Source organism: Procambarus clarkii, chromosome 87, assembly GCF_040958095.1.
Source record: "Procambarus clarkii isolate CNS0578487 chromosome 87, FALCON_Pclarkii_2.0, whole genome shotgun sequence".
In the NCBI taxonomy this organism is placed as follows: domain Eukaryota; kingdom Metazoa; phylum Arthropoda; class Malacostraca; order Decapoda; family Cambaridae; genus Procambarus; species Procambarus clarkii.
In genome coordinates, this window is record NC_091236.1 from 3,729,247 (window position 1) to 3,781,302 (window position 52,056).

The window sequence follows — 52,056 nt, forward strand, 5'->3', positions numbered from 1 at the left end:
TTATTTCAGTTTACTTATGCTATGTCATGTCCATGTCTCAAGTTCTTTAGGATTTTTTTTTTCGGCTACCATGCTTTGCTTTACATGGTTATAAGTTATCTTGCTTACAAGCTTAGCCATGTTTCGTTTCCTGTCCTGCCCTGGCCGGCCGCTTATATTTTCCCCTCTCCGCAGTACTGGGATGAAGCGCAACCTCCGAGGCGACTGGATGTGGTACGACGAGGCCTTCAGGTGGGACAAGGAGAGGTTGGGCTGCCCTTGGACCCCACTAAGACTCGACCTGGAGATTTGGTCGGTACAACGTGCAGCGCAGGAGCTGATGCAGGTGGTGCCTCGCGCCGTCGCCTCCCCCGCTGAACGTTCGCTCTCTACTGGACGGGCCTATGGAGTACCATCGGGATACTGCTAGCCTTTCCACGCATCCGGGGCAGGCTGCTCCGCTCCCTCCTGCACCTTCAAGCACTACTGGACGCGCTGCCACAAGCGACACCCTGCCTACTGCCCGTGCCCCCAGGCCAAACCTCGAGTCGCCACCACCAAGGAGAATCGTTCCCGTCGCCCCACCCAGGACAAGAGCAGGAAGAAAGAGACACGTCACAACGCCAGTGGACGCAGACGCACTTGATGCTCTCCTGGTGGGTTACTCCCTCCGGGACTATGTCGTCGGAGGCTTCCCCGGGGGGGGGGTTCGTACTCGGTTACGAAGGGGCTCTGACTCCCCTCTCCTCTCGTAACCCCCCCCAGCAACTACAGGCCTGCCACATATAGTGGGGGCCTATGCTCGACAAGGAACTGAGCCTGGGGCGCATAGCGGGCCCCTTCGAGTTCCCCCCCATTTGAGAACTTCAAGTGTTCTCCCATAGCCCTGAGAGAGAAGTCTACGGCGGGCAAATACAGGCTCCTGCACAACCTCAGCTACCCCTATACCTCCGAGAGCGTGAACGCCAACATCCCGCGGGAGACGACGGCATGAACGATACGGTGGCCTTGGTGGTCAGACGGTCGCGTACTTGGCGAAATGCGACATAGCCGAGGCGTTCGGGATCGTCCCGGTTCAGGACAATATAGTGAAGTCTGAGGTTGGTACTCAAATATTGGAATATCTAAAAATCATTAGACAAAGAGGATTGAGGCATTAGAAAAATTAGCTATGGAGGGTAGAGGGGGTGAAATAGGACGTGAAATGAAAAGTGAAACGTGCGTTGAAGAAAGTAAGGTATTGAGGATAGTCAGGAAAATTAACTTTCTAGTAGTGTTAGCGTTCAACCTTCTGTAGTGACAAATGTTGAAATAAAGGTTAAAGTAAAACGGTATAGAGAAATACAATAGAAAAAAGTTATTATGAATAATAACTTTGTACTATTTTTGCTTTCTCCTCACTTGCACAATAGTTACTGTGTTGGGAGAGTGTGTCTGAGAAAATCTGGTATCTCACTGAATGTGACGGACAGGGCATAGATAGTTTAATAATAAATCATGGAAGAAAGTAGTGACCATATTATCTTTGAGCGTTAATGGGTTAAAATTTAGTGCGGTTGATGTACACTATTACACTCTTAGATAGTACTATATTAATCTGAAATGTTAAATGGGATTTTTGTATTTGTAGTCAGTGAATTTGTGCGCCGGGTAGGGGTAGAAATACCCTAAGCTACTCGTGATAATTTTGTGTTTTTTTAATTTCTCAACATTGTATTAAAGTCTGTTTATTGTTTCGAGTGTCAACTTATTGATAACTATAGAAATAAGTAGTGTACCACTTCGAAATTGTTTTGATGTGTGATAGCATTATGATAGACAGTATACCTAGGAGGTACAAGAATTGTGCCCCAAGATTCTAGCATTTATATGCTGTGCTTAGTATATTAAACTGCAATGTTAAAGGTGATTCTTGTATTGTGATTTGTGTATCCCTTGATGTTCTTGAAGTAGAGGGGAGTAGAAATACCCTAAACTACTCTATCCCTTTCAGATGTATATTTATCTTGTCTCAATAAACATACATACTTGAATTGAACGTTGCCGTTTTGTTTTTAACAACCTCATGTTTTTAGTTACAGGTGACATTTATGTATGTATATATTATATATAAACCTGCTTGGATGCAAATGGAACGTTGTGTGAAAATTGAAAAGCACTCAGTGAAGACCTTTCGGAGATTATGTATTTCGAGAAACAAATGTTCAATTGTAAAATATTAAATACAAAAATCATTAATATTGATGAATATTTTAGAAAAACATTAATATTCAATATTGAAGAATTAATGTTGAATAATAATCATTAATATATTTAGAAAACTAAATATTATAGTTTTGGAGAATAATATTACTTGAATATTAGTAAATATTCTTCAATATTTTGAAAATAATGTATTTTTGTAAAATATTACTTTAAAATTAAGAATATTGAAGAATATTTAATTTTCTAGAAAATTATCTTGAAAAATAAATAATATTCTTCAATATTCTTTTCTAGAATATTGAAGATTAAATAATAATCTTCAATATTCTAGAAAAATAAATAATAATGTTCAATATTCTAGAAAATTAAATAATATTCTAGATTATTTAATTATCTAGAATATTATTTAATTTTCTAGAATAATATGTATTTTTCAAGATTATTGAACAGTATTATTCAATATTTAAGAATATTATTGAAAATTAGTAGTTAATTTTCTAGAAAAGTATTATTGAAGATTATTAATTATTTTTCAACATTACTGAATATTATTTATTTATCACAATTATTATTGAATATTGAAGAATATTATTTATTTCACAAGAATAGAGGATTATTATTTAAATATGTAGCATATTATTTATTTTTCTAGAATATTGAACAATATTTAAAAAAAAAAAAAAATATTATTGAAGATTATTAGTTATCTTTCTACAATATTGAAGAATATTATTTATTTGTCTAGAATTTGGATTATTATTTAATTTCCAAGACTATTGAAGAATATTATTTCATTATCTACATTATTATTGAATATTATTTAGTTTTGAAGGATATTTTTTTTCGTCAATATTTGTTAGGAGGAATACTAAGTAAATAATATTATTGAAAATTAAATAATATTCTTCAATAATAAATAATATTATAGATAATTAAATAATATTCAATAATATTATTGAATAATAAATAATATTGTTAAATATTGAGGATTATTATTTATTTTTCAAGAATATTGACGAATATTATTTACTTAGCAAAATTAATATTCATCAAAACTAAATAATATTCAATAATGTTCTTCAATATTATTCTTCAAAACTAAATAATATTCTTCAAAACTATATAATATTCTTCCATATTCAATAATAACATTCTATTATTGAATAACAACATTCTATTATTGAATATTAACATTCTCTTAGTAAATATTATTCAATATTGAACATCATTATTCCATACTGACGAATATTCCTGTTACCTGCCACTAAATAGGTACCTGGGCGTTAGACGGCTGCTTCCTTAGGGGGGGGGGGTGAACAAAAAGGAGGCCTGGTCCACGACTGGGAACCTAAACCCAAACTTAATCTCAAGATAGTCAACTTAAGCTAATGTTGCAACATTCATATAAAATAAAGGAGACACAGTAAAACGCCATAACCAATATAGAGAGGACTCATAATTACTTTTTTTCTCATGCAAATTCTATAACAACAACAAAATTCTGCATTGCAACCTTGTCCCAGTGATGGAACCTTCATAGATAACAGGAAATAAATGAGTCAAATATTGAGGATACATTAAGATTATTTTTCAGTGAACCCCTGAACACATTGCAGATCAATGATCCAAAATAATTCCTTATGAACATGACACCACTATTGAGCCATATATATCACATGTTACCCTAATCCCACTTGACTTTCAAGTAGCCATAAGTATGCCCATGTGCTTTACACCAGCTCAGACATGTCAAGTTCTATAAGTCATCAAACATTTATGATTAAAACAACTACACTATCTCAGTTTCTAAACATCTTTTGGAAATGAAGCTTAGATACTGGTATACTTAGATAATATTATAATCATAACTATGTGCCTATTATTGGTGTCAGCAAATATGACATAATGAACAGGATTCAATAAGCCAACTGTATCAGTCTTGATACAAATTTTCATCAACATTCCATTTCTTATAAATTCTTCATTTTCACTATGACATTTGATAGAACAATCACTTACAACCAATTTGGGTTAAAACTGTTACATATATACATATCAGCATTATTAAATCTAATACAACAATTTCACATTTTTCAACAAACTGATGAGAGGGAACGGTTGGCAGGCCGCCGGTGGTCGCGGGAGGGGAGTTGTACCAAGCCGCTGCTGGTCGCGTGCGGGGAAACGAAACGATGTAGCGCGTCGCCAATAGGAGATTGGGGTTCGTGACCAGATTGGCAGACCTCGGGCCAGACAAGGCCATAGCCCTTAGCCCAAACCAGACCACAGGCCAAGCCAGGTTACGTCAGACCAGCCCACACATACACTGCTAGTTTCAACTATCCCTAGACTCACTGCAGGCTTTCAGTATCATGGCATAGATTGTTTCATATAAACAATTACATACTCAGATACATCCAGCAAATAATAACATTAAATTTAATAGTTTATTAATATGAATAAACAATACACAAACTAATGTACTTATAAACACTGTATTAATGAGTACAAATGTTGACTGGGTAGAGGCTAGATGCCTCCCCACCCTCCCTAATACAATCACACCCCCATTTATTATGATTTCTTATATTTTATTACAAAATATGATAGTGCAATATGTTACAAATATCTTAAATGGCAACATTTTCTCAGCTAATTGGATGAAAAGCAGACTGAGTGAAGCATTGAGGTAACAGGTAACTTAGTTAGTGATCACTATGCAGTTTCTGCTTCCTATGAGGTACAGTGTGATGTACCTAATAGACATCAGACACGGAAAATGATTATTCCATATGGCTTCCATGAACACTATTATTTGTATATCAAAATGCTATCAACATTACACAATAATCAATGTACAAGCCTTCTCCAGACATCTCGTTGATACAATTACTACCTATTACGACACATGGGTGTGTTGGGGAACAAATCGTAAGCCTAGCAGAAGTGGCCAACACCTACCACCACCCAAGTGGGTCCTTGACCCCGTATTTGTTAAAGAACATGAACGAGTACAGCAACTTGGAGATACGTACAAACGAACCAAAGCACAAGGTGACTTGCATGCATTTCTAGTTGCAAATAGAGGTGAGAGACATGAACAACGTTATACATAATAAACATTTGGAAGAGTTCCTACAAAGTATAAATGAGCATAAAACACTTGTTGAACTTTGGGAAAAGATACACAAAATATCTAGAAGCACCCCAACCAAACCACTGCACCACAGCCCACTACAACAACCAAACATTCTCCTTCATCAATGGCCACTAACATCAAGCTACAACTCACTCCCAATTAACATACACCACAAACTTAATGACACACGCCCCAACAGACAACGAACCATCAATCTTGCCTGTACAGCTATCGACGTGTCAGACCTTCATGATGTCACTGAATGGGAATTAAATCATGCACTAAAGATACGACAATCAGCTGCTCCTGGAGAGGACGGTATTACTTACAGTTTACTGACATTACTCTCACACGTACCAGCTAATCCACTATTAGTGTTGTACAGAATGAGTTTAAGTGAACGAGTATTACGTGATGCTTGGACAAACACTGTCATTGTTCCCATCCCCAAACCACACTCGGATAATTATAGACCCATATCTCTAACATCGTGTTTGTAAAGTGCTTGAACGTATTGTTCTTAACAGACTCATGTATCGTATACAGGGCCACCTGTCACCCAAACTGTTTGGATATATGCCTGGGCTCAGTACACAACACTGTTTTGCTGAGTACTTCGCACATACAGTACTCAAGCTTCCCCTCAAACAGTCTTCACCGACCTAGCAGCAGATTTTGATACAGCAAACAGAGAAATCATACTGCAACATCTTGCCAAACTGGGAATACAAGGAAAATTACTGATATGGATAAAGGGCTATTTGTCTAATCGAACAGCATATGTTTTGTTTAATGGTGTTAAAACCACAGAGAGCAAACACTTTGAACTGGGAACTCCACAAGGAGGGGTCCTCAGCCCCTTGTTGTTCAACGTTCTGATGCATAAACTTATTAAACATCTTCCAACTAATAATGAAGACACTGTCATTTGTTATGCTGATGATATATGTTTACAGGCTGCCTCCGAGCCTAGAATGCAAGTTCTGCTCGATGCTTTTGCTACTAGACCTGAGGAATGTCGCCTCCTTATCTCTCTACAGAAAACTCGTGCCCTCATTCCATGTGGTATTCCACCACCCAATTATCATATAGATGGGCGAGCACTTGAGAACTGCGAGTCTTACAGATACCTTGGTGTCCCCATTAACCACCCTGGCTACCTTTCTTCTCTCAAGAGGAGACTGTGGGAGAGATTAAAGCCCTTGCGAGTCCTTGTTGGTGTCAATCATGGAATCAACGTGAGACTTGCTACAATGTTTTATGTATCATTTATACGCTCGGTGATTGACTACAATGCTCTACATCTCACACTGTATACTGACAAAGAGCTGAAATCTCTTGAAACCTTGCAAAATGAAGCTATGCGTCTCATCCTTGGGGCTCCAAAGTCCACGAGAATAGTTAATATGAGAGCAGAGTTAAAATTACCTACCATAAGTGAGAGAATTTTGTCTATTACCAGTTTTCGGCGTCAACCCATTGAGTACATCTAGACAACACATGAAATTTCAAACTAAACTTTCTTATATGCTGCACTCACTTGAGGTCTATAGTAGAAGAACGAAATCTGATTATGTATTTTGGTTCTACAAGGTAGCCCAACTCCATCAAAATATTAAATATGTACCCAACTTAATTAATGATTATTCACCAAATTACTCCATGGGATAAATGAGATCTATCAGTTGATTTTGTAAATGCGCCCAAGAAAGATAGTGTGCACTCTACATTATTAAAACAGTTAACACTGAAAAGCATCACTGAAAGTACTCAGAGTATGGGTAACGATGTGTATCAGTGCTATACCGACGGCTCGGTAGAAGGAAGGTGGACGATGTACCGGATGTGCATGCAATATATTTGATCAATCTTCTCTCGTACATACAGCAATGAACCGCATCAATGACTGGGCAAGTACAACTCAAACCGAACATTGCAGGCATATACCTTGGCACTGATTTTTTAAAAGACAAAGCCAGTGGACTTATATACTGTGACTCGTAGAGTGCACTCCTGGCATTGAACGCACATAGTAGTGACACCAAGAAAATAGTCAGTGATATTTAAATGAATCTTTTAGCCGCTAAAGAAAACAGATTTGAAATTAAATTCCTATGGATACCATCACATGTTGGCATCTCAAGGCATAACACTGTTGATATGCTTGCAAAGACAGCCTGCACAACACCAGTGGTAGAAATTGATATGGGTGTTTCATTAGCAGTGACAAAGATTATACAAATATCTAATGAAGATCTCACAGACCTAACAAATTCAAAAAGACCGGAAAGTTGTAGCATTAAATATTATCATAGATATCAGTGAGGAGACATTCACATATGGGACTAATACAACAAGAACCCGGCAATGTGATGTTATAGTGGCCAGAATACGCCTGGAATATAGATGTATCTGGCACCTTTCTCAAAACCCAAATGTCGAGTACACAATGTGTCAACTTTGTGAAAGAGAAAACATGCACTCTTGAACATTATATTGTAAAATGTCCCATATTGACTGACTTTCCCCTTCCTGGGCTAAGGTATGCTCAACTCTGTAATTACTATATGAGTACTAGAACACTTGATGATATATTGAACTTGTATCCAAGATTAACCATGTAATGTATCAATTATACAATGTATGTATGTGATGTAACTATATAACCTGAGCTTGTAAAAGCACCTTCATCACCTTCAGTGATTAAGTGCTTAATTGCACACTAGTTTCTCTATCAGCTATCTCACCCTGTCAGAGTAAAAGAGACAAATGTATGTGAATGCATGTGTGTGTGTATATGTACTGTATGTACTCACCTACTTGTGTTTGCGGGGGTTGAACTCTGGCTCTTTGGTCCCGCCTCTCAACTGTCAATCAACAGGTGTACAGATTCCTGAGACTATTGGGCTCTATCATATCTACACTTGAAACTGTGTATGGAGTCAGCCTCCACCACATCACTTCCTAATGCATTCCATTTGTCAACCACTCTGACACTAAACAAGTTCTTTCTAATATCAGGAGGCAGTATATGTGTGTATGTGTATAAAGTACATATGGATGATCAGAATTTCATTTCACCTTTGTAAATGCACATTAATGACACTATGTAAAAGACACATCGAACACTTTATCTAGGGCATACGTAAATCTGTGTATCTATGTATTTACATATGTAGGTTAGCTTAGCATTTTAAAAGCACCGAATCACCTTCTGTGGTTGATTGTTCAATAAACCATTCAACTATATGTTTAACATATCTCTAACCCTGTCCATGGAGGACAGAAGAAGATGTATATATGCTGGTTAGCATTGTAAATGTGTGGCCACGTCTGTGGTACAACAACAAAAGATATCCACCACTAACACCACCTGCCTCCCCTGACAACAACTTCTACCACCTGCCCCCTGACACTAAACCCCAACTATTGACAACATTTGCTCCCTGAATCCAACAATAAAAAGTGACATCAACTGCCTCCCCTGACACCATTTTATCATCCTTCAACTATTTCTCCATGGAAAAAATGGGCAAGCAAAATAAAACACTGTACAACTCTTTACACTTTGGCGAAAAATGGTTGATTACAGCCACTTCCGACGCTCAGTCTCGGTGACTGCTTGAACGAACAATCCTCGCTTAATCGAACATCAGTATGTTTCACTTAACATTTAATACTGAATGCAATTTGATCGCATAATCTGCAAACTTGTTACAGCGGGGTTCATTAGCGTGAGGATGCACTGTACTTAAAACAGGAAGGATCTTGCCACTTCACAAAGGAGGTAGTAAAACTGATGCAAAAAATTATAGACCAATAGCTCATCATAAAAATCTTTGAAAACGAATGGTAAGATCACAAAACACATGAAATCACAGTGTCTACATATCCCTGGCCAACATGTAGGCAAGTGGTATCTGTTTTTGCATATTAAACCCCCCAGATTTGCTACATATACCATGGGCAACAGAACAGGGCACTCCTGCCTCTCACAATTGCTGGACTATGGCATGGCCTTAGATGCCTTGGAAGACAAGCAAAATGATGATGCAATATAAACAGATTTTGCTAAAAGCCTTCAACAAATGTAACCATGGTACTATTGGAAACAACATTCACACAAAAGGAATTAATGGCAAAGTAACCCCCTATCAACCTACCCTGGTTTGGCGACCTGGAGAAGCCACCCCAGACTGACAACCAGAGCGCAACTCCACAGTCTCCCGAGACTGATGGATGCCTACTACTACTACTACCTGCTTCATACTGAGGACCACTTCGTTTGGGAACCCCTTGGGATAAGATCTGTCGCTAATCGTCTAAGTTCGTAAACGAGAAATGTAGGAAAAAAATCAGCGAGAAATGAAGGAACAAAAATCGAGAAAATTAAAAAACAATCTAGTGGGAAACAAATCGCCAGGTTCATAGCATAAATGCGACACTATTTTCCACCTGTTATGTTGATGATCAATATTGATGAAGAATAGTTATTTACATGGAAGAGGTGGTGGTGGAATGTTGTTGGTGTTGGTTTGACTCAAGTGGAGAATAATGGTGATGAGGTAACCTCAGATGTTGAAGCATTTGGGTCAACATGTCATGAGTCAGGTGCAGGTTGGCGATGCGAACTTTCTTGAAGACCTTTGCAAAAGACTCTTTAATTAACATTTGTTTCATTCCCTTTCATCTTTTTTTAAAAAACTTCATATACAAATTGTACTGGCTCATCATGTCCTTACTTTCGAACTCACTGTAACTTGTGTCCATAAATGCCAGAATGCCTTCAAAATGTTGCTGGCGGGCAGGCTGGCTAGCAGGTGGGTGGGCTGGTTGGCTAGCAGGCAGATGGGTGGGCAAGTCAAGCCTGGCCCAAGGCCAGCTTGGACTTGTGAAAGTTTGGTCCAACAAGCTGTTGCTTCGAGCTGCCCACGGCCGCCACATATCCACCACAGCCCGGTTGATCCAGCACGTCTTGAAGAAAACTATCTAGTTTACTCTTGAAGAAGTCCACGGTTCTTCCGGCAATATTTCTTATACTTGCTGGAAGGAATCTTGAACAATTGGGGCTTCTATGGGTACTGGTACTATTAAGGGGTAAGGGTAGTTAGAAGACAAGAGTATCAAATATGGGAGAGCTAAAAGGCCCGGCCCCCAAAATAAACTATCCACAGTAGTAATAACTTGCTACTAGACCATATATGTTAGTCTAAGGGTTTGTTCAATGCGCTCCCACATAGGAAGAAGGGATACTCTGTAATTCATGTACTTATTTATTAACCCCTTAACAACCCCCCCATATACACTCACACCACCAATAACAATAATAATAATAACTTTACCACACTATCTTACGTTAAAAGTCTTGGTCCACTTAGGCAGGATACAAGGTTTACACTAATAACAAGCTAGGGTAAAGTACTACTGGATAAGCACTGAAGCTGGATGCAGCTTAGGGTAGGGAAACCACGTGGGACCCTAATACAAAACACAACACTTAGGGGTACCCAAAACACTGGCAAATACTACCCCCCAGGTCTCCCCAATCGTTACTACCAGAGTAGGCACACTTAACACCATATAATACTTAACTTAAGGGTACAGGAACTTCAGGTAAGGGAAATAAGTAAGAGGAGAAGGGAGAAGAGTAGGGGTGCAGCCACAGAGTAGGTCTCGTCCGCACGAACACCAGCCAGAGAAGAGAGAGCTCCTAGCGACCAGCTGGCCTCCCTCATGTCGTGGTGCCGGAAGGAGCCTAATTGATCGTGCAGCTAAGCACATTAAAGATCTTCCCCTATGCAACGTATTGTTACTTTATGAATGATTAGAAAGTATTAGTAAGCAAAGTTGGTGCCTATGTTATTATTTAATAATCAACCCCCAGCTCAGTCTTTAAATGCTCTTTGAGAAACAATAATAGTCTTACGTCTGGCAGGGAAGATACAAACAATTGCCGTTCAAGATGCACTCAACTGTACTACTAGAAAGTTTAATAGCTCAATTTTGACCTCTGGTTTCCACTGGAGAACCCAGGGTCGTAACATGGACCTCTGATGTTTATACAGTGTTCTCTGATTGTGCCTATGGCACCCCTGCTCTTCACTGGTTCTATTCTGCATTTTCTTCCATATCGTTCACTCCAGTATATTGTTATTTTACTGTGTAAATTTGGGCCTTTAGGAAGTACTAGGGAGATGGATCTTTAACTTGTTAACAAACACAACCCAGAGTGTAATAGTGAACAAAGTAAAATCTAAGTCATCCATTGTGAAAAGCTCAGCTCCCCTTTTTTGTGTTCCCTGTGTCCCCAAGGTATTGTGCTTGTTCGTGTACTTTTCCCCGCATCCTCATATCAGACATAGACAAGGATACAAATTATAGTACTGTATCATCCTTTGCAGTTGACACTAAATTTTTCATGAGTAGACAGAGAGAGAGAGAACAGGATAAAGCAAACATCTTTGTTAATCTGATCTTAATTAATGGGCCACAGAAAATAACATGATGTTCAATGAGGATAAGTTCTAATTACTGCGCTATGTAAACAACAAAAACATCAAAGCAGTAACCACAACAAACAGTGAAACCACACTATTGAAGAAAAGGCAATGTCAAAGATTTAGGAGTAATCATATCAGAAGACCTTACTTTAAAAAAACACAACAAAATTGCTGTTGGAACTGCAAGAAAAGTGACAGGTTGGATAACAAAAACCTTCCAAACAGGAGATGCCATGTCAATGATGAAACATTTCAAGACATAGTCCTTGACATAAACAGATATACTGTATATACTGTTCATACATACAAAGAGTAATTCATCAACTCAGAGTTGATTCAAACTTGGGTTGTTTGGATGTCTTTGTCTTAAAGACACCTTACAATTCAGCCACAGTACCATGTAAAGAATGAAGCTAATTCTCTCAACATACTATTAAGAGAGAAGTATTGGTTTTAAATTTTACCTAATTCATATTATTTCCCATGGAATCAACAGATATAACAGATACAAGATACACAGAACTAGTTTCAATTAAATAGGGCAATTCTTGTCCCCTAACTCCCCTTGTCACTTCGGGGGGGGGGGGGGGGGGTATAGGGTGTTTATGTAGCTTCAGGGCACCAATCCCCCCAGCCACAGGCCATGGCAAGAAGGCAACCCTAAGCATACCTAGTACCCTATCAAAATAGCAAACTAAATTACACATAAATGGCAGATCTCATCACACCCCACAAGAGTTAAGATGATACTAATAACACACAATAATAACCTGAAAAACAAACAAACATTAAATGGAAATTTCTTTTGTATTTGGTTTTTTTTTATATGGGACACAGCACACACAGGAGCCTTTACTACAATTGATCTTTCCTGTCAATATGACACCACTTGTTTCCTTGATTACGAATTAAGCCATCCTTGAAGAGTTTCTGCAAATGATGGGTCACATTGAACTCAGCTGCTCTGTGTAGGTGCTCAGGAGTTTCCTGTAACAATAAAGAACATAATACCCTTCTGAAAAACTTCTAAAGATAAACATGCCAAAACATAATGGATGATAACATGTTAACTAGATTTGTTTTTGGCACTCTGTGTTGTTACAAATGTCATGCAGTATACCTATTAAAGTATTGAAATTACTATTTCCAAAACAATGGCTGAATTAATCACTGGTTCAAACCTCAACTTATGTGAATTCCTACTTGATACCTGCTTCATGGGGTTCTTGAAGTTCTTCTACTCCCCAAGCCCAGCCCGAGGCCACGCTTGATTTGTGAGAGCTTAGTCCACCAGGCTGTTGCTTAGAGTGGCCCACAGGCCCACATATCCACCACAGCCTGACTGGTCCAACACTTATTGGAGAAAATTATCTAGTTTCCTCTTAAAGATGTCCACGGTTGTTCCGGCAAGATTTCTTATACTCGCTGGGAGGATGTTGAACAACCATGGACCTCTGATGTTTATACCGTGTTCTCTGATTGGCACCACTGCTCTTCACTGGTTCTATTCTGCATTTTCTTCCATATCGTTCACTTCAGTATGTTGTTATTTTACTGTGTAGATTTGGGACCTGGCCCTCTAGCATTTTCCATGTGTATATTATTTGATATCTCTCTCGTCTCCTTTCAAGTAAATACATTTGGAGAGCTTTAAGACGATCCCAATAATTTAGGTGCTTTATCACGTCTATGTATGCTGTATGTTTTCTGTATTCCCTCCATTTCAGCAATCTCTCCTGCTTTCAAGGAGGAAGTGAGTACCGAGTAATACTCAAGACAGGACAGTACAAGTGATCTGTAGAGTACAACCATTGTGATGGGATCCCTGGATTTGTAAGTTCTCGTAATCCATCCTACCATTTTTGTGGCTGAAGCAATATTTGCTTAGTTATGCTCCCTAAATGTTAGGTCATCAGACATCATTATTCCAAAATCCTTTCCATGTTGCTTTCCTACTATGGGCAGATTTGATTGTGTTATGTAATGTATTATGTTTTAGGTCCTCATTTTTACCATACCGAGTACCTGGAATTTATCACTGTTAAATATCATGTTATTTTCTGTTGCCCAGTCAAAAACTTTATTAATACAGTGGCACCTCGATTAACGACCAGCTCTATTTACGAGCATTTCCAGTAACGAGCAAGCCACTCGCAGCAAATTTGTCTCTATTGACGAGCTTCACCTCTATTAATGAGCAAAACCACATGGTGCTTGCTAGTGTCTCGCGGGTTCTCGCAAATTCTCGGACTCCTCCAACCCCAGTGTTGTTGTTGTATCGTGCACGACAAGCATCCCTCTGCATTTATTTCTGCTTTTCTTTGTTTTTTTGTGGTTTTGTGACTACAATTTGTAACGCACGATGTCACCAAAGAAGCTGCTTGCTAAAGATAGTGTTGTCAAGATGAAGAAAGGCACAATTACTGTGGATTTCAAGAAGGAAATTAAAACAAAGCACGAGTGTGGTGTCTGTGTGACTGATCTCACAAAAGAGTATGGCAGGGCCTCATCAACAATTTGCACCATTAGTAAGGGAATGAGGAGATAAGGGAGGATGCTGCCTCTTCCAGTGAGATCAGGGAAGTGTTGGGAATGTTTGAAAATGTGACCGCATTCTTGGAAAAACTGCCCTGATAAAGCAGTAACAACCCGGTGTGTGAACATGTTTAATGACAATTTGCTGTCTTGTTTTAGGAACATCCTAAAACAAAGACAAAAGCAATTGTCAATAGATAGGTTCTTTGCAAAAGTAGAGAAAAGAAGAGCCAGTGATAGTGAACCACAACCCGGTCCCAGTGGGGTGAAATTCCCAAGAAGAGAGACCCCGCCTGACTCAGAGGTGGATTCTCCTTCCACACCATAACCCCTCTCCTCCTTTCCACCTCCCCATCGTCTCCCTCAAGCCAGCAACGACTCTTCATAAGGTAAAGTAAACATGAAAACACTACAACAAAACATTTATAATTACATGTGCAGTATTATATTTACATAAAAAAATGTCATACAAGTATGGATGTTTTGGGGAGTGGAACGGATTCAATTTATTTCCTTTATTTTAAATGGGGAAATTTGTTTCTTAAGACAAATTTTCCACATAACGAGCTCTGTGCCAGAACGAATTAAACTCGTTAATAGAGGTGCCACTGTATCTGCTTGAAGTTTTTCAATGTCTTCAGCAGAGGTAATTTTCATGCTGATATTTGTGTCATCTGCAAAGGATGATACAAAGCTGTGACTTGCATTTTTATCTATATCTGATATGAAAATAAGGAAAAGCAGTGGTGCAAGGACTGTACCCTGACGTACAGAGCCTTTAACGAATGCTTGGACTCGATTTGATATAGTTGACTGATACTCTGTGTCTTCTGTTCGACAGAAAACTGAGTATCCAGCGTCCTACTTTACTGGTTATTCTCATTGACCTCATTTTATGTGCTATCACTCCGTGGTCACATTTATCAAATGTCTTTGCGAAGTCTGTGTATACCACATTTGCATTCCGTTTTTCTTGTCTTCTGTGACATCATATCTCTAATAATTAGAGCAATGCGCTTTAATTCTTTTCTATTGGATCACTCCAGAAGCCAAACTGCGAGTTAGAGAGGAAGGTGCACTACAGTTATGCTCTTCCTAGGCACAAATGAACATTTCACTCAGTTAACCAATTTAAATGAATAATGTGAAATTTTTAACTGGTCTATGATGAAGGATGCAATAAGGTAAGTGGAGAAAAGCTTTGCATCCATATGAATTTTGTAAACTCTGGATTACAGAAACATTTTGTGCAATATTTCTTAGAAAGTAACAAATTCAGATTCATTCAGTTCCTATCTCTTTATCTCCCAGTTTCTAAAAGAAAGCAAAAGCATACAATAGTATTGTTTTTATAAATCATGAGTATATTGAAAGCTAGTTGGTTGAGAAACAACATTCGAATTGATTCTGTGACAAATTAGCTAAGAAATCATACAATAAGAGAATTTAAAGAGTCTTCTGTACTAGCCACATATAAACAGATCAGCAAACACATCATGAATGCACTTGATGGGATTGCATTATATCTAACTATTAAAATATTTTGCTCATGAATACAGTAGTTTTTATACAAATGTATAGAGAGTATAAGAATGAAAATTGAAGCATTATAGTAGAAAAGAAGGACAATCTGTGGTGCATTGATAGTATAAGGACAAAAAAAACATCACTGAATATAATGAAACACACCAATTTCTAGGCGAGCGCCGGTGGTTCTCTGATGCTACTATGTTGATAAACTACCAAACTACTAGGTGACATCAGATCGCATACTTCTTATTAGCCTACCAGGGACTACGAGCCAAAACCTGGCTCCCCTCAAAGAGGCACAGAGAGCAGGGGCACTATAAATATTATTATGTAAAATTCATTCATGTTTGCCACCACCAAGGAAAGGCATCCACAAAGTTAGCAAAACAAAACAGACCACTGATTGGTTTAAAATCATACTGAAGCTTCCAAACAGCCAAAAAAACTTCCCCAACAAAGTAAACAAACCATCAAAAATTTGTGACACTAGCGAGAACTTGTTCACCTTACCTCCCTTCCCCCTCATTTGGGGGTAATAGAGAGTCAGACAGGGTCAGCCTGCAGCTCCACCACCAGCTCTTATTATGTAAACCACCCCAATGCCCAGGGGTAGGGGAGGGTGTCAGGTAGCCACTGAGGCTCACCCATAAATTGGCATTTAACACTTACGCGTTTTGGGCCGTGCGCGTGCCAGACTACCCCAAGGTGGCCCGGGCCGTTTCCTATGACTGCACGGCAACACTAAAATGTGTATACCCTTTTCAGTTGTATCACCTCAATTTTCGTGGCACATCGTTCATTTTGGTATCAAAATGTTCGCAATTGAATTCCATACAGGGATAAATGCATATAAGGTCCAAAAGCCCGGCGTGCCCGACCTGCAGCAAAGCCAAAAGTCGGACAAGTGTTACCCGTGAGCGAGCACCCATTGCCACACCCGCAACACCTGCTCACAAATGTATTTACTCTTTTCAAGTTTCTCACCTCAATTTTCATTGTACATTATTCATTTTGATATCAAAATGTTCGCAATAGAATTCCCTACAGGGGTATATGTATATTAGGTCCAAAAGCCCAGCGTGCCACCTGCAGCAAACCCAGAAAAAGCCAGGAATTACCTGTGAGGGAGCACCCATCTGCACACCCACAACACCCGCACTAAAATGTGTTTTCTCACGTCAATTATCATGTTATATTGTTCATTTTGATATCAAAATATTCGCAATATAATTACCTAAAGGGATATATGCATATAAGGTCAAAAAGCCTGGCATGCCACCCGCAGCAAACCTGAAAATCAGCCGAGCGTTACCCGTCAATTTTTGTGTTACATCGTTCATTTTGGTATCAATTTGTTCTCAATAGAATTTTCTAAGGCGATATATGTATATAAGATAAAAATAAACAGTTGTGCTACCCACAGCAAACTAGAAACTATGCCGAGCGTTACCCATGAGCAAGCACCCATTCGCACATTCACACTAAAATGAATATAATCTGCTCAGTTTTCTCACTTCAATTTTCCTACTACGTCGTTCATTCTGTTATCAAATGGTTCGCAAACTAAAGGCACACATTTTAAGACTAGTCCCATAATGATCGAATAAACAATGAAATTTTTAACAAATATTTTAATTTCAGACATCAGGACAGTTCGTTTCGCACATCCGCAGAGTTAATTGTGTACGTCAGCAGACTGTTTATGGGGGACGAAAGTGTTAATTATATTCAATGCTGGTTTTCTGGGGGAAAGCCCCTTGTGGCTCCCTGAAACTAGCTACCCACGGAGGAGGAAAAACAGCGAATTTACTAGGGAGGAGAGATCAACGCAATTATCAGAAAGAGGAAGAGGTCAATGGCTGTGACACACAACCCAAGGCCAAATAAGGCTGCTGAGGACTGCAAACATTCACAAGATACCTGGGCCCCAACACCCTGTTCGACCACAAAATTCCCTCCACCCAAATATCAGCCCAAGACATATTGGCAAAGACCACCGACAGGTCAGCATATATGCGAACATCAAGAGCATGAGGGTAGACTGCAGGCTGGCTATATTTAATGACACTGTAGATGACCTGAAAAATATGAGCCAGGCAAACCAGATCAACCAACAAATTTGTTGTCCACTGAAGCAGAACCTGTGGCGGTGCAAAGCCACCATCGGACAAAATAAACAGTACACCCTAGTCCAATGATCTACGATCACTGGACCACGGTGATCAGGGACCAGGGTGGACCAGGGGGTCCAGTGATCTATGATCACTGGACCCCCTTCGGAAGCCAACTAACTCATTCTTTGCCAAAAAACCAGTGCTGAATGTATTGAAACGACATTTTCTGAGCGAGCCCAGGAGGCTCCCTGAAGCTATCCGAACTGGTATGTGCTATATTAGTTTCAGGTCATCAATCACTGGAATCCTTATGCCTATCAGGAACCACGAGCAACAACCTAGTTCCACCAGAGGCACAGGGAGCAATAGCCTATGAGCAATTTACATTTAAAGTATGTCATAATTGCTATTGACCAGGGAGGGTACCCAAAAAGATAGGCAAAACAAAACAAACCACAATCTGTTGAAAATTGTGACCTACGTCCGAACATATCAAAAGAACTTCCCCAGAAACAAAACAAACCTTAGGGGAGAGGTTAGGGGGGTGGGGGAGCTCACAGTCCACCAATCTATTTCTTGAAACTGCTGACTGGAGGAAGAGAGGGTATCAGGTAGCTTCCGGGGCTCGCCCAGAATGTGGCGTTTCTCCCAGCCTCCCTCCCTCTGGTCGGCAGTTTTTCATCGTTCTACGAACTGGGGGGTGGAGCGGCTGGCTCACCTGAGCAGGCCTCCCCTACCCCCCATCAGGGGAGGGAGGGTAATAATAAACAGGTGTGCTAGTTGGATGATGATTTGCTTGTTTCATTGTTTTCTTTTGAGGGGAATTCTTTGGCTCTGTTCGGACGAAGGTTGAAATTTTAACCAGTTAGAGGTTTGTAATGGTTCGCCTACCTTTCTGGGTGCCTTTTCCAGTCGAAGGCAGACATGACAAACTCTAAATGTAGAGTGCTCATATGGCCATTGCTCCCTGCTCCTCTCTGAGGGGAGCCAGATTCTGGCTCGTGGCACCTGGTAGGCACTAGAACTCCAAGGATTGATGGCACCAAACTAATATGGCACATGTCAGTTTGATAGCTTCAGGGAGCCAACGGGGCTCCCCACAGAAAATATGCAGATATAAAATGGTAAGAGGGGACAAGTCTTTGTCTGCCATGAACAGCCACAAAAACAATGCTCGACTGTAAATTACAGCTCGATGCACGTGCTCGACGACCCTGCTGGGTCGTCGAGCAGGTGCAGAGATTGCACCGCAGTGACGACGTGGCCAGCTGTGAGAGTACATAGGCCTCACATGAGTGGAGGCACCGCCTGGGACCAAACAGCAAACGAATAGATGGAATAAACAAAACAGTGAGGTCCGACAGTTAGGTCGGGAAGTGTACCCTCTATCTAATCAGAAGTAGGCTGACTAAAAACTTATACACACACTTCTTAATTCTTTTCTTGATATAAAGGAATGAGAAACGGAAAGAGTGAATGATTGACATTATAATTGTGACAGTCACATGAACTACTAAACACCTAATCTTCAAAACAACTAAGATACTCTTGTAGAACTCAGATAGTGTGTTGGCAGTAATTACAATGATGCATAAACATGAAGATATTACACTTAAGTAATTTATCCTTTTAATACTTATATTTTAATTAATATTTTTCATGTCAAAGTGACTTACTGTTTCGTTGCTTTTTTGTTTTGTCTCCTTTTCAAATAGTACTGTTCAACCTTCTCCTGATGGATCCTATACTTCATAAAAATATTTTACAAATAACATGATTTGACCAAAATATACAAAGCAATAAATTGAATAACCTAAGGTTGGATTTGGAGTGATGAAACAAATAGTTCTAATCATTTAACATGAAAAGTACCAATATTTGTTTTTGTGCAACTGCTTCACTGACCTTGTAAACAAGCTTGACTATTTCCATGGATGATAAAAATTTAGTTGGATTGCTAGCAAGAACGTCAAGGATCTGGCTCTCTCTTTCATTGCGGTGGTCGATATAATGCTGAATTTTGATCACTGGATCATCTATCACCGGGCCATGGCCAGGAAAGATAACCTTTGGTTGTAAGTTCATGATTAACTGAAAACAAACAAAAAAAACAGCGTTGAATGTAATGAAACATCATTTTCTGGGTGAGACCCTGAGGCTCCTCGGAGCTATCCAGACTGATATGTAATATATTAGACTTTGGCATCAGTGTGAATGGAGTTTATAGGCCTACCGGGGACCGCGCTGTGCTCCATGGAGGGAGGAGTAATGCTGTGGGAGGGAGGGTGGTGGCATTGTCTTCTGACTGTGTGGCCATTTTTTATTGACTGCACTCACCATACCAGCTTAGTGGTTTGCTATGGTGAACACAAATGTAGATACTTATATATAATGTGTGTGTATAGAGTGTAATAACAGCAATAGGAGTAGGTTGGGAGCCGCCATTTTGGCAAGGGAGGTGCGTCGTCTCAATGACTTATGTTTACAGGTGACCACTATGGTCTTTGGGCACCATACCAGTTTACTTGTACAAGTATGGTGAAAAAAACCAGGTAGATACTTATATATAATGTGTGTATATAGCGTAATAACACCACAAACAGTATTGTTGGAGGAGAAATATTAGTGCATCTGGCCTTGAGGGCAGCCGCCACCAGCTGACTGTGTGAGTAGCTACGTCTTTGTGCCTTTAACCCTTAACATGCTCGGGGTCTAATATCCTGCTATCCACACAGGCGCATGTCATTTTGAAAAAAAAAAAAATTTTTTTGTTTAGCTAATCTGTTAAGTTCTGTTCACTGATCACGGGAAAAATAAAAAAAAAATTCTATTGTACTTACTTTTGTTGCAATAGAGCCGAGAAGCTCTGCGATGACGTCACAATCTGCATGGTCGCTCATGCAGTACACGCCCGGGAGATGTTGCGCGCGGTCCTCAAACAGCCAGAGTTGCCACAAATATATTTTCGCGCTATTTATTTACAATGTCTAAGCGCATTTTATCTAATTTTTTTTCACTAATTGTGTTTCACATACTGTTTGAACATATTTTGTATCAATAATTGTTGCATATTTGAGTATACACAGGCGCACACAAATGTTTTCAATTACGGCAATATAATATGTCATTACAGTCTATTATATTATATGTTCTGCTTATATGTTTACATATTTACACACTGGCACACGCTATACACACTTTGAAGCACACTTAGAAGATTTCTAGACTGTGGTAGTCATTGAAGCAGTCGACAGCACATAATGGGATACCACACGTTTCACACCATGTTTGCACAAGCTTCCGTTTCTTGTCTCTACGTGTCGTTGTTTTACACACCAAGCAATCACGTTGGGCTATTGCACGCTTCACACCAGGTGGCAAATACTTAAGTTTGTGTGCTAGGAAGCCTTCAGTGTGAGCGAGGCGTGGAGTACCAGCATGCTGCAACAGTGGGTTTATGATGGGCCGCTGAATACCTGGGACATCTTTTGCAAACTTTCCTAATAACTGTATTGCAGCATCAAATACAAAGTCACGGAAAGTGGGCTTACGTCCAGTTCTCACAAGGTACATGTTGAAACAGTTCAGCATGCTCATGTCCACAAGATGGAAGAACACTTTTTTCGTCCACCTACATGTCTTCCGCACACACTCTGCAGTGCCAATCATCATGTCTGATTTATCAATCAACCGCATGTTGATATTATAGTCTAAAACACAGTCTGGCTTATATAGTGGTGCGTTTGTTTTATGGCTCACTTTCCCACTGTTCACCATTGTTCCATCATGAATTGTTGTCAACAAGTTCACCTCTCTTTTGTCTTTCCACCGAACTGACAGAATGTTATCACTTTTCCTTCTCTGACACTCACCAACTGCAATGTCGTTGTCAAACACAGGCATTTCCCTTCGTTGTGGCTTTACTGTACCAACCAATCCGGTTCTATTTTCTAGCAAGAACCGAGCTAGCAAGGGACTTGTATAGTAATTATCTGTGTATAAAATGTGTCCCTTGTTCATCCACGGAGCCATGATGGTCTTCACTACACTCCCCGAGAATCCATGTTCGTCGTTACCGGGAATGTCTACATCACTAGCCGAGTACAGAATCATGTGTAACACGTATCCTGTCTCACAATCACAAAGAACAAAAAATTTCAGGCCAAATCGGTTTCGTTTTGAGGGAATGTACTGTTTGAATGGAACACGTCCCTTGAAAAGTATGAGAGATTCATCAACCACCAGCTTCTGTGCTGGTACGTAAAAATCTCTGAATTTTCCAATAACATCGTTCATGTAGTGCCTCACTCGCCACAGTCTATCATCAGGTGTTCGGTCCTGAACACTTCCAAAATGTAGACACCTGAGGAGTATCTGAAACCTGTCTCGTGACATATATTTCCCGAATAAAGGTGTTGGTATTGTCTTGTCCTTGCTCCAATAGTCATTTATTGCATGTTTGTGACAGTGCTTCATCAACAAACAGAGTGCCAAAAACACATACATTTCCGCCACTGTGGTATTTTTCCAACGCTGCAGTCGTGAAAATTCTGTGATTTCCCTCTCAATCAGGTAAGCAGCATGCAGGTTCGTTTGGTGTACAATGTATTCCATGAGTGGTTCATCATAGAATGCTGTAAAATATTCCATCTCAGCCATGTCCTCACCTTGATTAGGGAAAAGGTTTGTAATCCCTACATCTTTATCGTCAAAGTGAGGAATATTAGGAATAAAATCGTCACCATCACTCCACTCAAGTATACCAGGCGTCCTGTGAGATGCAGAGGAAGGACGGCGAGGAAGCGATGCATACCGGCGACCAGGAGCTGAATACCGTCTGCGAGAAGCACGGCGGCTACGTGCACGTGAGGTGGGTGCACGTGAGGTGGGTGCACGTGAGGTGGATGCACGTGAGGTGGATGCACGTGAGGTGGATGCACTTGAGGTGGATGCACGTGAGGTGGATGCACGTGAGGTGGATGCACGTGAGGTGGATGCACGTGAGGTGGATGCACGTGAGGTGGATGCACGTGAGGTGGATGCACGTGAACACGAGGGTCTTGGTCCCTCATGTGGTGCCATGCGGTGGCGCTTGGCTGGGCGAGATGCTGCTGACGCGACAATTTCTCGCCCAGTTACACCACTGGTACCAGCCACAGGCTCAATAAAACTTTGATCTGAGTCACTAAACCCAGAAAAGGAGTCACCTCCCTCTGACTCGTCACCCTCAAACAGAAAATATCCACAGGAACTGTGAGGTCGTGGTAGAATTGGGGTAGAAAATGGGCGAGGAGGCATGGGAGAGCGTATAGGCCTCGCCATGGCATGGCGGTCATTTTCACTTTCACTGCTGCTGCTACTATCTCCCGACAACTGTGTATAATCCTCATCGTTGTCTGAATCGTCAAACACACTTTCTTCACCTTCAGAGAATAATTCGTGGGCTATTTGCTCTGGGGTGAGGGACTGAGTGATGCGTGCTCGTGAGGCGTTTGACCGTGCGCTCGCCATGGTGACTCTCGCTAAACTGAGGCCTCCCATGCCATCGGAGCGTGAGCTGGATTTTTTTTCAAAATGGCCGCTGTTTACTAGAGCCCCTGGGCAGCGTATGGGACCCCCAGCTACACCGCGGGCCATTCAAATCGTGCGCGGTACCCATACACTTCATATGAAGTGAAGCGCAGTTGACTGGTAAAACGATTTACACTTCATATGAAGTGATGCGCACTTTAAGGGTTAATCACCATACAAGCTTAGATGTACAGTTATGGTGAACAAAACATGTAAATACTTAAATATAACGTCTGTATATAAAACCAAAAACAGTATGGTGGGAGGAGAATGGTGGCAAGTCACGTGAGGTGAGGGAGGGAGGGAGTGGCAGCCAGTGGCAGGTTGCCATTGGCTGCCACTGCCACTCAGCATACCAACTTAGTGGTTCATTATGGTGAACACGAATTTAGATACTTATATATAACGTCTGTATATAGTGAATAAAAGCAAAAACAGTATTGAGGGAGGAGAAATGTGGGTGAGTCAGGTGACTTGAGGGAGGGAGGAAGTAGCAGCCAGTGGCGGGCTGCCACTGCCACTGCCAGTCAGCATGCCAACTTAGTGCTTCGTTATGGTGAACATGAATGTAGATACTTATATATAACGTCTGTATATAGTGAATAAAAGCAAAAACAGTATGGTGAGAGGAGAATGTGGGCGAGTGAGGTGTTGAGGGAGTGAGTGGTAGCGAGTGGCTGGCTGGTGTGTGGCGGTCACTCCTCGTTACTTTTTGACTCATAATAGCAACTTAGTGGTTCGTTATGGTGAACAAAACATGCAGATACTTATATATAACCTGTGTATATAGTGTAATAACCAACAAACTATTTGTTCACTGTTTGATGAACATAATTGAATCAACAATATGCACACCATATCTTTGAGTACAGCGATGATTCACTCATTTTATTATATAAATATATCACACTATTGAATAATATTACAGCAAAAAAAAACTACAAAAATCAATCAGAGACATTGAAATAATTAGGTAATTATCTCTTTCTGGCAACTCCGGCCTGACAGCTGGCGAGCAACAGATCGTCTGGGACGCACGCTGAGTCGGCGCCTGTTTTTTTGCCAGACTTCCCCACCCTATAGCAGGCAATATATATCACTTACGATTTTTGTATTATTTTTCCCATGATCAGTGAACACAAATTAACAGGTTTAACCCTCAAACCGCTAGGGACCCAAATGGAATTCACACCCACAGGCGCAACAAAACAACAAAATTCCAAAAAATTCTTTCGTCTTATAGAAGTGTTCATTTTTGTTCCCTGATCACGGAAAAAATAACAAACAAATCGTAGGTGGCAAATTTTAGCCGCAATAGGGTAGGGAAGTGTGGCAAAAAAGGGGCGTTGGCAGAGCCTTCGCCAGACGACGTCTACTCCGCCCGAGCTGTCAGACGGCAGTTGCCACAAATATATTATTACCTAATTATTTCAATGTCTCCGATTGATTTTTTCTTAGTTTTTTTGCAGTAATATTATTCCATACAGTGAATTGTGGTATATTTATATTATAAAATGTGTGAACTATCGCTGTACTAAAAATTATGGTGTGCATATTAGTGATTCAATTATTATGTTCATAAAACAATAAACAAATAGTTTTGCTGTTGTTACACTATATACACACGTTATATATAAGTATTTGCATGTTTTGTACACCATAACGAACTACTAAGTTGGTCTTGCGAGTCAAAAAGCAACGAGGAGTGACCGCCAAACACCAGCGAGCCACTCACTGCCACTCCCTCCCTCAACACCTCCTCACTCACCTCCTACAATACTCTTTCTGTATTTATTCACTATACACAGACGTTATATATACGAATTTACATGTTTTGTTCACCATAACTGTACATCTAAGCTTGTATGGTGAGTAAAGGCCACAAAGACGTAGCTACTCACACAGTCAGCTGATCGGCGGCCGCCCTCAAGGCCAGACGCACTAATATTTGTCCTTCAACAATATTGTTTGTGGTGTTATTACGCTATATACACACATTATATATAAGTATCTACCTGTTTTATTCACCATACCTGAACAAATAAGCTGGTATGGTGCCCAAAGACCATAGTGGCCATCAGTAAACACCATGCCAAGACGTGCAGACGACGCTCTTCCCTCACCAAAATGGCGGATCCCATCCTACTCCTCTCACTGTTATCACACTCTATACACACGTTATATATAAGTATCTACATTTGTGTTCACCATATCAAACCACTAAGCTGGTATGGTGAGTGCAGTCAATAAATGGTGGCCACACACAGTCAGAAGACGACGCCACAATCCTCCCTCGCACAGCCTTACGCCTCACTCCATGGAGCACAGCGCTAAATATCACCACAATCCTGGTATTATCAGAATCCTGGTCAGTTTTATCACAGTCAGGGGGCTTCAGTAATACTATCACTGATAAATAATAGCTGTATCATCTATATTATGGTATTTGTAGGCGATGCTGTGGTCACAAGCTGAACAGCGGTGCTGTGAGCTCGTGCTGCGTGCGCCAGCCTTGGTGGCTTGCTCAATACTGACGCTGTAACACCCAAGAATGATGGCCTGGATTTTTTTTTCTAGGTAGCATCTGGCAACTATCGGTCGTGGCTGTACTATAGCTGCCCCTATCCCAGGCGGGGAGTTTAAATTATAGCACTAGACACGAAATCATATATAAATGATGTGCGCGGTTTCGGTTTTGTCACTGATATCATTTATATATGATATGCGCGGTTTGAGGGTTAAAAGAAAAAAAACAATTTTTTTTTTTTGAGGGGGTATACACCTGTGGGTGACACATGCTAAATAGGTGCCATTTAAGGATTAACAGAGCCGACTGCCATTATAAGTGATAACTAGCTGCTCAGTACCCCGTGCTGCTACCAGTGCAAACTACCCCTTACCCTAAGGTAAACAAGAGAGGAGGAAAACCTCCCAGCACACTCAGGGGGGTCAATTACCGAGTAGCTAAACACCAACAGAGGTAGACCCCAAGGTGACTTGTGGAAGATAACTCCAAGCCCCAAGGCCAGTACTTACACCTTCCCTAGGGTCACCTAGGGGAGGTGACACTAGGCGCATGCAGTCCCAGTACTTGGGAAATTACTCCTGGCTCGTGCACCACCAAAGACGACTCACCCCACACCACAAGGCAATGACTTAATGACACTGCGGATGACCCGAGAAATAAAACCCCTGGAATAGGGAACTAGGGGAAATCAAAACCCATAACTAATATACTGAAGCAGAACCAGTAGCATGAAGGTAGTGGCGTAAAACCGCCATCGAACCAAGCACATGATGCCTTCCAGGTGGAACCAACCAAGTATCCACAACTAAAATCCACATGCTCGGGAAGCATGACGACTCATTCTTCGCCTGAAAAGAAGGAGCCGGGTGTAACCAAACAAAGGAACAACCCCCGGCACCATAGAAGAGCATGAAGCTCACCAACCTGACAACTAGAGACCAAATAAAGCTAAAATGTTACATTCAAAACACAATCCCAGACTAAACGAGCCACCCAAATATGTGCAGAAGAGAGAAAAGAAAGAACCCGGTCCAGAGACCAGTCAGGCTCAGGTGGTGCATGAGTAGGCCAGAGGTAAAATCAAACATGAGAAAACCGGTGAAACAGGGCTGAAGAAGTGTCAACGAACGTAAGATGGAGCGACTCACCGCACGATAAGAGGCGACAGTATCATCCTGCCCACTCGCCCTCCAGAATATAACTAAAAAGATATCGACATTTTAAAACCTAAGGATTTAGTAGAGTCCACGAATTAACTACTTACGTATGGCCCCCATATAGGTCATTAAATTGAGTAGATACTATAATTCCTTTTGTGCACATTTTGTTTACAATAACATCATCGTCACAGTTGTTGAAAGTTTTTGCAAAACCTGTGTACATTAGTACATTACCTGTGATCACCCTCACAATAATGAGGCCCTCACACCCAAAAGGGGTTATCTTGAGAGGTTATCTTGAAATGATTTTGGAGCTTAGCGTCCCTGCGGCCCAGTCCTCGACCAGGCCTCCTCTTTTTTTGTTACACATCCCCAGGAAGCAGCTCGTACCAGCTGTCTAACTCCCAGGTACCTATTTACTGCTAGGTAACAGGGGCATCAAGGTGAAAAAACTGCTCATTTTGTTTCTGCCTCCACCGGGGATCGAACCTGGAACCTCAGGATTACAAATCCAAAGCGCTGTCTACTCAGCTGTCAGGCCCCCCTGGGTACACACAATTTTTTTCCAAGAAGCAGCTTTTCTTTTGCATCACAAATATATTCCCTAATCAAATAAATCAACAGAATAACCAATTATGACATTTATTGCAGAATCCTTGCCACAAGGGTTCATATACTGTATAAAATTAAAAACTCCACTTCCACTTACCTTTAGTGAAGCCATATATGTATGAAGATCTTCAAATACTGCCGTTCCTTCCCCTAATATACAGTCACCACTAAACACTGCCCCCTCCTCCTCCACTGCTAATACAACATGGTCAGTGGTATGGCCTGGAGTATGAAGAACTCTATTGGAAATTTGAAAGAGGAAATATAAACATCTGTGATACTATGAAATTATCTGGAATCAATATTAAAATAAGAAAACCCTTAATCCTTACCTTGTGTGCTATTTTGAAATGTATCACCTCTTTATGTAACACAAATCAGTGTTGAATATAATTGAAGACCATTTTCTGACACGGCTTCCAATAACTTCCCAAGCTTTACATTGGTTCCACAAAGCCTTAGCTTAATACACCACAACTCCAAGACCAATCTATCATGACCAGAAGCCAGGACAAAAGCCAGGACAAGAATCTGGTTCACTATGAGACCAAGAGAGCAAGAGAATTAGATCTAAAAAACAAAACTAAGAAAAAATCAATAAGTAAACATACAAGTAAACAAGCAACTGCTTGAAGAGAATTAGACATCCCTAAGTTGGTAGGAAATTTGTATTTTCTTCCAAGAGGTTGCAAAACCTCATATTGAAGATTATATTTTTGTTATGTCTGTTGCAGCTCAATTAATCCCTACAATTCTAGATAGCAAATATTTCTATGAAACCACCTAATACCCCTCCAAACTACTTTCTTCCACTGTTGAGTCCAATGCAAAAGGTTAGTTAAGCAATTTCTGTATAACAATCCAGAATGTACGCTGCATATTGCAGGCCAAGGTCATGTTCAAAATACAGTGGAACCTCTATTAACGAGTTTAATCCGTTCTGGCACCGAGCTCGTTACCTGGAAAACTCGTCTTTGGAAACAAATTTCCCCATTTAAAATAAAGGAAATAAATTTAATCCGTTCCACTCCCAAAAACATCCATACTTGTATGACTTTTTTTTATGTAAATATAATATTGCACATTTAAATATAAATGTTTTGTTGTAGTGTTTTAATATTTACTTTACCTTATGAAGAGTAGTTGCTGGCTTGAGGGAGACGATGGGGAGGTGGGAAGGATGAGAAGGGTTATGGTGTGGAAGGAGAATCCACCTCTGAGTCAGGCGGACTCTGTTCTTGGGAATTTCACCCAAATTTCATTTCAAATGTCACACAAGGATGCATTAGACCAGCACCAAATAAAAAACTACGTTGATTACACTCGTTGTGTCAACAATATAATAGTCTTACCACGAAGATACAATACAATGCCATTTTCTCAAATAGGCAATGTGGTTATTAAAGAAAACGGAAATTTCATGGCAAACATTTATACAATCCCCAAGTCGATCGGATAAGAATTGGATTTTATATAAATATTTGCTCAAATGACGCTTGAGCGTGGTGTTTGGGTGCATTCAAGAGAAAAAAAGTGTTACGTTCAAGCGACATATACCTGCAAAAGTGATAACACTTTCATAAAGTGTTATCACAAAGTGATAAATTAATTAAACATTTTCACACACCGGGTTGTCACTGCTTTATCAGGACAGCTTTTCCAAGAATGCGTTCACCTTTTCAAACATTCCAAACACTTCCCTGATCTCAGTGGAAGAGGCAGCATCCTCCCTTACCTCCTCATTCCCTTACTAATGTGTAAATTGTTGATGAGGACCTGCCATACTTCCTTGTGAGATCAATCACACAGACACCACACTCATGCTTTGCTATAATTTCCTTCTTTAAATCCACAGTAATTGTCTATCTTCCTCTTGACAACACTATCTTTAGCAAGCAGCTTCTTTGGAGACATCATGTGTTACAAATTGTAGTCGCAAAACCACTAAAAACCCAAAGAAAAGCTCAAATAAATCCATAGGGATGCTTGTCGTGTGAGATACAACAACAACACTGGCGTCGGAGGCGTCCGAGAATTTGCGAGAACCCGCGAGACGCTAGGAAGTGCCATGTGGTTTCACTCGTTAATAGAGGCGAGCTCGTCAATAGAGACAAATTTGCTGCGAGTGGCTTGCTCGTTACTGGAAAAACTCGTTAATAGAGCCACTCGTTAATAGAGGTTCCACTGTATGTAGACCAGCAACGACAGCTAGTTCTCTGTTCCATATTATGCTCCATCTGGGCAAGTGTTGTGAAGTCTGTTTTCATTTTAGATAGCAGCATTTTCCTCAACTAGTCACAAGTGCCCTAGTTTTGCATGATTTAAAAACTAACTTAAAATTCTTCAAATTCACATAATAAATTTGGAAGAAGGAAGAGGAGTTGCAGATTGAACCAAGGTCAAGTTGACTAACATCCCCAAATCCAAATCCCTAACACCAACTGGGGCAGCACCTGAGCATCCAACTGGGGGCACAACCTAGGCCACTGCAAAATAGAATCTTCAATTGCACAGCAATAACTTCCTGACCCCTTTGGACACCAATAGAGAAATGGGGAGGCAGGACCACATGGAAAAAATAAACACCAAATAACTCAGGGTCAAAGGTGTCACTGACCCAGCAGTCACAGCATGGCAGAAGCAAAACATATGAACAGATGGCACAGGCGACGAACAACCCTCAAATTCACACAAGGCGAGAGCGGGCTCAGAAGAGGTATTCATAATACAATCGAGCCCGTAGGGGATTTCCAGGGCCTGCAGGGTAAGCACCCTGCCGGAAGCCCAAGTACTTTGAATGCTACGCTAGTAAACCCCGATATAAGAGGCCACCTTGGCTACCCAAAGCCAATGGAAAGGCCAAAAGGGGTACAGTAATAAGGAAGTTCCACTGCACACACCATAGGCTAGCCTAACAAGATGAAAAGCAGAACTTCAAAGCATAAAAAGGGCAAGTGAAAAAACCAGCGTTGAATGTAATGAAACGCCATTTTCTGGGTGAGACCCAGAGGTTCCCTGAAGCTATTGGACTGATATTACCTATATTAGTCTGGGGCTTCAGTCATATGGGAGTTGTCATGCCTACTGGCAACCATGAGCCAGAACTTGGTTCCCTCAGAGAGGCAAAGGGAGCAATGGCCTATGAAAACTCCACTCTTTAGAGAGTATATTCATGTTTGCTATTGACAGGGTTTAAGCATCTAGAAAGGTAGGCACCCCCAAACAGTATTACCAGGATTCTGATAATAGCAGGATTGTTATGATAATTAGCGCTGAGTTGCATGGTGGGGAGGAGTATTGCTGAAGGAGGGAGGGCGATAGCATCGTCTGCTGACTCTGTGTGGCCAACTGTTATTGTTTGCACTCACCATACCAGCTCAGTGGTTCTCTATTGTGAACACAAATGTAGATACTTTACATTGTAGTGAAATTTGCATTCAACATAACCATGATACAAGATGATGGCAGTGATTACTACGGTGAAGTTATATGGCTTAGGTACATATTTTGGGGTAACACATGATACAGTGTGTGTGTTTGAAGTACTAGGTAGAAAACTATGAGGATGAAATTAGGTACTTTTTGGTGTTACTTTTGAAGAAGGGGGTACGTTGGACAGGTAATTTTTGGTGTTAATTTTGAAGAAGGGGGTAGGTTGGACAGGTAATTTTTGGTGTTAATTTTGAAGAAGGGGGTAGGTTGGACAGGTACTTCTTGGTGTTAATTTTGAAGAAGGGGGTAGGTTGGACAGGTAATTTTTGGTGTTAATTTTGAAGAATGGGGTAGGTTGGACAGGTACTTCTTGGTGTTACTTTTGAAGAAGGGGGTGGTTGGACAGCACATAAGGATGCTAAAAAGATGGCCTTTAGTATACAAATTTTAGTACATTTTTTGTAAATTTTAGTATGGGTGCTATCACTGAAGAATAATTGTAAGCTTTATATGTTTATGTAATGAACCTTTTTTAATTCTCTTATTTTTCCACGAATATAAAATATTACATGACCTGATTTTCCAATCACAGTGTCCTGTTTTTGTCTCAAGGAAGTATGGTCAGCCTAATATAGATGGATGGATGAATAGATAAATGGATGGATGGATGGATGGATGAATCAATAGATAGATGGGCAGATGGGAGACAGGACAGGCCAGGGCAATGTCAAGTACCCCCTCCTTAGTTTGTTATAATAAACTATCAAGATAATAAGGAAATGAAACTTTGAGTGCATATTGGCATGACCTCACACTAAAAGTAATCAAGTGCAGACAGTAAGCCACAATAACCTGGATGAAAACGAGAAACCCAACCAACACATCTGAATGCCGGCGATGAGTCACAATAACGTGGCTAAATTATGTTGACCAGACCACACACTAGGAGGTGAAGGGACGACAACGTTTCGGTCCGTCCTGGACCATTCTCAAGTCGATTGTGATGAAGTAGATTCAGGCAATAAATAGGCTAGAGAGAGGTGAGGAGCAAAGTGTAGTAGAGGGGATAGTAGTAGGAATAAGAACTGCAGAGGGCCTATTGGCCCATACGAGGCAGCTCCTATTATAACCACCGAATGAGAAGGAGATAGTAATAGGAATAAGAAGAGGATAGTAAGGGAACGTAAAGAAAACAATGAACAGGAGAGAAGAGAGAAAGAAAAGGAAAGAGAAAGAAAGATAAATGGAAGGGTAAGCTTATGTTAGGTTACGTTTGTTAGAACGTGACCTAACGAGACCACGTTTGTTTATTGCCTGCATCTACTTCTTTATCATAATCAACTTGAGAATGGTCCAGGACGGACCGAAACGTCGTCGTCCCTTCACCTTCTAGTGTGTGGTCTGGTCAACACATCTGAAAATTTAGAAAATGATGATGTTTCAGTCTATTCCGCACCATTATCAATTTGTGAAAAGAAAAGTTGTAGAGATATGTGATCTATAATCATATATTAAGTGCAATACTGCAATATTTTTTCTTACTTGAGAGTTGCACCTTCTGTTTTGATTTCATCATTGTGCTTGAGTTTTATGAGTCTAACCGACTCATGTAGGGGCTCATCAGGAGCATCAGCTCGAGGAAATTTGTATACTTTAACACAACCTGAAATTATCATTTAAACTTTTTGAACACAAGTTAAAATTAAGTACTAAATGTAATGAAATGTCTATATGGTGGTGCACTTGGTAGCTCCCAGAGCTAAAGCACAGGGGCAACCAAGTCATAGGGTACTACACCAGACCTCTGATACCCAATTGAGGTTACTGGGACCAAAATCTGGCTCTTTTTGTGAGGTGAGTGGGCAGCTTGGGACTGGAGAAAATTATTAGCAAAAATTAAAAAGGCATCAAACCAAGCAACTATTCAAACAAAATTGTAACCCTGAAGTTAACTAGCCAAACAATATTTGTTGTTTAACTAGTTAACAAATATTGTTTTATATAACATAACAAATCAACAAATATTGTTTTATATAACATAACAAATCAACAAATATTGACCCATATACTTAATTTACATGCAGCCTGAGTCTTCATTACATTCAATGTTTGATTTCATAGAAGGCGTTCTAGTAGGTCCCCGAGATAAATCTTACCAATGCCTCGGCAAAGGAACAGATGGTTAGAATAGTCAGGTATGGATGAGCCACAGCTCTAAACCAAATGCTTAACACCATCAAGCCCCAGGCATGCACTCCGCGCATATGCACGAAGTACCCCTGGCGGTGCAGGCGAGCGTGCAGGCGAGCGCTCGGCGACACTAAATGTGTATACTCGTTTAAGTTTTCTCACCTTAATTCTCGTGCTACGTTGCTTGTTTTGGTATCATTGTGTTCACAATAGAATTCCCTACAGGTGTATATGCATTTAAAGTCCAACAGCCAAGCTTGACTCCCCACAGCAAAGCCTAAAGTCGGTAAAAGTTACCCGTGAGCGCACAAAATCAGTAAAATGTGTACAGTATATTCTTTTAAATTCTTGTGAGAAACAGAAACAAGGCCAAATTTTAATATAAATTAGGCTTCTTACCTCCTAAGCAACCAAGAACATCCATTAAGCCTCCTATATGGTCATGATGCCAATGGGTGATAACAATTTTGTCAATGGTAGTCTCTTGCTGTTTCAACACTGACAAGAGTGCTGAAATGTAGTCTGCATTTCCTTTCTCGCCTGCATCAAGCAGAATACGACTGCAAACAGAGAATGGCAACTTGAAACATTTTTTTCCACCACCAATTGATGAAGTTCCTTATATCACTATATCAAGCATAACTCGCAAAACTATTCACAGATCTGATGCCTCTCCCTCCCAGTAGCTGCCTTTCAAGAAGGAACTGCAGAAGAAGTGTCTCCAGTAGCTCTATCATCACACAAGCCTTTAATTTTTTTAGGCTTTAATCCTTTTCTCAACCTATCTTCTATATAATATTCAATAGGCTTACAACATTTTCCCACTCTGATTTAAACACATTTATACTATTTGTTTCCTTTGGTATAGCTATGCCCTAATCCAACTTAACACTTTCGCGCTCTCGGCGCTCAAAAAAAAACAATACCCCAGATGCTTTCGGCACTTCGCGCGCCTACGCGGTAAGACCAAAAAGTGTACTCTCTTTTGACTGTCCTGACAATAATTGAAGGCGCACGTATTTAAATTTGGTATCACTGTGTTCGCAATGAAATTGTCTATAAGAGCATACCTATAAAATGCCGCCCAAGCATAAGGAGTATCAACACCAAATAAAAAACTATGCAGATCACTCGCCAAGAGCGCCAAACAGCAACAAAATGTTTCCACTCTCTTAATGGTTGCGAAGCCTACAGTTGTCCTACATCGCTAATTTTGGTATCATTGGAATCGCAATAAAATTCTCTACACGGACATATGCATATGAATGTTTAATATAGGTAATTGCCCACCCGCAAGAGTGTGTGAAGTGGAGAGTAGTTAGCCGCGAGCGCACTGGCGAAAACACAGGGGGGAAATCATGCTTGGAAAGTTTATACGTTTCCTGACCCTACTTTTCTATGTACGTATTTCTTTTTTATACCAATGTGTTCGCAATAAAATTTTCTATAAGATGAACTGTATAACATTTGTACAAAGCATGTGTAAGAGAAGCGCCAAATATAGAACCTACGTCGCTCAGTATGCGTTCGCGGCAGAAACGAACGCATTGTTTTCGTTCGTTTGATGTTTGTCATGTTTATACTTGTTGAAACATTTTATAATTTGTATGACAGTGATCGCAGTAAAATTCCCTACACAGACATATACATAACACATACAAATATTTCCCACGTGTTGGATATATCAACGGCTAAAGGGAACCCACTGCCACACGCTCACCACACCCCCAAACATACTTTGTGTATTTTTTTTTTACTCATAGAAGTTTATGTGATATAATATTCATTCTGGTACCAAAACATTCGCAAATAAATTCTCTACAAAACAAAAGTATCCCCATCCATTTCAGTTAAAAAATGGAATTTATAGAAATATTTTTTCGATGGACGAGAAAAGTAGGCTGTTATGCGGAATCGTAAGAGAAAACGGCGACGAGTTATCTCTAATCTAAAGCGCGAAAGTGTTAATATAGCACCCCCAATACCGTAAACCTCTATCGTTTTAATGGGGGCCTGACAGCTGAGTGAACAGCACTCAGGGTTCATAGTCCTAAGGGTCCGGGTTCGATCCTCGGTGGAGGCAGAAACAAATGGGCAGTTTCTTTCACTCTGATGCTCCTGTTCACCTGGCACTAAATAGGTACCTGTAAGTTAAACAGCTGCTATGGGCTGCTTCCTGGGGATGTGAGTGTGTGAAAATTAGGATTAAGAACTTGCCCAAAATGCTATGTGTGCTAGTGGCTGTACAAGAATGTAACAACTCTTGTATATATAAATAAATAAAACAATAATAAATAAATCATGTAGCACTGTATCAAAAGTTTTGCTAAAGTCAAGGTACACAACATCACAAACCTTACCACTATCAAGAGCTTCAACTATGCTGAAATAAAATGATAGCAAATTTGTTACACAAGAATGGCCATTTGTAAAACCATGTTGTAATTCATTTATTAATCAATGTTTTTGAAGATGAAAATGAATGGTATTTGCAGTTAATGATTCAAGCAACTTTCTCACAATAGACATTAGGCTAATTGGCCAATAGTTTGATGCAAGTGATTACAGTGTGTCCTTACTTGAATTAACTATATGGGGCAAGGCCAATTTCTTCCACCACGGAATTCGTTCTACCCATTGGCCCCAGGCTGTCCCTCCCCTCCATATGAAAATAAAATAGGTCCTACATCCACTATCAACAAAACAAAAATTATAGAAAATCTATTTGTTATGTACCTATAATTTTGAACATGGCACATGATAGAACAATCATTGATGAACAATTCAATATCAAAATCATAACTATGCCATAACATAAATAACAAAATCATAACCATAACATAACTGCTCATATAAGTTGATTTCCGTAAGCCAATTGTATCAATCTCGATATAATTACCTGTATTCATAAAAAAACCAGCGTTGAATGTAATGAAACGCCATTTTCTGGGCGAGACCCGGAGGCTCCCCGGAGCTTTACCGGCTGATATGCTAATGTCAGACTTTGGCATCAGTCATGTGTATGGAGTTCTAGGGCCTACCGGGGACCACGAGCCAGAACCTGGCCCCCTCAGAGAGGCAAGGGGAGCAATGGCCTATAGAAACCCCCGTGTGGTTGGAAGCATTCTATGTCTGCCATCGACCGGGTCAAGCATCCAGAAAGGTAAGCATTCCAAAACAAACCCCTATTCTGGTGAAAATTGCTACCTAAAGCCGAACTAGTGGATAGAACTCTTCAACAGAAAACAAGGAAACTAGTATGACGTCATACGTCACCGCGCCGCTGTCTGCGCAGCTCCCCCCTCCCCAGGAGGGGGAAGGGGGAGCCCCAGACCTCCCATGCCGGCTATCCACCCATCAGTTCTGAGGCTGGATGTCAAACACGCGAAAAACGCCGACTGGAGGGAGGGAGGGTTGCCGGGGAGCCTCCGGGTCTCACCCAGAAAATGGTGTTTCATTACATTCAACGCTGGTTTTCTGGGGGGAGCCCCGTCGGCTCCCCGGAGCTAACTACCCACAGAGGAAGGTCAAAGGGACAGAACCGGGAGGCGGACACCACGCACCCCCCAAGGAGGCGAGACAACCCGCAGCAAACGCCAACCCAAGGTGCCACAGCCCCGAAAATCCCGGGAACAACACGAGAACCACGAGCAGCAAGGCCCCTGCACGAACACCAAAAATCCATGCCCGAAAGACCGCAAGGCCACGTCGCCCAGACGGCAGCAAGAGCAGCGAAGCCACGAACGCCACAGGCATGAGGGAAGAACACAGGCAGCTTAGCCGCAAGAACACGGTTGACCACCCGGGACACTAACACCCGCGAACCGGGAACAACAGAACTGGATCAACGCAAAACGCGCTCCGGACCCAAACGCCGTGGCACGCAAACAACAGCGGAGGGCCGCCACTGAACACAAAAACGACACCCCCCCGACCCGACCAACGAAGCACCAACAAACCCTGGACCCCTCCAGAATGCAGCAGCCCCACCCCGCGCCAGAAAATATGGAGACTGCTGCCACCAAAACGCTAAAACCGAAGGAGCAAGAAAACTCAGCGACTCGACCCCCAGAGGCAAAGGCCCAAAGGAAAGAGCCGACGAAAAAACACACCGGAACCGAAGGGGCACTACCAACCGAGGAGAAGACAGAGCACGCTGACAAGAGACCAGGATGGGGCAAGCGGCGCACGAACAGGCCGGAGGTGAAACGACGCACAAGACAGCTGACTAACGGTGCAGAAGCAACACCAAGACCAAAAGCAAGCTGAAACGGCTCCGCCCGCGCTGCACGAAAAGAGGCGACAGTATGTGGCAAGACGACGGCCCCCAACCCCCACCAGAAAACCATGCCGACAGTAAACCAAGCTAACAAGAGTAACCACCTAAGAAGGGACAGGAAAAGGAAGGACCGCCAAAATACCCCATACTGCCGCCAAGAGAAGCACGCAGGTGGGACACCTACCACGAAGCCACCCGACCACCAACCGGAGGCGAGACAGCGAGGCAGAACATAAGCAGCCCCGACAAGGCCCCTCTGAGCCCAGGAAAAAGGCGGAGCCGCGGGAAGATCTCGGGCGCGACCACCGAAACCCAGGCGGCACAAGGAGATGGAACGTCTGCCGAACAGAAAAACTCCCCAAAGCATGCAAGCCCGCCAGGAGTTCAGAAACGACACGTCCGACGCGAGACATCGCAAGACCCCAAAAAAAAAAAACCGGCAGGGCAAGCTAGGAAACCAAAGAAGGCGGAAGGGTCGTCGCCAGAACAGTACCTGAACCAAGGGGTACGAACAACTGCAATAGACTGAAACAAAGAAGCACATCACAGGACACAGGCTGACCAACGCCTAAGAACACACGCAGAACATCCCTGCTGCAGAGGAGGCAGGAAGAAAGCAGAAGCACAAAAACCCCAGGAGAACAACCAGGGGTGGACAATCAGGCAGGGACAGAAAAAACCCAGCAATCCCCAGGCACAAAACGGCAGCAAAGTGCCGCTCCACAACCGGACACAGGAACAAGGACACGCCACCGTGAAACACGGTACCAATGCACACGTGCAGCAGCAGCAACAGGCACCACTGCAACATGCAACACGTAAATAGCAACTCCCTTCTGCAAAGGCAGAGAACGGAGCAGGCAGACCCCAGACAGGGCCAACGGAGACACGACAAAACCCTGCAGGCCCAGAAACCTGCACCAGGCGACCGACGGCGGAGAAACCCCGCTCGATACCTGCTGGATGGGGTACTGGGAGCTCTTTTACACCTGAAGCCCGGCCCAAGGCCAGGCTAGACCGGCTAGAGGGTGGCCCACCAGGCAGCTGCTAGGAGCAGTACACCGGCCCACATACCCCCACAACCAGGACAGGCCGGAACTGCCATACGAAAACAGGCTAGTGCGCCCTGGAAGTCCACGGACGAACCAGCAAGAAGGCTTATGCTCGCAAGTAGGTCGTGTAACAACCACAGACCTCTGATGGTAATACAGTGTTCCCCAAATGTGCCAATAGCACCACTGCACTCCACTGGTACTATCCCGCAAGTTCTACCAGATAGGCGGGACCCAAGAGCCAGAGCTCAAATCCTGCAAGCACAGCCAGGAGCCTTACCAGGTGAGTACAGAACCAACCCTACAACCCCCACACCACACAACATTAAAAAAATAGGGTCCCCTGAATGACTCCAGCATGGGTTGGACATGCACATGAGGGGGACAGGAAGGGTTGAAAAAAGGGACAGTCACTGGTGTGCGAACGGTCTCAGTCGTACAAAAATATACCTAAATAAAGACAGGTATATAAACAACACCGCATCCAGCGCCCGGCCAAAAGACGCCAGACCGCAGAAACTCACCTGGCGAATGGTGGCACGAACTTGACACGACTCAACCGTGCCCAGAAGAACCTGGGAGCACCGCCAGGTGAAGACGCCAGAGCCGGACCCTGCCGGACCCGCAGTAGAGCAGGGAGAGGCAAAGGAGGTGGTCCACACCCATGACACAGGGAAAACTGCGGTGTCCTCCCCACAACTGGGAACCAGGACACCCCCGGCGCGAAGGGGCACATACCGCAGCCAGGGAGAAGATCGAGAGGCGAAGCACTGTAGCAAAAAAGGGCACAAAACACCAGCACTGAAACACCGCCCAGACCAAAACAAACTCCACGGCGCATGCGCATAACACGCTGGCGGAACCGCACACCCTCCCTGCGGGAAGGCGCCAGCCAGGACTACTGCACGAGAAAAGTAGCCAAAAAAGGAAGCAGGAACAATAAAACCGGCCAAAGAAGCAAAGAGCCCAAAAAGGAACCCAACTGGGCGACAAGTAGCCCAACCGGGCGACAAGTAGCTCAACCGGGCGACAAGTAGCCCAACCGGGCGACAAGCAGCCCAACCGGGCGACAAGCAGCCCAACCGGGCGACAAGCAGCCCAACCGGGCGACAAGCAGCCCAACCGGGCGACAAGCAGCCCAACAGGGCGACAAGCAGCCCAACAGGGCGACAAGCAGCCCAACAGGGCGACAAGCAGCCCAACAGGGCGACAAGCAGCCCAACAGGGCGACAAGCAGCCCAACAGGGCGACAAGCAGCCCAACAAGCAGCCCAACAGGGCGACAAGCAGCCCAACAGGGCGACAAGCAGCCCAACAGGGCGACAAGCAGCCCAACAGGGCGACAAGCAGCCCAACAGGGCGACAAGCAGCCCAACAGGGCGACAAGCAGCCCAACAGGGCGACAAGCAGCCCAACAGGGCGACAAGCAGCCCAACAGGGCGACAAGCAGCCCAACAGGGCGACAAGCAGCCCAACAGGGCGACAAGCAGCCCAACAGGGCGACAAGTAGCCCAACAGGGCGACAAGTAGCCCAACAGGGCGACAAGTAGCCCAATAGGGCGACAAGGACGAGGAGCCGACAGACTTTCCAATAATGCGGGAAGTAGCGAAAAACCTTCCCGTACCCTCGAGAACACAGAAGCCAACACTAGTCCCGAAGGCACACAAAGGCGCAGGCGCACCAGAGATCAGAAGTCACGCAGAACCCCATTGAACGGGGAAACATGACGAAAACACCGTCCCAAAAAGGGGTGGGAGGAAACATCCACCCACAGGACGGAACCAACCGACTCAAAGGCCAAGGAACTGAGCCCGGGGAGAGGCCGACGCCCAACAGCACGTACGCCGAGTGGGGAGGAAAAACCCCACTCCGCGTAACCACAAGCCCCGCCTAGAGGGGGATAAAAACCCCCACGGGGTCCAACGGGGCCAAGGCCCCCCAAGTCAGCCCCTTCCCAGCCCCGGGAACCTACACGACAGGCCCCGGGGCCGAGCCGTTCCCCCTAAGCCCCGGCCGTACCAGAAAACCGGGGCAGCCGTGAAAACACTAATGAAGGGAGCCCACTGGCAGACTCGTACAACACGGCTGGAGGAACAGGCTCAAATGCCCCCGTCACTAACCCGGAAGGGGAATTCCCCGAGACTGCCTGAGTCTCAACACCATCAAAAAACCCCGCCCCGAACCTACAGACGGTAAGGAACCGGATGCAGGCAGGAAGGGTGATCCAGGGGAAAGACAAGGGGGCGTGGATGGAACCGAAGCAACCAACACCCCCAAGTCCCAAAACGAACTACAACGGGGCAGCCCCGGGGCTCCCAGGGAGGAAACCACGAGAACGTTGCCACCACCAAGGCTCAAGTGCAACGCCCCTGCTGCCCGCACCCGCTTTGTTAGCACAACTGGGTAACCGAACCACATCGAGCAACCAAACTCGCAGGACTCCGGGTCGAAGGTGTCACCGACCCCACAGGCAGCAGACGGAGGCAAAACAAAGAGTCACCCACAGACAAAGGGTGAGAGCAACCCTCAAACTCGCTGGAAGCGAGGGGGGGACTCTGGGGTCACATCCATCGGACCCGCGCGCCCCCAGGGGTTTCCCAGGGTCCCGAGCGTTTACTATAAGAGGACTCGCGCTCAGGTAATCCCAGGCAGGGTACTGCTAACCGGCACCCAAAGCTACCAAACAACTTTCTAAGAGCTGAACCCCCGGGACGTGTACACTCACGGGGACCTAGCAGGGGTACCACCAGAAAATACTCAGAACACAAGGGACACAAGGGGCAAGAATGAAGGCAGACCCCCACCAGGTAGATAAACAAAAAGAAAAAGAAAACCCCGCAAGAGGACAGCGTACCCAAGCGGAACAGAGCCGGCCGCTATGATTGGTAAAGACAAGCTGCACAGTACCCCGTGCCCCACCAGTGCAAAAACTGCCCCATACTCTAAGGCGAACAAGGGAGACAGAACACCCGAGCACACAAAGAGCGGCCGAAAACCAAGCAGTAAACGGCGAAGCAGGGGCAGGACCCAAGGAACTTGTGGAAGGTGGCCCCAAGCCCCAAGGGCAGTACTTACAGGGCTCCTAGGGAAGGGAACCCTAGGCGCATGCAGCCCGAGTACTGAAGAATCACTCCCGGCTCACGCACCACCTAGAAAACAGACACCACACTCTAGGTACAGTGCTGAAACAACCACTGGAGCCGGAGCACATAACCGTTGCCTATAGCATCAGCCAAAGAACTGATGGGTGGATAGCCGGCGTGGGAGGTCTGGGGCTCCCCCTTCCCCCTCCCGGGAAGGGGGGAGCTGCGCAGACAGCGGCGCGGTGACGTATGACGTCATACTAGTTTCTTTGTTTTCTGTTGAAGAGTTCTATCCACTAGTTCGGCTTTAGGTAGCAATTTTCACCAGAATAGGGGTTTGTTTTGGAATGCTTACCTTTCTGGATGCTTGACCCGGTCGATGGCAGACATAGAATGCTTCCAACCACACGGGAGTTTTTATAGGCCATTGCTCCCTTGCCTCTCTGAGGGGGCCAGGTTCTGGCTCGTGGTCCCCGGTAGGCCCTAGAACTCCATACACATGACTGATGCCAAAGTCTGACATTAGCATATCAGCCGGTAAAGCTCCGGGGAGCCGACGGGGCTCCCCCCAGAAAATCATTTATTATTATAAATTTTTCATTTTTCCTATGGCATTTGATGGAACAATCACTTGGAAACAATTTGGTATATAAATGCTACATATATGAGCATTATTGAATCCAATCAAGCGAAATCCCCTAATTTTCTCAACAAACTGACGAGAGGAGGGAGTGGTTGGCGGGCTGCCGGTGGTTGGGTGCTGGAGGGGGTGGGGGTGTGGGTTGTAGCATGTTGGCAGTAGAGGGGGGGGGGGGGGATGGCAACCAGACTAGGAGGCCTTGGGCAAGATCAAGCCTCGGGCCGGGCCAGATCACGCTTCGGGAGAGACCAGGCTTCGAGCCAGACCAGGCCAGATAAGTCCTCAGACCAGGCCAGACTAGGCCAGATAAGGCCTCATGTAACACCTCCAGATTGATACTCCTCCTTTCTCACTTAAAACCCCAGCTTAACACTGCTTATCAAGCTCACTTTGACCCTCATTGAACTTATCCGCTCTAATGTTAAACTGAATTATTAAATGGGGGAAATACAACTGGGTTGTTATGATTCTAATATTAATAAAAACTTAAGTTTACACTGCCACCACCTTCTGAAACCTGAATGTGCCTGCATTACTGATCTCCTAGGAAGGACAGAAACCAATAATCATAAACTCGAATGGTGTATTACATCTCGGACATTAACACTGGGGATAATTTATAGAAATTCTTTTCTTTACCAATTGAGGATCAGGGGATGTCTTTTAATTATCATTAAATGAAGGAAAACACAGGGAACTCCCAAAAGTAGCATGAAAATGAGAAATCTAATGACTCAGACTAAATTTTTAAGGGGAATTGAGCTAAAACTCCAAATAATCAATAATGAAACTTTATTTAATCAATGACACAAAATAATATCCTAACTCTTAATACATCCTATGAGGCAAAGGAGTGCAATTAGCTGACACACCCAACCAAGGGAACAAATTACCTTTCACTGCAATTACCAGCCAGATGTTAACGGCTTCTCCCAGGTCCCCTGGAACTGTCCCAAGTCACCTCTCAAGACACACTAAACTAAGATTTGCTCACAAGCTTACCAGTGGGGATAGCTCCTCCCACAACTAGTTTCCTAGGCCCAATAAACCCCGCCTCCCCAAGTCTAGAGCCAATGACTATTCAAATACCTCACCTGAGACTTTCCCATAACCAAAATTCACTTACGTACTTCCTTTACTTTGTGAGCACCTTGACTGACCTGCATTCCTTTCATTGCCGTGCCTTTCGAGCGAACTGCAATCTCCCTACAGCACTCATCTTCCAACATGGTGAATGAATTGGAGGTCTTTAGAACAGCTGTAGGCGGGTTGTCAGTCTTCTTAAGACCCTTATCCTTTGAGACATTCCAAGACAAAAACTTTCTAATGCTGCTCTCCTCATTAGCTTCCTCCTGATGTTGTCCCATGTGTCTTAGCTCTGCCATCTGTCTTGGCTCCTCATTAGTTCATACTTAGTTCAACATAAGGCAAAGTTAGAGAAGATTCATAGGTATGCCACCAGACTAGTCCCAGAACTGAGAGGCATGAGTTAAGAGGAAAGGCTATGGGAGCTAAACCTTACATTCATGGAAGACAGAATAATAATAAGTGGAGACATGATCACCACTTACAAAATTCTCAGAGGAATTGACAGGGTAGACAAAGACAAACTATTTAGCATGGGTGGAAGAGGAGACACAGATGGAAACCGAGTACCCACATGAGCCACAGAGACATTTCAAAGATTTTTTTCAGTATCAAGATAGTTAACAAATGGAATGCATTAGGCAGTGATGTGGTGGAGGCTGACTCCATGCACAGTTTCAAACGTTGATATGACAAAGCCCAATAGGCTCAGGAATCTGTACACCAGTTGATTGACAGTTGAGAGGCGGGACCAAAGAGCGACAGCTCAATCTCCACAAGCACAACTAGTCGAGTACTAGGTGAGTACGGCAGTAAAGAACCTCACGGTGAGAACAACCTCATCGCAACAGCCGTCTCACAACTACTACCAAAAAAACACCTTATACCAATCACAACCTAAGACAATCACATAACATAACAAACACACAACCTAATAACAATTTGACAATAACCATACAACTCCATAACAGTGTCGCAACACTTACCTCTTACCAGTCCCAATCAGGTAGGTATTTGTGCCCTGTAGAGTCATAGGCCCCGGGTTGCAGCCCAGGATGCGAGTGATACGAGGCGTGATTGATGTTATCTTGGCAATAAACGCCGCCATTCCCGATGGTAGCTGACAGTGTTGGGGAGTTGCTGGTTCTTTGCTAAATGAGCAGTGAACTTATGTAAGACTGGGAATTAGGTCCTTAATGGACGTGCAGTTTGTATGGTTTACCTTCTCGATGACTGCACGAGTACCAATGTTGAGAATCAAGCTTTAAAATGTTTATCGTTCTTTGCTGTAGAGGAGCGGCGACTAAAAAGCGGTGTGTTAGAGGTAGACCGTAGGGCGTGATGTTGTTCACTCCGGGTAGACGAGGGACACAATGTTGATGGCATCAGCTGATCGCTGGTGCTCATGCGACCAGGCGGTTGTTGTCCGGTCTTCGGCTGCCACTCTAAATTACAGAGCACGGATCCCCACACATATTTCCACCATTTCTGGTAGAAAACTTGTATGTTTCGTATATAAATATAACTGCTCACTATTAAAATCACAATATAATGCTATTAACAGTTAAGAATCTGCCCGAAACGCTGCGCGTACTAGTGCCTTTACAAGATTGAAAATTTATTTTATTATTTATTTATTTTATTTATATATATACAAGAAGGTACATTGGGTTTGTGAGAATACATTGGATAGGACAGTAATTACATTCTTGTAAAGTCACTAGTACGCGCAGCGTTTCGGGCAGGTCCTTAATCTAGCAGATAATTTTAAGTAGGTAAGTTCAATCAGAATTGATAAATGAAAGATACATTACAAGAGAAAAATGATATGAGAGAGATAAGTAAGTATATTAAAGCACATTGTTATATTAAAGCTCTGATTGATTACATTGACAGCTTGATTAGTAATTTAAACAAGATTAATAGACACCATACAGCAGATTGACAGCACATATAAGACAGCAATGATCACAATGGTAAAGATGTTCAGAATGGGTACATAAAGATTGGGAGACTGGGTAGCAAAAGATACAGATAAACAAGATTTATAAACACCATACAGTAGAATGGCAGCACATATAAGAAAACAGCAATGATCTCAATGGTAAAGATGTTCAAATTGGGAACAAAAAGGTTGGGAGATTGGGTAGCAATAGATACAGTGCAATTTTAAGGCAAAAAGAGAAAAACTATGAAGATGAAATTAGGTACTTTTTAGTATTGATTTTGAATGATGTAAAAGTTGGACAGCTTTTCAATTCAGTAGGGAGTGAATTCCATAAACTGGGTCCCTTTATTTGCATAGAGTGTTTACACAAATTAAGTTTAACTCTGGGGATATCGAAGAGATATTTATTTCTGGTGTGGTGATAATGGGTCCTATTACATCTGTCCAGGAAGAGTTTCAGACAAGGATTTGCATTTAAGAATAGGATTTTGTAAATGTAGTTGACACAAGAGAATTTGTGGAGTGAGATTATGTTTAGCATGTTTATGGAGTTAAACAAGGGGGCTGTGTGTTGTCTGAAAGCAGAATTTGATATTATTCTGATAGCAGATTTTTGCTGGGTGATGATGGACTTGAGGTGGTTTGCAGTGGTTGAACCCCATGCACAGATACCATAGTTGAGATAGGGATAGATTAGTGCATAATATAGAGAGATGAGAGCAGAGTTAGGAACATAATATCTGATTTTGGAGAGTATACCAACTGTTTTAGAGACTTTCTTAGTTATGTGTTGTATGTGGGTACTGAAGTTGAGTCTCTTGTCTAGGAATATTCCAAGAAACTTTCCATCATTTTTATTGCTAATAAATAAATACTATGTTATGTATTCTCTCTAACTCAATGTACCTTCTTGTATATAAATAAATAAATACATAAAATCTTCTACTTAACAGGCATATAGTTATTAAATGACGTTTAGTGATGTGATAGACACAAGGCACTTGTGTTAATCCATACCACTGAATTGTAACTCCATCCTTCTGAAGATGTCTACCTCTAACACACGCCGCTTTTTAGTCGCCACTCCTCTACAGCAAACAACAATAAACATTTCACAACTTGTCATTCTCAACCCTTGACGCGTCTCCCAACCCGTGCAGTCATCGAGAGGATAAACCCTTCATGCAAACTGCACGTACCATCAAGGACCCAATTCATAGTCCTACTTCGAAAAATTCAACATACTAAGTCCCTGTCAGTTGGTTTCTGCTCCCAAAAAGAGTACCAACGATGCAATTATTAGTCTGCCTGATATAATCTACTCAGCCCTTGACAAAAATGAGTTTCTGACTGGACTCTTCATTGACCTGAGAAAATCCTTTGAAACCGGTCCTAGAATTACCCAAACCCTGCTAGCATTGCGTAAGTAATGAAGAAATGAGTCTGCTTGGAAAGCGGATAAATTTCTGTATAAAGGAAATACGGCCGCCGCCCCATCTTGGGTCAGCTGTGCGCGCGAGGCAGGTATAAGACGTCTGACTCCGCTCTCATCCACATATCATCTATTGATACTGGTGATGGCTCAAAAGGGGCCACCACTTACGGGCTATTCATGTCCAAGCCACCTTTTGGGTGGCTTAATCTCTCTCTCTCTCTCATCCACAGGTCTTCACTATCACCTATTGGGACTGGTAATGGCTCCAAAGGGCCCCCATTAATGGGCTATTCATGCCGGGCCATTTTTAGGTGGCTTAATCTTGATCAATCTCCTCGGGTAATTTCAGCTGAGTGTTGTCTGAGGCAGCTTGTTATTGTCATTCCAGATGAGCATATTTTTGGTGATGGACTTAGGGATAGATTAGTGCATAATATAGTGAGAGGAGAGCAGAGTTAGTACATAATATCTGATTTTAGAGAGTATACTAACTGTTTTAGAGACTTTCTTAGTTATGTGTTGTATGTGGGTGCTGAAGTTGTCTCTTGTCTAAATATACGCCAAGAAACTTATCATTTTTATTGCTGATGTTAACATTGTCTATCTGAAGCTGAATTGCATTTGTTGATTTGCTTCCAAACAAGATGTAGTAGGTATTTTCTGTGTTTAGTGTGAGTTTGTTGGTTGACAGCCATACGTGGACTTTTTTTTTAATATTTTATTCACAACATTATTTAATGTGTGAGAGTTCGGGTCTGAGTAGATGAGAGTAGTATCATCAGCAAACAATATAAGTTTAAGAATGGTAGAGACATTAGCAGATCATTGATGTGTATAAGAAATAGGAGAGATCCTAGGATGCTGCCCTGTGGCACCCCTAAGGTTAATGGTAGAATGGGAGAGGCTATGTCATTGATGGCTACATATTGGTGTCCGTTGCTAAGATAGGATCGAATATAGTTCAGGGCAAGGCCTCAGATTCCATAATGGTGGGGTTTAAGTAAGAGGTAGTTATAAAATGATATTATTTCAGAGTAAAAATATATATTTTTTTTTTTCATTAAATAAAATTAAAAAATTCAAATGTTCATTTAGATAAAGTACATACATACAAGGGGTGATACAGATATTAATGAATTTATAGATAGAGCTAGTACATACCTAAAGCCACTATTACGCAAAGCATTTTGGGCAGGAAACGTTGGAAACGTGGAAACGTTTCATGTTGTACATTGAACACCAACATCATAGTAAGTAAATATATCATAGTTCTTCATTACTTACGAAATGCTAGGAAGCTTTGAGTAGCTTTAGGTAGCTTTGGGTAATTAGACGGACCCGGCCCGCCTACCGAATGTATACTTGATGCAAACGTACTTAAGGAAATTCCTGCCTTAATCCTGTCTTCGTGGTCTGACATTGTCACATTATTCATCACGTGTTCATTTCTTCTTGATTTACACACAAGAAGATATTACAATTTACACGAAACGTGAAACAATTAGACAAATAAATTGTGTGCAACCCGTCCTCAGATCAAGTCCGTTCCATCCAGCGGTCGATACATTCATCAATTTTAACATGCTGTTCATTCAAAATATGAATTTTCACAAATATAAATTAATATTATTATATATTACCATATTATGCATATTTAGGCACTGGTCAGATTAGATGTTTAGGTTCTGTTGGTGATTATTTGTATTTGTAATATGTGGGTGAAGCATTTACAGTGTTGTGGTTCGAACAAAAGTCGTCCTCAAAGCACTTGTTCCGGAAGTGTTCTGACGTCATCAGCTGTCATGTGTTAACCATTTTTCATTCATAAACGGGGTTTGGCAGGTGCATGGAATGGACTTTGGCCATTGTTTATGAGGACGGTCTGGTGTGTGAGAGTAAGAGGCGATTGGACTGGACGGTAGAGCGATAGTCTCGCTTCTAGCAGGTCGGTGTTCATTCCCTGACAGTGCAAGTGGTTGGGCATAATTCCTTCCCTCCATATATGTTTTTTTTGTTTTGTTTTACTACTACTACTTTACTACTAACAAATCTACTTAACTTTTATAGCAGAGCTACATTGCATTGTTAATTGCCTAGAGTGAGTTGTGGTTTTGCCTATATACTAAAATATAGATCTCCTGCCTATATATTGAGATACAGTCCCAAAGATCTCAGTATATAGGCAAGACCACAATGTCTCTCTCTCTGGGTCATTCCATGTGAATTCACCAAAGGCCTCCCACTCAACCCTTTCCTAATTTAATAAAATTTGGTAATAAAGTAGCCCTAGACCCCAAATGAAATTGTGCAAAATATTAGAGCTCTATCTGCTTTGGTTCTCAAATAATAGGTCCATGCTCAATGGGCTCTCATCCTGTTAATGCGCAGTGTAATAAAAAAAAGTAGTTTGTGTAGCCACTCAGCTACCAATCCATGCTAAAATCATTGCCAAATTTTGTCATGAGAAATTTGGACCCCAATTTGGAGACCACTTACTCATCAGCAAAAGTTCTAAACACCATGATCTTTTGCAACGGTGTATATACAAGCACAATATTATGCAGTGATGCAATAGCAACTTTGTTGTATCCATATGTCCAGAGGTGGTGGCCCATGTGAAAGTTGGCCAAAAAACATTTTTGTGCAAAACTAGGCAACTTTCAAGGCAAAATATCTCAATATGCATCATTCCCAATTTGGTTTTGAATGACACCATTGGATAGAGCAGATTTTTCTGTACTAGAGTAACTTTTATTTAGATTGGGATCTGAATTTCTAGTTCAGCCAGAGGACTCTGAAAATGACATACCTTGGTGTGATATCAAAAAAATCAAATTATGATTCTTCATCTTCTTTGTGCACTGAGCATGACTGCTAGCAAGTTGATATCCAAACTGATTGGAAAAATTTTAAGCTTCATTGGGTAGAACATTTTTGGGTGGGATTCAGAATTATTATTAAACAATCAGTGCTACTTTAGGTTGTTGTGTTGATTTAGGGGCGACGACGATCGTGGGATCGGATGCGCCCCGATTTACTTTAGGTTCCTGTTCTATATTTATCTTTACATCTTTGTAATATCGTGTCAGCAGGTCAAACATTGCTGTTTACTTAGTTGTGTATTTACTTGCAATAAATACACAAATAAATAAAAAGCAATATTAATGTATTACAGGTCTTACTTGAAATTACTATATTCAGTTAAATAATTTGATTTGAATTCGATTACAGATACGTCATGAATCAGGATTCCATTGGTTTATTACCATATGCTATTGCTAGCCATGAGCGTGGCTCTTCTGAATGTCACTTGACAACCTACACTCCCAACAAAGGCTTGAAGTTTCTAAAACAGTATAGTGCAGAAGATCATAAACTGATAGCAAAGCAAAGTGAACTGAACTTGGATGGAGAATCTCCAGTATGCCTCCATCATGAAGCTTTGCTTTTGACAAAATTTGAATTTTTGCAAAAAACTTGCTGCAATCCCTTCAAGAAGAAATGCCATGTAAAGCGAAAAAGATTTGCGACAAATCACAGTAGCTATTGCAGAGAAAATGTCAGATATGCTGAAAGTCAGTATTAAGCCTGGCCAAAAGTTGTGCACATCATGCAGAAAGGAATTTGACAGTAAGCAGGCGAGTCCAGCTCTACTGAATCTGATGGCCCTGCTGATAATATGGAAATCTGTGAAAGTGTAAACACAAGTTTATCAGTATTAGGCATCTAGCCTATTAAATATCAACGAGTTAGTGCAAGGGATAAGCATGGTTATGCAAAGCGTAAGATTAGCTAAGCACAGGAAATAATTACCGAGCAGATTGCTGCAATTGGAAATATTGATTACCAAAACCTGTTGGTACCAAGCTCTAGCCAACAGTGCACAAATTGCCAAGACTTCAGTAAATTCATTGAAGAAATGAAGCTAAAATTCCATGTAGCAAAGCGCCAAGAAAAAATATAAATCCTAACCCTCGTGCCACAAAGCTGGTCTATCAAAAAGACAATGGAGCAATTCAAAGTTTCAGAATACATGGTTCATGAAGCTAGGAAGCTGAAAGAAGAACAGGGAATACTAGCAATTCCTAAGAAAATGCAGGGCAAGTCAGTTCCTGAGGAAGTGAAGGAAAGGTTAATACAGTTTTTTGAGGGTGAAGAGTATAGTCGAATGTGTCCCGGAAAGAATGGAATGAAAAAAAGTCATGATCAGTGCACAAAGAAGATGGAGAATCATAATTTGATTTTTTTGATATCGCACCAAGGTATGTCATTTTCAGAGTCCTCTGGCTGAACTAGGAATTCAGATTCCAACCTAAATAAAAGTTACTCTTGTACAGAAAAATCTGCTCTATCCAATGGTGTCATTCAAAACCAAATTAGGAATGATGCATATTAAGATATTTTGCCTTGAAAGTTGGCTAGTTTTGCACAAAAAAAAATTTCTTGGCCAACTTTCACATGGGCCACCACCTCTGGACATATGGATACAACAGAGTTGCTATTGCATCACTGCATAATATTGTGCTTGTTATACATTGTTGCAAAAGATCATGGCGTTTAGACCTTTTGCTGATGAGTAAGTGGTCTCCAAATTGGGGGTTCAAATTTCTTGCGACAAAATTTGGCGGTGATTTTAGCATGGATTGGTAGCTGAATGACCACCCATACTGCTTTTTCAATTACACTACGTTATTCTACACCAAAAGTTGTCCTGGTACAGTATGTCAAATTTCACACTCCTACAGGCAATAGAAGTGATTTAACAAAGGGTCAAAGTTGGTCATTTTTGTGGTATTTACGCATTAACGGGACGAGAGCCCTTTGAATATGGACCTGTTATTTAAGAACCAAAGCAGATTGGGCTCTAATATTTTGCAAAGTGTCATTTGGGGTCTAGGGCTATCTTACTACAAAATTTCATGGCATTTGGAGAGGGTCGAATGGGAGCCATAGGTGACTTTTGGGTGATTTGAAATGGAATGACCCAACTCTCTCTAGGTGATTAACTATGCACAAGCAACAGGGCTCCATCAAGGAGC

The 52,056-nt window shown here is 42.1% G+C and overlaps 1 protein-coding gene and 1 long non-coding RNA gene across 3 annotated transcripts in view; one reads left to right on the top strand and one right to left on the bottom strand.

The window, feature by feature from the left end:
* The window catches only part of LOC138358907 (uncharacterized), a 7,295-nt gene extending 6,130 nt beyond the window's left edge, over nt 1-1,165 (top strand). For both annotated transcript variants that reach the window (XR_011225601.1, XR_011225602.1), the window contains exon 5: nt 175-1,165. This is a non-coding gene — a long non-coding RNA (uncharacterized lncRNA). The remainder of the gene's footprint in view (nt 1-174) is intronic.
* Nucleotides 1,166-3,622: 2,457 nt separating this feature from the next.
* LOC138358909 (endoribonuclease LACTB2-like) lies at nt 3,623-45,058 on the bottom strand. The gene is made up of 6 exons (XM_069317273.1): nt 44,621-45,058; nt 33,894-34,054; nt 32,847-32,967; nt 27,970-28,111; nt 19,908-20,093; nt 3,623-12,810 (listed from the first exon to the last, which is right to left on the bottom strand). The coding sequence occupies exons 1-6, from the start codon at nt 44,740-44,742 to the stop codon at nt 12,679-12,681; spliced, it is 864 nt and encodes a 287-aa protein (XP_069173374.1). The 5' UTR covers nt 44,743-45,058; the 3' UTR covers nt 3,623-12,678.
* Between the last annotated feature and the right edge of the window lie 6,998 nt (nt 45,059-52,056).

Bases quoted from the DNA above. Each gene is read 5' to 3' on its own strand.
- LOC138358909 (XM_069317273.1), bottom strand. From the start codon at position 44,742: ATGGCGGCGTTTATTGCCAAGATAACATCAATCACGCCTCGTATCACT. The intron at 34,055-44,620 runs GTAAGTGTTGCG...CTCTGTTTGCAG, and splicing joins CTGATTGGGACTGGTAAGAG to TCGTATTCTGCTTGATGCAG. The intron at 32,968-33,893 runs GTAAGAAGCCTA...TGATAATTTCAG, and splicing joins TGTTCTTGGTTGCTTAGGAG to GTTGTGTTAAAGTATACAAA.